The 72089-nt window shown below is 40.1% G+C and overlaps 1 protein-coding gene across 1 annotated transcript; it reads right to left on the bottom strand.

Moving 5' to 3' along the window:
* Positions 1–15653: 15653 nt before the first annotated feature.
* On the bottom strand, positions 15654–48339 carry actr8 (actin related protein 8). The gene is made up of 13 exons (XM_052108316.1): positions 48136–48339; positions 46137–46307; positions 45870–45980; positions 45673–45777; positions 41174–41347; positions 29054–29147; positions 28391–28523; positions 25572–25725; positions 24034–24129; positions 23818–23958; positions 18358–18616; positions 17780–17943; positions 15654–15922 (listed from the first exon to the last, which is right to left on the bottom strand). Exons 1-13 carry the CDS (start codon positions 48241–48243, stop codon positions 15779–15781), a joined length of 1854 nt encoding a protein of 617 aa, XP_051964276.1. The 5' UTR covers positions 48244–48339; the 3' UTR covers positions 15654–15778.
* Positions 48340–72089: the final 23750 nt, after the last annotated feature.

Genomic DNA, 72089 nt, shown 5'->3' on the forward strand with positions numbered 1-72089 from the left:
AAAAAGCTTTATTGTCAAGTATGTTTTTTACGCATACAAGGAATTTGTTTTGGTGTTGCAACGCCAGCAGTTGTGTCATTAAGACCAAGTCTACATAATCTAGAGGGGGTCCAGTGTAAAATCTTAAATTGCATAAGGCGAACCCCCTTTCATCTCTAGATGCAGACTTGACATTTTTTAGAATCCTAGTCCACAGTTCTTCCTCCAATACCAAATTCAAATCTTTTTCCCATAATCTCTTGATAGAAGCTAAAGCTCAATCCCCCAGACTCTGAATTAGCAGGGAGTAATACACTGATGACTCACGACCCTTTCCAAAAGCAATAATCACCTGTGACAAAATAGTATTCTATCTATATTTCAATCGAGTCAATTCTCTGAGGCCATCAGACGACATTCGGTGCTTCAGCTCTGCCTCTGCACTTTTAATATTTCCTTCCAACTCCACGAGTTCTCGTGCTTTAGATTTTTGGTTGAATGAGGCATACTGTATGATCCGGCCCCTAAGAACTGACTTAAGTGCCTCCCAAGCCATGCTTACAGAAGATATTGAGGACCAGTTGGTCTCCATATAAACATTAATTTCAGTTTTTATCATTTGTTGGAAATCAGGATTTTTTTAAAAGGTATACATTAAGGCACCAACTATGATTTATTTTTCTCCTTATGTGGCAACACCTCTAAACTCACCAGGGCGTGATCTGAGACTAAAATGTTTCCAATTGAGCAACCCACAACAGATGAAATGAGGGATTTGGATATATAAAAAAATCTATTGTAGAATAAATCTTATGGACTGATGAAAAACGTCTCGGGTTACATGGGTAACCCTTGTTCCCTGAAAAAAGCGGAACGAGATGCTGCGCTGCTAAACGTTACGGGGAACAACCCTAATTGTGACCGAGCTGGAATAGTGTGTGCAACACGTCAATGAACATTGACCGGAATTTATAGCTTCGGCTGATGTAATCATTAGATGCACCTGCGGCCAGGCTATAAATGGATACGTCACCAGGTGTCGTCAGATACTTCTTTTTGAAGAGCAGTCCTGGGACGTCCCAGTGCGGCAAAGCAGCGCAGCATCTCATTCTGCTTTTTTCAGGGAACAAGGGTTACACATGTAACCCGAGACATTCCCTTTACAAAAAGCTTCACTATGATGCTGCGCTGCTAAGTGCTACGGGGAACGCAATACCCACACCGCCGCACTTGGGGCTGTCCGGACCCCTACGGTTGTGCAGTGTACTCATAAAAACACGAGAGGTCTCAGACATGAGCTTGAGATGTCGACTCAAGGGCATAAGAGCCCGGAGTTGCTTAAACATCTAAACCATTAAAATTGTATGAATGTGTACGGAGAGGACCAGCCTGCCGCATCGCAAACTTGTTTAGGCATGGGCTGAGATGTCGACTCAAGGGCATAAGAGCCCGGAGTAGCAAAGCATCTAACCCATAAAGTTCGATGAATTTGTGCGAAGAGAACCCTATCGCAACACAAACTTGTCATAAAAACTGATGAATGTGAGCGGAGAGGACCAGCCTGCCGCATCACAAACTTGTCCAGACATGAGTTTGAGATGTCGACTCAAGGGCATAAGAGCCCGGAGTGGCAGAACATCCAAACTATAAAAATCGAATGAATGTGTGCGGAGAGGACAACCTGCCGCATCACAAACTGCAGAGGGAGACCTTTAGCCAAGGTTTTAGAGGAGGAGAGCCCTCTGGTAGAGTGTGCCCTAAAACCTACTGGCGAAGCTTGACCGCATGCCTCGTAGGCCCGGGCAATAATGAGGATGCCTCTTTGAGGGCACCCCGCCCACCAAGCCGTGGCAAACCGCAGTGGCCACATAGAACCTGGCAGTGGTGAGGCAAGTGCCGCTGACAGTTCTTTCTACAGAAAATCCAGAACTGAAGCAAACTGGCAGTTAGCTGGTTCTGTAATAAGAACTTTAGTAGAAGGAAACGCATGCAGGTGCATTTGTGCTATGAATGCGTTACGGCCTCCTGGGGGGGTTTGCTGAGCGACTCGGGGAGAAGTAGAGGAGACATTGCACTCTCAACAGAGGCGAAGAGGTCCTCTTCTGCCCTGTAAAATCTACCCAGATCAGTTCCAAGTGGAGGGAGCCCTAGCACTTGAAATGGTCTCAATAACCTCAAGAGAAAACCCTGTGAACCTCATTTGGTACCATTAGGGGCCAGACATGAAAGGTTTCACAATTCGGGCCAAGGATGAGAAGGTCCTCCCTGTTCGGAATCGGCCAAGGCAAGCCGTCGAGGAGAGGAATTAACTCCGAGAAACATTTCCTGTTCGGCCAGCGCAGCGCCATTAATAGGAGGCAAGACCCTTGCTGGTGAACATTGCCTAGACTCCCGGGAGCAGAGAAACCGGGGATAGAAACGCATACAGACACATTCTGGGTCATGTATGTGTCTTAACGTCCAGACCCAAGGGGGCTGGGTGATTTCAGGGAGAAGTAGAGGAGACATTGCACTATTCATAGAGGCGAAGAGGTCCTCTTCTGCCCTAAGATCTCACCCAAACTTGTTCCAAGTGGAAAAAGCCCAGCATTTAAAAAGGTCTCGATAACCTCAGGAGAGAGCCCTGTGTCCCTCATTTGGTACCCTTAGGGGCCAAACATGAAAGATTCCACAATTTGGGGCAGGGATGAAATATTGCCCTGTGCCTGAGATAGAAGATCCTTCCTGTTCGGAACCGCCCAAGGCGAGCCGTCGAGGGAAGAGATTAGCTCCGAGAACCAAGCCCTGTTCGGCCAGCATGGTGCTATCAGTAAGAGGCAAAAACCCTTGCTGGCGAACTCTGGGCAACTACTACCTTAGGGTGGAGTTCTTAACTCCCCCTTGGTATTTTCTGTCTGGACCGTAAATCTGCTCCCATATACGGGCATCCAGGGATATAACTGACCTGAGTGACAGGAGCTTGCCCTGGGCCCTAAGGAGAACCCGACGTGTCAGAAATACAGCTGACAAGAACGTGGGTCTCCTTGATGATTTATGTAAGAGGCTACCGCTGTATTGTCCACCCGCACCAAGACATGGCAGCCTCAGGAGGAGGTATTTCAGGGCCAGAAATACAGCCATCAACCCAAGACAGTGACTGTGACAACCGAGCTGACGACCCTCCTATCCCCTTAAGCTGGATGACCACTTAAGGTCGCTACCCCACCCGTCAGGGAGGCGTCTGTTGTTAGCAGCCTGCGACAACAAGATGCACCTAGAGTGGGACCCAAGGCAGAAAACCGGGGTCTGAACCACATAGAAATGGAACGAAGCCTGAGGCGCGTAACCCTTTTTAGCCTAGGGGTTTTGGCCCTTGGAAGAAATCCCCTGGCTTTTGGCCACAACAAAAACGGTCTCATGAGCAGAAGGTCCAGAGTCGCCCTGAAACCTGGAAATCATTGATACTGATAACAGTGCAACCTTGACCTAGCCTGACTTTGCTCAGGGTGATCTGAATGGACTCAATCCTAGCAGGAGATAGTTGTGCCCGCATTGTGATTGAACTCTATACAATGCCCCGATAGACAGTGGTCTGAGTGGGAGAGAGGTTGCTTTTCTTGGCGTTGAGCCTCAACCCCAGAGAAACAGATGAGCTAAGACGATGTCCCTGTGCTGAACTGCCAGTTCCTGGAACTGCGCTAGGATCAGCCAGTCGTCTACATAATTCAGAATGCAGATGCCCCAGAGTCGCAAGGAGTCAGCGCTACATCATGCATTGTGAATGTGCGGGTAAAAAGGGCTAGGCTGAGTGAAAGAACCTGACCCTGGAAGACTTCGCCCCCGGAAGCAAACCTCAGGAACTTTCCATGTTGTGGCAGAACTTCTAAATGAAGTATAGAAGTGCGTCATAAGATCGATGGTGACCAGCCAAACGAGTTGTAGGGCTTGAGACACAACCGTCTTGACAGGCATCATCTTGGACTTGAACACCCACGGGTTGTTCAAGCTTTAAGATCTAAGCCAGACGCCACCCCTCACCCTCCATGGGAAACGGGAAGTATTTAGTGTAATAACCTAACTCTCTCTCTGGCAGGGGAACACATACCATGGCCCCTTTAACCAGGAGATTGAGTTTTTTGTTTTACATAAAAAGAAATCTGGTTTACGGTAGTGAGAACATGCCGTTGAAACACGGAAAAGCGTGAGTGAATTAAATCCTGATGCCCTTATAAGACCCACAGAAAAGAATATATCTGGCAGAAGTTTCCACGCTGCCAGGAACTCTGAGATGGGTATTATATTTTAACACTTCCTGTTGAGGGGTTGTCGAGTGTTTCGCGTCCAGAATAAAATGCAGGAACAGTGAAAACACCCAATTTTGACGGAAGCCTCTGCAACCCGAAACACCAAGAGGTGGCGGGAATGGAGGGGCTTCGAGGGGGTACCGGGAGGGGTGAAGTGAAGCACGTGCCCTGTCCCGAGGGGAGCTACCCCCTAATCTAGGCGCAAGACTGTCAGGGTTTTCTCTTACTAGAATTTATAGTCCTGAGGTCTTGCTTCGGGGGCTGGCGAGGGCGTCAAGACTGTCCCCAATCCCTGGGAGGAGGAGCACGACTCACCACTCTTTGCTTTTGAGCCTCCCTTCAGTCAGGACCGAGGCGGGTCTGAGGCTTGCTCGTCAAGTGCAGAACCCACACTCAGGTCGTCCAGGAGGTCAGCCTGTTACGCCTGTAAAACAGCATAGTGTGCAGAGCAGCACCAGCCTGACCTGCTGCTTTATAAGCCCTTCCCACTAAAGTGGAGGTTGTCCTACAAGGCTTTGAGGGGAGAGAGGGCTTCTTAAGTGACGATGCCGAGCCCGGCGAGAGATACCCAGCAAGCGTCTCTTCGACCGGCGGCATCACTGAATACCCCCGTGCCTCAGCACCCATGATAGTCGAATATAATGACGTCGAGGGTATGTGAACACGGGAAGAAAATATATATATATATATGTTTTAATTATTATTATTTTTTATTTTTTTTTAGGGGTTCTCCATGAGCGAAAAAGCTCTTCATGGAGGTTATCAAAGAAGGGAAGGGACCCATGAGGCGTTCCCTTTCTTAGACTGGAAGATAAAATCTATCCCCTAATTTGGAGCGTTTGGGGGTCTCTTTTTCGCGTGGCCAGTCCAATCTGGCAACCGCACGAGTAACAACATCGAGCCATTCCTCCGTAGATTTTTTATCGCGGACGGAAAGCTCAGAGGCGGGAAGAGAATCGCGATCCTCCTCATGATCTGAAGAAGCGTTGGAACGCGCTTCGAGATCTTGTGAAGGACCAGCTGGGTTTGGAGAGAGAGTGAGAGAAAGAGATCAACCCATCTCTTGCTCCTCAGCCAAATCCATGCAAGAGCCCCACGAACGATCTTTTTTTTTTTCGTGAGTGCTGACTCCCGGAAGCAAGCAAGGCGAGCACAAAGCACTTTGCCTGTTAAAGCAAATCGCAGTGCTCGCACCCGCCCTGCTGCAACGCGAGAGCAGCGTGCTCTTACCCCCAAACAAACAGCAAAAACGTATGCAGTGTTCCAGTCATTCCCTCTTTTTTTTCTTTTCTTTTTTAGAAATTATTTATTTATATATATATATATATATATATATATTAGGGCGGGACTCGATTAAAAAATTAATCTAATTAATTAGAGGCTTTGTAATTAATTAATCGAAATTAATCGCATTTTAATTGCATAAATATTTGACCTGAGAACAGTGAGAAGTAATTTTTTTCACATGGATTTTTAGTATACCATTGAATAATGACCGAATACATAAGCTTAAGCAACAAAATATTGTTTATTTTTGTATTATGTTTTGCGTTGAGGTGATACTTGAGGCTCGATGTGCTGCGGCGAATTCCTTGTCGCATAGCTTACACACAACCATGCTCTTATCCATTCGTTTTTTATAACAAAATTTCCCATCCACGGGGCCAACCATAGCGGTCTCGTCAGCTTCTTCGTTCATGTTCACTGTGGTTTGTTGTTGTCTGAAGTCAAGAACGCTAGTTGGTGCTCCAGTATAATCGGTCCGCCGAAACTCATCCAGTGAGAAACGTTCCGCGGTGCAAAAATTAAAATGCGTAAAACGTGTTATTTTTTGTGTAATTAATTAATCTTAATTAACGCGTTAAAGTCTGTAATTAATTAATCTAAATTAACGCGTTAAAGTCCCGGCTCTAATATATATATATATAATATTTTCTAAACAGAAGAGAAAAGACGAAAATATTCACTGCGCACTGTCTAACCAATTCTAACTCCTAACAGAGGAAAGAAAGTTTTGACAGGGTTTGTAAAGCACACAGAAACAGAATCGCTCTGAAAAAAAGAGTTTCTGACGACACCTGGTGACGTCTCCATTTATAGCCTGGCCGCAGGTGCATCTAATGATTACATCAGCCGAGGCTATAAATTCCGGCATCATAGTGAAGCTTTTTGTAAAGGGAACAATTATAGTCCCTTCCAGATGGATTCATTATGTCATGAGTTTGCAACATCCCTTCTAGATCTATAAAAAAGCCCTGATCATCAGCATTAAGTTCGTAAATATTAGCCAAAATAAGACTTGCCCCTGAATTTCTACCAAAACAATAATTACTCTCCCTAATTTATTTATCCTTCTTTTTATGGGGTGCCCCAACCCATTCACATTCCATGTGTAGAGAGATAACCCACTCGTATTAACATTTGACATTTTGATATAATAGAAAACACTTATTGTGTGTCAAAAACAAGATTATACGGACCACATTCCCCATTAGTGAAACAATCAGACCCTGAACTCCCCCCCCCCAAACAAAACAAACAGAAAAGAAGAAAACTTGCACATTAATCCCTTGCACGACAGCGCCAGGGTTTTTTGATTCCTTGGAAAGATTTGGAGTTTGATGGCGAGCCACACAACTAGAACTACAGAATCTTAGAGGACGGTATTTTATATTACATTCATGGACTATAGACAAGAGCAAGATCTTTGTAAAGAAACACTTTTGAATATTGTATATTATTTATTCTATTTTCATTGTATACATTTTATAGAAATCTTAGGCTACTTAGAGGGTGCACCATAGGGTTTTACATTCATGCTGTAGACTATTCATGCCTACACATATAAATATTTTCATTCTTTACCTTAATAATTGTGTCGTTACTGTTATCGTTTCGGTCCACATCCTCCTACTTATCTAAATCTTCTGAAACCTAGTCTAGATAGAATAACCTATATAGTAGATATTTAATAAATGCTAGTCAACGCAAAAAGAAACAAAAAAATGCCCAGCTTCCTCCTACAATATAAACGAGTTGATCCACTTGCATGAGAAACACCCAATGGTTTACTCACCCACTGTTTGTATAAAAGACCGCACCTGTTTCAGACGTGTCAAATCACTTTATTGTCACACGTCCATATACACAAGTGCAACAGTAGGTGAAAATCTTGTGTGCAGTTCCGAGCAACATAGCAGTCATGACAGTGACGAGACATATACCAATTTACAATAAACAACATATTTACACAACACAATTTACATATCAAATGTACACATAATTACACAACACAATAATAATATACAATGTACAGTAAACAATACACACAATATAGAATGCACATACAATACAAATAAAAAATAAAAAGTATATATATAAAAAAAATATATATATATGCTCTAGTTGTATTGTGGAGAATATAATTATGACAGTCCAGTGTGAGATAATAGATTAATAAAGTGCAGAGCTGGTGTATATTTATCATGAGAGATCAAGTGTTCAGAAGTCTGATTGCTTGGGGGAAGAAACTGTCATGAAGTTGGCTGGTGCCGGTCCTGATGCTGCGATACCACCTGCCTGATGAGAGCAGCCCATGACTCGGGTGGCTGGAGTCTCTGATGATCCTCCGAGCTTTTTTCACACACCGCCTGTTATATATGTCCTGGAGGGAGGGAAGCTCACCTCCGATGATGTTTCTGGCAGTTCGCAGTTTTGCAGGGCTTTGCGGTTGTGGCCGGTACTATTGCAGAACCAGGCGGTGATGCAGCCAGTCAGGATGCTCTCTACAGTGCTGGTGTAGAACCGTATGAGGATGTGGTGGTTCATTCCAAACTTCCTCAGCCATCTCAGGAAGAAGAGGCGCTGGTGAGCCTTCTTCACAACAGCCTCAGTGTGGACGGACCATGTGAGTTCCTCAGTGATGTGGACACCGAGGAACTTGAAGCAGCTGACTCTCTCCACCGGTGCTCCATTAATGGTGATGGGGCTTCTCTGTCTTTCCTCCTGAAGTCCACTACAAGCTTCTTGGTCTTACTGACGTTAATGAAGAGGTTGTGCTCCTGACACCAGCGTGTCAGAGTGTGCACCTCCTCTCTGTAGGCTCTTTCATCATTGTCAGTGATCAGACCTACCACCGTCGTATCGTCAGCAAACTTGATGGCATTGGAGCTATGTGTTGCCACAGTCATGTGTGTATAGGGAATACAGGAGTGGGCTGAGAACACAGCCCTGTGGGGCTCCAGTGTTGAGGGTCAGTGATGAGGAGATGTTGCTGCCCATTCTAACCACCTGACGTCTGCCTGACAGGAAGTCCAGGATCCAGCTGCACAGCAAGCTGTTTAAGCTCAGAGCCCGGAGTTTCACATCAAGCTTGGAGGGCACTATGATTTTGAATGCTAAGCTGTAGTCTACAAACAACATTCTCAAATATGTGTTCCTTTTTTCAGATGGGAGAGAGCAGTGTGTATTGTTGATGCAATGGCATCATCAGTGGAGCAGTTGTTGCGGTAGGCAAACTGCAATGGGTCCAAAGAAATGGGCAGCACAGAGCAGATGTGATCTCTGATTAGCCTCTCAAAGCATTTGCTGATGATGGGGGTCAGAGCAACAGGACGCCAGTCATTCAAACAAGTGATTTTTTTATTGCTTTTGTACAGGCACAATGGTGGACATTTTGAAGCATGTGTGAACTACAGACAGGGAGAGGGACAGGTTGGAAATGTCCGTACAAACACCAGCCAGTTGGTTTGCATACGCTCTGTTGACGCGGCCCGGAATGCTGTCTGGACCCGTGGCTTTATGGATGTTCACCTGTTGGAAGGATGGGGTTACATACGCAACAGAGACAGAGAGTGAACCATCCTCTGTAGCGTTGGCCGCGAGAGTGCGCTCTCCACGCGAGAAAGAGGCAGCGGTGTTCATGGTGGAGTTTTTATTTCATTGTAGTCCGTGATGATGTTAATTTCCTGCCACATACTTCTAGAGTCGGGGGTTGGGTGGCTGTCCTTCAATTTTGTGCCTGTACTGGCATTTGGCTGCTTTGATAGGGTTAACTGGCTTGTTTGTGCTCCTCTGTGTTCCCAGAATTAAAAGCAGAGGTCCGCGCATTAAGTGCCGCGCGAACATTGTCGTTAACCCATAGTTTCTGGATGGGGTAGAGCTGTATTGTTTTAGTCGGAACAACGTCCTCTACGCACTTCCTGATGAAACACATTACGCTATCATCTTAAACCTCAATGTCGTTATCAGAGGCGGACCGGAATATCTCCCAGTCCACGTGATCAAAACAGTCTTGTAGCATAGAGTCTGATTGGTCCGACCAGCACTGGAATGTTCTGAAGGTGGGTGCTTCCTGTTTCAGTTTCTGCCTGTAAGCGGGCAGAAGCAGAACGGAAGAGTGGTCTGATTTGCCAAATGGTGGGCGGGGGAGGGATTTGTAGCCATCCCGGAAAGGAGAATAGCAATGATCCAAAACCCGGTCCTCTCGTGTGTTGAAGCTGATGTGTTGGTGGTATTTTGACGTGGCATGTGAATACTTTGCGACCGTCCTTCACTTCTATTCTCAGCTTGGCTGAATACATTAATGCAAAAGCGATCTTTCGTTGATGCAAGAGTTTCTTGCATTCCCTGAATGTTCGCATTTCTCTCTTGTCGAACACGCAAAGTCTGGGAACAAGAAAATATTAGGATACTTCCAAGAAAGCCTTCCTTTGCTCCTTGCCTGGTGCAACACAATATCTTTATCGGATGATTTCAGAAATTTGACAAGGATAGATCAGGGCCTTTCTCCCCCAGCACATCTCTGAGCTCGATTTCCACCTTATGGCCTGTTATGTCGCGCAAACTCAGGAAAAATGTGTCTAGGAATTTCACAATATCTCCTCCTCATGCTCAGGAATTCCAACAATTCTGACATTATTCCTGCGATTTCAGTTCTTCATTTCAGATCTTCAAGTTTTTCAAGAATATGTTCCAAATCAACTTTGGTCGTGGGCAGATTAGCTGATTATTCCCTCTCTGATGACTCCAGAGAATCAATTCTTTTCTAAAAATCTGCCACTCTTGTAACTAACTCAGAGAATTTTATTTCCATCGCCGTATTACAACGAGAACCTTCGTCAGCATCACCGACATGTTGGACAGTTGACGCAGAATCTCCTCTCCCACCACGCCAGCCAAATCGAGTCCCCGGTTTGTAGGCCTATCAGGGCCTACAAACGTAAGTGTTTTTTTATGTCTTCAGAGCTCGAGGATTTTGCCATGTTTTACCTTTAAGAGCAAATGTGTAACTGGGTGTATCGAATTTCACCAGATTATAACAAAGGAATAATTATAAATTTAGCAAAGTCCGCAGAGCTCGTCTTTACACCTCTGCTTCTTGCATGATGTCACGTGACCCTATACTGTAATATTTTTTAATGCAGAAAACATTGGAAAGTCCCCCACACTCTTCACTGTGAAGATGTATTTATATTTAGCCCTTCTAATAAATAATTTTTATTCTACATATTTCATAGAATAAAATTATTATAGCACCCACATTCTATTTACAGTTCCTTCAGGCAATGAATATTAATGTTATTTATAAAATGACATTCCATATCAATATGCAGTAATGTTTGCCAATTAAAAGCTTAAGCAATTAATCACTCATTATTCTTCTTCACCAACTATATAATATGTGATAATTTCACAGACCACAGATATAGAGGTTAGAGATTGTATTTCTTATCACTCTAATTCATGTAAGCTACTGTACATATAAATGCACACATTTCCAGACTTGTTAATTGTACTCCCTTTATTATCTGAAAATATAAATGAGACATGCTGTCATTTAGAGTCACCCACAGTGCCCTCATTTAGCTGGTGGTCAGGTGATTCAATAAAAAGGTGTATCAGCCTCCTCTACTCCATCAGAAGCTGGACATGATCCATCTCTAAACAACATTTTTGTTCTGCCTTTCAATAGGGACCTTTTACAGATTCCTATTAACAAAGAAGAGGTGGGTTACTTTTCCTAATGCTGAAATCATGAACATCTATAATGTACACTCACCTAAAGGATTATTAGGAACACAATACTAATACTGTGTTTGACCCCCTTTCGCCTTCAGAACTGCCTTAATTCTACGTGGCATTGATTCAACAAGGTGCTGAAAGCATTCTTTAGAAATGTTGGCCCATATTGATAGGATAGCATCTTGCAGTTGATGGAGATTTGTGGGATGCACATCCAGGGCACGAAGCTCCCGTTCCACCACATCCCAAAGATGCTCTATTGGGTTGAGATCTGGTGACTGTGGGGACCATTTTAGTACAGTGAACTCATTGTCATGTTCAAGAAACCAATTTGAAATGATTTGAGCTTTGTGACCTGGTGCATTATCCTGCTGGAAGTAGCCATCAGAGGATGGGTACGTGGTGGCCATAAAGGGATGGACATGGTCAGAAACAATGCTCAGGTAGGCCGTGGCATTTAAACGATGCCCAATTGGCACTAAGGGGCCTAAAGTGTGCCAAGAAAACATCCCCCACACCATTACACCACCACCACCAGCCTGCAGAGTGGTAACAAGGCATGATGGATCCATGTTCTCATTCTGTTTACGCCAAATTCTGACTCTACCATCTGAATGTCTCAACAGAAATCGAGACTCATCAGACCAGGCAACATTTTTCCAGTCTTCAACTGTCCAATTTTGGTGAGCTCTTGCTAATTGTAGCCTCTTTTTCCTATTTGTAGTGGAGATAAGTGGTACCCGGAGGGGTCTTCTGCTGTTGTAGCCCATCCGCCTCAAGGTTGTGCATGTTGTGGCTTCACAAATGCTTTGCTGCATACCTCGGTTGTAACGAGTGGTTATTTCAGGCAAAGTTGCTCTTCTATCAGCTTGAATCAGTCGGCCCATTCTCCTCTGACCTCTAGCATCAACAAGGCATTTTCGCCCACAGGACTGCCGCATACTGGATGTTTTTCCCTTTTCACACCATTCTTTGTAAACCCTAGAAATGGTTGTGCGTGAAAATCCCAGTAACTGAGCAGATTGTGAAATCCTCAGACCGGCCCGTCTGGCACCAACAACCATGCCACGCTCAAAATTGCTAAAATCACCTTTCTTTCCCATTCTGACATTCAGTTTGGAGTTCAGGAGATTGTCTTGACCAGGACCACACCCCTAAATGCATTGAAGCAACTGCCATGTGATTGGTTGATTAGATAATTGCATTAATGGAAATTGAACAGGTGTTCCTAATAATCCTTTAGGTGAGTGTATAGTCAGACACATGATCTTCAATTAAAACAACATAATTGCAAGTTGCTGGAGGCAGAAGGACCCAACAAATGGCATTAAAAATAAAGAAATTGCATTCAAGTCACATGACATACAGTAAAATAAAATTAGCATGCAAAGGTCATGGTAAATACCATTAAAATGAATCTTAAAATAAAATATATAGTAAACCTATAGCCTATTATCATAATATTAAAAGAATATGAATGTTGCTAACAAATAACGTAACGTAACCTATTAAACATTCATGTAGGCGAGAGAGGTCTAATATGTTGAATTATGCTTTAATGTGTACAGTAGAACTTTATAGTTTTATTCATTTAAAAATTCACGCAGTGAATATGTGAGAAATATAATTTCAGAAATATAATTTCTGACAAGCAAACTCTCAGTCCTAAACCAATGTAGCTCATATCGCAATTACAAGTGAAAATGAAATAATGCTCATTTTCAGTCATTAAAACTTCCTGTTCTGCTTCACTAAAATATGGCATGCATTTCTTCTTAGCATCTGTTTCCATGGTGACTCATGGATTCAGTGATCTGCTGAGAATGCCTTTCTGAGATCACAGAGAACGCGCACAAACTCATGGTTGAGTGAACTAACCCCAGCAGGTGTTCTGGAACCCACATACCGTGAGTAAGCAAGTTTTGGCTTAATCAACAGAGAGTTCAGGGTTTATGTCATGATAAGTTAGCCTTGCTTTCTGGACTACCCCTCAGGCTCAAACCTACTTAGCTTCAGTGGGTAACCAGGTGAGAGCTACAGAGTGCCATGCCTGCTGTTAAATTCCTTCATTATTTACCCACCGTCATGCTGTCTCATATTCTCATATTACTTTTTCTTCTGCAAAACACAATGATATTTTGAGGAATGTATGACTTGTTTTGTCTATAGAATGAAAGTAAATATGGTCCAGAACTTTCAAGCTACAAAAAGGATATAAAGGTGTCAGGTGTGGGTGTAGAGAGGTGAGGACTTAAGCGCACAATTATAATGGGCTTATTTAAATATAAAAGATAAACAAAAACACAAATGAAAACCAAAGTTCCAAAAACAGAGAGGAACTTGGTAGTAGGACTGGCCATGGAGGAGTCTGGAGGAAGGGTGCTGGGTCCAGTGGCTAGGTAGGAGGCTTCCGGAACAGAGCGGGAATGAGTTCAGGCAGACTCGGGACAGCTACGAGGTCAAGTAGCCTTGGGACGACAAGGATGAGGACAGGCAGCCTCAGGACAGGGACGAGATCGGAATGGGCTGCGGCCACCGGGGACAGAAAAGGGTCAGACATGGTAGCCGCCTCACGGCGATCAGCTGTGGACTCTGCTAGGAAGGGCAGCAGCAAGACCGTTCCGCCTCCTCCTCCTCCATTTATGGATCATCGTATGGCTGAGTACTTGGCTAGTTGATGGTAGGATGGTCAACACTCCTTCCAATTAAACACCTATCCCACAAATTCCCAAAATGAGAGAATCCCCAGCCTTCAAATCTCCTTAAGACAGTTGTTAAAGATGTGAGATGGCCTAGATGTGAGACAGGTGAACACATGGCAAAGAAAACAAGCTCCGACATGAAAACAAACTAGACAGAAGTGTGAACAGCAAGGAAGTCAAACCTGAAGCCATGCACTCACACAGAGACAAGAACAAAGAAAGAAAGAGCACATGGCAAGGAAATAAACACTCTGCTGTACTTCTCTCTTTTATTTTTATTCTTACTTTTAATACTGTGTGGACATATTTATATTGCTTATATTTTAATACTTGTTTCTTATATTTAGAGAATGTGTGACACGTGCCTACAACACCAAAACAAATTCCTTGTATGAGTAAAAAACATACTTGGCAATAAATATTTTTCTGATTCTGATGTGCTCAACACAACACAGAACATAAGTGTCAGGATCCTGCAAAAACACAATAAACAACCATCCCTACTTTTTTACATCTTTTAATTTCTTTTCCCTTTAATAAATTGTTTTAGGGCATTTATTAAATGTGGTCTCTCTCTTGTAGTGGCCTAAGAGATGTCAATATGACTCGAGTGGTTTGATACATGTCTTCTGAAGTGATATGATGACTTTGGGAGAGAAACAGACAATGATTTGAGTCCTTATTGTTATCTGCTTTAAATCTGCTGTCCTGAGTACTCAAAGTATAAAGTATTTTTTGGTTTTATTTCTTAAAAGCAGAGGAAGATGACCAAGAATACGTTTTTCAGGGTGCACATCAAACGTGTCATTAAATATATATATATATATATATATATTTACTCTAAACTTCCAACAACTCCATTTGAACAAAACTATTATATTGACTTTGTACAACCAATGTTATACATAAAAAAAGTAATTTTTATCTTGTGTTTATTAAATATGAGGCCTCCCTACAGTTAAATCAGAGGCACACTAATATTCAAAACAACAGAACTCTTCCTTGTTTGACATTGTTTAAATATTAAAGAATTATGAAATTGGGGGCCTGGGTAGCTCAGTAAGTAAAGACGCTGACTACCACACCTGGAGTCGCAAGTTTGAATTCATGGGTGCTAAATTACTCCAGTCAGGCTTCCTAAGCAATCAATTGGCCCGGTTTCTAGTGTGGGTAGAGTCACTTTGTGTTAACCTCATCATGGTCGCTATAATGTGTGGTTCTCACTCTCAGTTGAGCACATGGTGAGTTGTACGTGGATGCTGTGGAGAATAGCGTCAAACGCAATGTCTCTGCGGTAACACGCTCAACAAGACACGTTATAAGATTCGCATATTGACGGTCTCAAACATGGAGGCAACTGAGATTCGTCTTCTGGTAACCGGATTGAGGTCACTATGCCACCACGAGGACTTACGAGTGCATTGGGAATTGGGCATTCCAAATTGGGGAGCAAAGGGGAGGAAAAAAATTATTATTAAATTCAAATCTGTCATTGTTATGATAGAGTGCCAAGAAAGAAAATCATTTGAAAACATTGTTTCATTAGCTGGTGTATTCATGATGTATTACCCATTATTCAATAATCACTGTGTATATGCCAAACATTTGCTATTATTTTCATTTAATTTCTCTACACAAATCACTCCGAAACAACATGATTGTTGAATTATTATTTTATTTAACAAAAATTAAGTACATTGACAAAAATTACATATTGCCAGATGGACATACACCAGAATGAACATCCCTAAATACTGAAACATGTTATGACATGACTGACATTCTGTGGTGTCACCAGACGAATGCTGCACGCTCACGGAGCATGCGCACGCCGAAGCGCTGCCACTCTTGCTGGTGAATCCACAGCTCCTGTGTGGTGTCTAAACACGCCAGCACTGCTCCACCCTTCCACGCAATGACACGAGCATCCATGTCCTGTGAGGAACATCGTACTTATTTACTATGAGTTTAACTGAATGATTTTCAATGATTTGTTCACAGCATCATCCTTCAAAAATGGTTTCTATCAATGTTACAAATGTAATTTGTGCAAAAAAATCTGAATATCGCAAAAAATATTTGCGAATCAAGCAGTGTTTCTATCCGTGTGTTCAAGAAAACAAAATCATCACTTCAGGGAAAACTGCCACAAAATAGAAAGAAATGGACATTGAAGCCACTGTGGCTCAATAAATGTAATAAATGACTTGCGGATTAGAACGCATAGACAAAACGTTCGGACGAACTTCATGTTTGCTAACGTTTAGCATCTTATGTCTGGGAGAGAAAGCATGTCATGCAGCTCTGGTAGGTAATAGTAGCCAATCATTTTCATAACAGGCTTTGGCATATCAGAATAAAAAACAACAACATTTGACACCTTATGTGATGATATTGATGACAGGGTTAGGAAATAGATATAGTTATAGAAAAATATAGGAAATATAGGAAAAATTATAGGAAATAGTTATAGAAATAGATTTCCCGAACGATTCAATTCTGATTCACAAGCTTTAGATATCGAGTCATATGGGTATATATCGTATACAATGTCCATTTTGCTTGCATATGAAAAAAATTCTCTCTCAACTAATGCTATGAATTATAAATAGATTTTCTACTGTTCTAGGTAATACTTCAAGGTACATTTTGAACATTTAAAATTTACAAATGATATTTTAAATTAGTTTTTATCATATTGGTCACACATAACTTTTCGCACGGTTTCTTTAGCACATCCGTACTATGTGTGATTAGAAGTAAATGTTTCTTTTATGTTGTTTTTAATAAAAAAAACTGACTGTAAAGAACAGAAAGGGTATTAAAAGAAAAGGTATTCAATGACAAATGGACTGCATGAATCTCGTCTTTGGACACAGGGTTCAATGGAAAGGAGATGGCGTGAACCGGACATAGCATTAAAGTAATATTTTTAATAAACAAACACAAATACAAATACAAACATAAACGCAAACAGGGCAGCTGCCTGTAGCTCTCTCTTCTTGGCGGTGATGTGGTCGCTTATATACCACTCTCCCCAAGGTCACAGCAATTGGAAAAAGGTGCTAATCATAATCTGGTTCAGGTGTATGAGCCCTTACCGCTTTCTCTCTCTCTCCGGGCAGATGCTCGACCACGCCCCCGCTGCCACAGACAAGCATTACACGGAATGAGTCAAAGCAAACTTTTATTCTCAACACGAATGTGAAAGGATCTGTTCTAAACTTATTCACCACTATATTACTCAGTCACTGGTGAGTGAAAACTGAAAGTTTACCAGGCAGTGGTTCATCACAGACATTTTAGTCGCATAGCATGAAATTTGGTCATATATATATTTGGTGATATAATCACACGGTAGAGGGTTGCCGCAAAGAGTGAACGATCAATCCTTGGAGTTAAGAACCGATATCGAGATTGTTCAAACGAAATCGTAATGCATCAGAAAATCCATATTTTTGCCCAGTCCCAATTGATGAGGTTCTGTGTGATTTATGTATTCTCATTACTTTTTTGATGTGCATCTATTGTATATTCCTATAAATTCTATAGGAATATATTCAATAAATGTGTTTCCATCCCAGTTTATGCACGTCATCTTACTGAATAAAACATTTACCCATCTCGAATGAGGGTACAATTTTTTCATACACATTTTGAAAACTTCCAACCTACATATGTTATGCAATATCCCAAAATTCACATAAAGCTACGTTGATGGAAACTCTGCTAATGTTATGGACTCCATAACATAATGTTATGTGTCTGCTCCGTTTCATCGTTTATCCTCACCTTTGGTCGTGTGATGACATCAACATTCTCCACCAGACAGCGGAAGGATGGAGGCATCTTATTGAGGATGCGATGCTGCAGAAACTCCTGAGCTCCGTGAAACAACAGCCCGCCACCCACCACCAGAATACAGCTGTACATCTTACGCTTGCTTTCATCGGATGCTGTCAAAACGGACACATGACTTGACACCATGATACAAATAAGTAAAAAAATTATAAAACAAGGAATGTTGATAATCAGATATAAGCAGGTGAGTCTTATTTCACCACAAAATCAATGAAAAAATATCTAGATGTTTTGCATTAAGAAAATTATTGCTATTATGAAGACTCAACAGATATTCAAAAAAGTATTATTCTCATTACTGTAATACAATCATTTGAAATTCTTATTTGTTGCATTACAGTAATCAAACCTGTAATGCCATCTTAATGGTCATAAAATATACTACATTATCTTAATAAAATATAATAATTTTTTTCTTTTGATATTAGCGGTGAAATATGAGCTGGACATATTCTTAACAGGTTTGGTGAAATTCAGTGGTGTAATGTAAATGTAAGTTCAGTATTTACAGCAGCAGTCAATGCTGTGCAAGATGGCTTTATCCATGCCAAGTGCTTTCCCCTCAAAATGACTCATGGCCGATTTCCTGGACATCAGAGCTGAGGGTGTTTCATCTGCATCTGCACCAGTGATCAGGCACTCGCCTGCATTGTGACCCAACTCCATATCCTGAACAAGAGTTCCCTTTTCAGATGGGTCACTGGTAGATTCACCCTCAAAACCAGCAGCCTTAGGGAATGACTTTCTGTCTGCTATGCCTTTAGAAGACTGTGAAAAAGACATATACTCCATTCCTCACATTGTTTGAACATGCAGACAATATAAACAAACTACACAACTTGACAGCCGCATATACAATCATTTTATTAAATATGTAACTGCATGTCCCCAATTACAAGTCCTAGCTATAACTATACTAAACAAAAATACTTTTACAAATTTATTAAAAATAAAAAACAAAAAAAAAAATCACATGTACATAAGTATTCACAGCCTTTGCTCAGTACTTTGTTGAAGTACCTTTGGCACCAAATACAGCCTCCAATTTTTTTGTGTATGATGCTACAAGCTTGGCACATCTATTTTTGGGCAGTTTCTCCCATTCTTCTTTGCAGGACCTCTCAAGCTCCATCAGGTTGGATGAGGAGTGTCGGTGCACAGCCATTTTCAGATCTCTCCAGAGATTTTCAATCGGGTTCAAGTCTGGGCTATGGCTGGGCCACTCAAGGACATTCACAGAGTTGTCCCGTAGCCACTCCTTTGTTATCTTGGCTGTGTGCTTAGGTTCGTTGTCCTGTTGGAAGATGAACTGTTGCCCCAGTCTGAGGTCCAGAGTGCTCTGGAGCAGGTTTACATTAAGGATGTCTCTGTACATTGCTGCATTCATATTCCCTCGATCCTGACTAGTCTCTCAGTTCCTGCCGCTGATCAACATCCCCACAGCATGATGCTGCCACCACGATGCTTCACTGTAGGGATAGTGTTGGCCAGGTGATGAATGGTGCCTGGTTTCCTCCAGCCATGACGCTTGCCATTCAGCTCAAGGAGTTAAATTTTTGTTTCATCAGACCAGAGAATTTTGTTTCTCATGGCCTGAGAGTCCTTCAGGTGCCTTTTGGCAAACTCCAGGCATGTGCCTTTTACTGAAGAGTGGCTTCCGTCTGGCCACTCTACCATACAGGCCTGATTGGTGGAGTGCTGCATAGAGGGTTGTTCTTCTGGAAAGTTCTCCTCTCTCAACAGAGAAACGTTGGAGCTCTGTCAGAGTGGCCATCGGGTTCTTGGTCACCTCCCTGACTAAGGCCCTTCTCCCCCGATCATTCAGTTTGGCCAGGCGGCCAGTTCTAGGTAGAGTCCTGGTGGTTCCAAACTTCTTCCATTTAAGGATGATGGAGTCCACTGTGCTCATTGGGACCTTCAATGCTGCAGAAATTTTCTGTACCCTTCCCCAGATCTGTGCCTCAATACAATCCTGTCTACAGACAATTCCTTGGACTTCATGGTTTGTGCTCTGACATGCACTGTTAACTGTGGGACCATATATAGACAGGTGTGTGCCTTTCCAAATCATGTCCAATCAACTGAATTACCACAGGTGGACTCCAATCAAGTTGTAGAAACATCTCAAGGATGATCAGTGGAAACAGGATGCACTTTAGCTCAATTTTGAGTGTCATGGCAAAGGCTGTGAATACTTATTTACATGTGATTTTTTTGTTTTTTATTTTTAATAAATTTGTAAAGATTTCAAACAATCTTCTTTCACGTTGTCATTATGGGGTATTGTTTGTAGAATTTTTAGGAAAATAATGAATTTAATACATTTTGGAATAAGGCTGTAACATAACAAAATGTGGAAAAAGTGAAGCGCTGTAAATAATTTCCAGATGCACTGTATATACACATACAGTATATATATAGCACGCACGCACGCACAGCCAAAAGTTTGGAATAATGTACAGATTTTGTTCATATGGATAGAAATTGGTACTTTTATTCACCAAAGTGGCATTCGAATGATCACAATGTATAGTCAGGATATTTATAACGTGAAAAATTACTATTACAATTTAAAAAAAATTAAACTACTTCAAAGGATTCTAATAAAAAAATCCTCCACGTACAGCAATGACAGCTTTGCAGATCCTTTGCATTCTAGCTGTCAGTTTGTCCAGATACTCCGGTGACATTTCACCCCACACTTCCTGTAGCACTTGCTATAGATGTGGCTGTCTTGTCGGGCACTTCTCACACACCTTACAGTCTAGCTGATCCCACAAAAGCTCAATGGGGTTAAGATCCATAACACTCTTTTCCAATTATCTGTTGTCCAATGTCTTTGTTTCTTTGTCTGCTCTAAACTTTACTTTTTGTTTAACTGTCTCAAAAGTGGAAATGGGGCCTGTCTTGATTTGATCAAATAGAGATGGTGCTGTTTTTTACATCAGTAATGTCCTGACTATACTTTGTGATCAGCTGAATGCCACTTTGGTGAATTAAAGTAACAATTTCCTTCCGAAACAGCAAAATCTGTATATTACTCCAAACTTTTGGCCACCATTGTGTGTGTGTATATACACTCACCTAAAGGATTATTAGGAACACCATACTAATACTGTGTTTGACCTCCTTTCGCCTTCAGAACTGCCTTAATTCTACGTGGCATTGATTCAACAAGGTGCTGAAAGCATTCTTAAGAAATGTTGGCCCATATTGATAGGATAGCGTCTTGCAGTTAATGGAGATTTGTGGGATGCACATCCAGGGCACGAAGCTCCCGTTCCACCACATCCCAAAGATGCTCTATTGGGTTGAGATCTGGTGACTGTGGGGGCCATTTTAGTACAGTGAACTCATTGTCATGTTCAAGAAACCAATTTGAAATGATTCGAGCTTTGTGACATGGTGCATTATCCTGCTGGAAGTAGCCATCAGAGGATGGGTACGTGGTGGCCATAAAAGGATGGACATGGTCAGAAACAATGCTCAGGTAGGCCGTGGCATTTAAACGATGCCCAATATGCACTAAGGGGCCTAAAGTGTGCCAAGAAAACATCCCCCACACCATTACACCACCAGCCTGCACAGTGGTAACAAGGCATGATGGATCCATGTTCTCATTCTGTTTACGCCAAATTCTGACTCTACCATCTGAATGTCTCAACAGAAATCGAGACTCATCAGACCAGGCAACATTTTTCCAGTCTTCAACTGTCCAATTTTGGTGAGCTCTTGCTAATTGTAGCCTCTTTTTCCTATTTGTAGTGGAGATGAGTGGTACCCGGTGGGGTCTTCTGCTGTTGTAGCCCACGTGTTGTGGCTTCACAAATGCTTTGCTGCATACCTCGGTTGTAACAAGTGGTTATTTCAGGCAAAGTTGCTCTTCGATCAGCTTGAATCAGTCGGCCCATTCTCCTCTGACCTCTAGCATCAACAAGGCATTTTCGCCCACAGGACTGCCGCATACTGGATGTTTTTCCCTTTTCACACCATTCTTTGTAAACCCTAGAAATGGTTGTGTGTGAAAATCCCAGTAACTGAGCAGATTGTGAAATACTCAGACCGGCCCGTCTAGCACCAACAACCATGCCACGCTCAAAATTGCTTAAATCACCTTTCTTTCCCATTCTGACATTCAGTTTGGAGTTCAGGAGATTGTCTTGACCAGGACCACACCCCTAAATGCATTGAAGCAACTGCCATGTGATTGGTTGATTAGATAATTGCATTAATGAGAAATTGAACAGGTGTTCCTAATAATCCTTTAGGTGAGTGTATACAGTGGGTACGGAAAGTATTCAGACCCCCTTAAATTCTTCACTCTTTGTTATATTGCAGCCATTTGCTAAAATCATTTAAGTTCATTTTTTCCCCTCATTATAGTACACACAGCACCCCATATTGACAGAAAAACACAGAATTGTTGACATTTTTGCACATTTATTAAAAAAGAAAAACTGAAATATCACATGGTCCTAAGTATTCAGACCCTTTGTTCAGTATTTAGTAGAAGCACCCTTTTGATCTAATACAGCCATGAGTCTTTTTGGGAAAGATGCAACAAGTTTTTCACATCTGGATTTGGGTATCCTCTGCCATTCCTCCTTGCAGATCCTCTCCAGTTCTGTCAGGTTGGATGGTAAACGTTGGTGGACAGCCATTTTCAGGTCTCTCCAGAGATGCTCAATTGGGTTTAAGTCAGAGCTCTGGCTGGGCCATTCAAGAACAGTCACGGAGTTGTTGTGAAGCCACTCCTTCGTTATTTTAGCGGTGTGCTTAGGGTCATTGTCTTGTTGGAAGGTGAACCTTCGCCCAGTCTGAGGTCCAGAGCACTCTGGAGAAGGTTTTCGTCCAGAATATCCCTGTACATGGCCGCATTCATCTTTCCCTCGATTGCAACCAGTCGTCCTGTCCCTGCAGCTGAAAAACACCCCCACAGCATGACGCTGCCACCACCATGCTTCACTGTTGAGACTGTATTGGACAGGTGATGAGCAATGCCTGGTTTTCTCCACACATACCGCTTAGAATTAAGGCCAAAAAGTTCTATCTTGGTCTCATCAGACCAGAGAATCTTATTTATCACCATCTTGGAGTCCTTCAGGTGTTTTTTTAGCAAACTCCACGCAGGCTTTCATGTGTCTTGCACTGAGGAGAGGCTTCCGTCGGGCCACTCTGCCATAAAGCCCCGACTGGTGGATGGCTGCAGTGATGGTTGACTTACTACAACTTTCTCCCGTCTCCCGACTGCATCTCTGGAGCTCAGCCACAGTGATCTTTGGGTTCTTCTTTACCTCTCTCACCAAGGCTCTTCTCCCCGATAGCTCAGTTTGGCCGGACGGCCAGCTCTAGGAAGGGTTCTGGTCAGTCCCAAACGTCTTCCATTTAAGGATTATGGAGGCCACTGTGCTCTTATGAACCTTAAGGGCAGCAGACTTTTTTGTAACCTTGGCCAGATCTGTGCCTTGCCACAATTCTGTCTCTGAGCTCTTCAGGCAGTTCCTTTGACCTCATGATTCTCATTTGCTCTGACATGCACTGTGAGCTGTAAGGTCTTATATAGACAGGTGTGTGGCTTTCCTAATCAAGTCCAATCAGTATAATCAAACACAGCTGGACTCAATTGAAGGTGTAGAACCATCTCAAGGATGATCAGAAGAAATGGACAGCACCTGAGTTAAATATATGAGTGTCACAGCAAAGGGTCTGAATACTTAGCACCATGTGATATTTCAGTTTCTCTTTTTTAATAAATATGCAAAAATGTCAACAATTCTGTGTTTTTCTGTCAATATGGGGTGCTGTGTGTACAATAATGAGGAAAAAAAATGAACTTAAATTATTTAAGCAAATGGCTGCAATATAACAAAGAGTGAAAAATTTAAGGGGGTCTGAATACTTTCCGTACCCACTGTATATATATATATATATATATATAAATAAAATAAGAATGAGAGAGTGTGTAGTGCCTGGTCTTGTTTGCTTTGGGTGGTCAACAGGAAGTGCTCATCATGTGGATCTTCAGCATCTCCTTGAGAACGGTGCTGTAGTGATGTCATCTTCTGCCCCACAATTCCAAACGCAGCAGGGTAAAATAATGCCATGGGAGCCTTTCAAATTTTAGAGCAATTATTAAATGCACAAAACAAGTGCTAATGACACAAAACATTCTGATGTTTGTGTACCTGCAGTTTCTCATCTCCTAACCGTAACTGATACAGCAGTACAGGACAATCAGGAAAACGTGTGCGAAACTCATGATCCTTTAGCCCAGAAATATCCTGCACAAAACAATAATGCTTTAGGTTGCACTGCACATTACAAAATAATATGCTAGTAATATCAGAGCAATTATATCACCCATTTCATAACACAATAAAGCACGATAATGCATTATCAAGCACGATAATGGTGAAAATGATAATCACGATTATTTTGCTCAATTTTAATCACGATTATTCTGTCATTTGAAAACGTTTATTATTATTATTACAGGGCTGCACAGTTTGAACAATTGTTTTTTGTTGTATTTGTTTTTTTACTGTTGCCACTGCTTAGATATTGATTATAATTTACACAAAACAGTAGCTCACATGTTAAACAAATTGTTAGAACTTCAAACCAGTAAATTATTCCTTTTGACTAAAATTAAGTCACGTTTTGCCCATTCATTACTGCTAATAGCAACAGTTACTCTGTAGGGTGTTTATACATGCATCCTCTTTTAAGACCCAGTCTTTAAAATATAATTATTAACATCATTACATTCCCATACCCTGTAGTAATATACAGTATAATAGTAATTTTTTTCTGTAATAATTGAACATGTACAATTGCTACAGTCTCAAGCGTTTATTTTGAAGGAAGACAGTGTGTTACCAGCAGAGGTGACAATGACAACAGCTTTGTGCTCCTCTATCCATACATGGGGAAATACTCTTATCTCCTGCTCACTCCACACGACCACGGTGCCATGGGGTTACTGTAGATTTGCTACACAATTGTACTGGCCAAACATATTGGGAATTATACAAATGTGCAACTGAAGTAAATCTGGAGTGTGTTCTATATATAACCCCAATTCAGAAAAAGTTGGGACAGTATGACAAAATGCTAATAAAAACAAAAAGGAGTGATTTGTAAATTATATTCACCCTTTTCTATATTGAAAGTACCACAACAACGCATTATATGATGTTTTACCTTGTGATTTTGTTTTGTGTTAAATATACAGTAATTTCAAATCAGATTGAAACACATTCCAAAAAAGTTGAGATAGAGACAATTTAAGACTAGTAACAATTTGACCAGTTGAAATAAGATGATGTTAAACAGGTGAGGCAATTGTGTCATAGTACTGTATACTGTATAATGAGCCTCCAAAAACAGCCTAGTCCTTCAAGCGCAAGGATCATTCGAGACTTGTCAATTTGCCAACAGATTCTTCACCAAATACCCAGCACATTAAGAACAATGTTTCCCAAAGACAAATTGGCATTTCACCCTCTTCAGGGCACAATATAAACTCCGAAATAAAAGAACGTCCCTTTTTTAGGACACTGTATTTAAAGATCATTTTGTAAAAATCATAATCATAATGAAGCATCACCTCCATTAACATCCATTCAAAAGGAACTGCCACGTTATATGTTTTGCTAATCTTGAAGGCTCCCCCTTGGTAGAGGGGTTCTGATGGCGTAAATGATTGCTTTAGTGTAGTCACCTGATCCAAATGGCAAAATGACTCTTTGAGCTGTTGCAGCAGAACACAGTCGAGTCTGTTGTTGAGCTGACACTCTCTGTAGGGAAATCCAGCTCTCTGCATGAGCCAGAAGAAACATCGCGTCACATCAGAGCCTCCGTACGCAAGACACAACCTGCAGAAGACAAAAAGGTGATGCCATTTATTGTGCTAGATGACAGTAGATCACAATCATGAGTAGAGCTGCAACACTTAACTGAGACAATCGCTAATAATCAATAATGAAAATCATTGACAACAAATTAGTTAGATATGTACAGTGCACAAAGAGAAGCTCCAGCAGTGACATTAATTCACAATAGTGAAAGATGTGTTGGCATGATAACTCGTTTGTAAAGCAGAAAAAACCCATGAGTCCAGCAGGGACATCACACCCCTATACACGCTAGGGGTGGGTATTGGCAAGGAATTCACGATACGATACGTATCACGATACATAGATCACGATACGGTATATATTGCGATATTGCACAGTTCACTGAAAATTTTAAAACAGAGCTGAAATACAAGTTACTGTCTACAATCTGGGTAGTCTTCATACATCACAATGATAAATGAAATACAACTGATAATGTTGGAGTGGTCTCCTCTGACATAACAAGTGTAGCTACCTTCATGGGCTTCATAGCAGTGACCACTTCTTCAGCAGCTGTTATGTCTAACTCACTGAGGGTGCAGATCTCCTCTGTCTTCCTCACCTCAGCTGAGAGGAGGGCAGCACGGATGACTGGCTGCTGTTCTAAGAAGCGGTGCAGCATGTCATGAGCACTATTCCTTCTGGTAATGATGTCAATGAGCAATTTGTGTTGAGGCAGATTTAGCAGCTTCTGTTTTTCACGCAGTACACAGCTGGTAATTCTTCCCAGCAATCGGGCAACTGGTTTTAGCAGCAGTGCGCGCTGTGAAGCCAAAATCAAGGTATGCGCGAAACATTTAAAATGTATCATGTTTGATACGTTGTCTGTAACTATAGCTGGGTCCTTACTTTTTATGTCCCATTCCTCTAATGCTCCTTTCAACAGCTCGGCGATGTTACAGGCAGTATGGCTCTCATGCATTGCCCTTGTCTGCAAAACATGACAAATCAGTTCCCAGTCCTCATTGATTTGGTGCGTTGTCATCGTAACATAAGATTCAGTGGCTCTCGATAGAATCGCACGTAAGGGCCACTCTTTCTGCTGAGCCAAGAGATGTTTTTACTATTTGCTTCACCTCTTCATACATCCTGGTCACAGCTACCTCAGTAATGTGTTTGCGAGTCGGGATCACATAGCACGGCTCCATGATGTTAAACATATACCTGAAGTCGGTGTTTTCAACGACACTATAGGGGCGCAAATCATGACAAATTAAATGCACCAACGACTTATTTTTTGAGCTCGAGCTGAGGTAGATGGAAGTTTGTTAGTGGTGTTATGCAGGCTGCTGTAACGTTATATCTGCATGGCGTCTGACAAGGTGCGCTCGCAAGTTGGTTGTGTTACCTGAATATTTTATAGCAGCGTGACAAAGCTTGCATATTGCATTTTTTTATCCAAGTCCATGCAGCCAGGCTTACATTTACATTTATACATTTGGCAGACGCTTTTATCCAAAGCGACTTACAGTGTAATTATTACAGGGACAATCCCCCCCGGAGCAACCTGGAGTTAAGTGACTTGCTCAAGGACACAATGGTGGTGGCCGTGGGGATCGAACCAGCGACCTTCTGATTAACAGTTATGTGCTTTAGCCCACTACGCCACCACCACTCTTGTTTTTAATACCGAAGTGCATCCACACATAGGCTTTATATTTTGAAGGGGCCGCTGTCGTTTTGTCAGCTGTGTCTGCCATGCTGCTTCCAGCTTTTCAAATAAAAAATTCATGATTCAGCCTTTGTTTAAAGTTGTGTGGGCGTATCGAATCGGCAGTACCGTAAATCAAATAAAATCCTTACATCGTTTATCACACATTTTCTTTTAAATCTTTTAAAAAGGACATAAAGGCAGCATAAAAGTAATCCATATGACTGAAGTGTTTTTATATCTATGTCCTCTGAAGTAAACGATCACAGTGGGTGAGAAACAATTCAGTCCTTATTAACTGGAATTCCACCCAGCTCTCCTATGTATATTCATGAGAGAAGCTTCTTCACACATCCTCGCTCTTGACACGTGCACTCTCATGTTCTCGCAAGAACTTCTGATTGTATTGTGTACTTCTCAGTTCTCGCAAGAACATGCGTGTCAAGCACCCAAAAGCATATCACTCCAGAGGACATGAATTAAACCACATATGGATGACTTTAATTGTTAAGTTTTTATGCAATGTTTGTTTGTTGTTTCATTGGTCATGTCTTATCTCACTTATGACAGGACTACCACTGGATAAAAAAGTTGCATTGTGCCAGTGGTTGCATTGTGCCACTGGTTAAATGTATAAGGCTTCAAATAAAAGGAACTAAAATTCAAAATTGTAATATTCGAAAATGCACATTTGAACATTAAAACTGCATTCAAATTTTTTATATGTTTTATATACAATCAGGTATGTTCTTTGCAAAAATAAACAATATAACACATTGCTGTTGGGTTAATATTCATTGTGCCCTTGTGAATCACTTAAAATCTGGTGATCACTAATCTCTTATATAATTTTAGTTAGGGGGAAATCACGTCTTTAAATTGTCAATATAATTAGAACTTTGGCAATATTAAAGTGAAAAATTCTCATTTAGTTTCTCAGCGCTGTTGTTAGCCCTATTGTATGCAGTGTCAATGCTATTGCGTTTAATTGACCTGGAGTTGCGGTGAGACACGCCGTCTTCTACACAGCACACACTCGTCTTCTGGTCACCCACATCCACCACACATGCACTGCTAAGACCACTGCCAAACGTTGCACACACCGACTCCTGATGCACGACAACCGCTACACAAAATAAAGACATGCATTCAAACGTGTGTAGTTTGATGTTGAATGACAATTTAAAAAGATTATAACCATGCTCATTTGACAAGCTGTTTCTCGTTTTATTTAGTGAGAGTGCTGTCTGCTTGAAAGACATCTAGTCAACATGGATCAATTCTGTATGGCTTTATACAAGTGTGGTCAAGATCTACATGACAAAGTGTTTTACTTCTGTAATGTGATGTATTTCGGAGTGAAACAGGATATTCATAGAGACAAAATGTACAGCAGGACTTGATTTTATCCATGGGAAATTGATTGGATAATGAAAAGTGGTTTCAATATGACAGGTGGCTGAAAAAGAGGGCCTGATGACATCAGCCAAAAAAAACAACAACAAAAAAGTCATTTTAGAAGCAGAGCAAGTTATTACATTTTGGGCCAGGCAAACTTTTATATGGAATAACATGCACTTATAAATCGTTGACAATCAGACCATGAAACTAAAAAGTTAAAATTTTTATGTCATGTGACTAAGTGATATCTCATACCTGAGAAGCCCATTTTAATCAACAGCATGTTGACAACCTCCTTCACGTGCTGTCGGTTATAAATGTCGGGAATCAGAAGAATGCACCTGTAATACTAAAAAACAAAAGTTGTGGTCTATTTCTACATATCAATCAAATTATAACAGGGGTGTCTAATATATATATATATATATATATATATATATATATATATATATATATATATATATATATATATATATATATATATATATTTATACAGTATATGATGTGAATATAACTAACTATCGTATGAACAATAAGTGCAGTGATTAACTTAAGTTTCATGAACCTTGTATACGAAACAGTTCTTGTTTCATTTCGACATGACTGAGAGCAAAGACTTGCAGTTTAGTAAGTGAATCAGCGGTTTATTCAGCAGCTCTGACAGATTCACTGATTTCATTCAGTGAAGGATTTGTCAGACAGGTTCAAACCAATAACTCATGAGTTGGAGAGTCATTCAGAAAGATTTATTAAAAGCGGTTAACAACAGCATTGTAATGAATTTGTGAATGAAAATTTTCATCTTTTGCTGAAACGTGTGTTTTTTATCATTAATTCATGGTACAAGCTATTCGAATGTAGTCACATTTGTTCAGAATGCAAGGTCAAAACTGGGGTAAAATATAATTTCTTAAGCTGTAGTGGTGGAGAATCAGCAGCGGAGCAATGCTGATCAGCGGTGCAAGTAAGTCTAGACTGAACTTTATGCTGTTTTAATATCTAATATTGAGGTAGACAAATTTACTATGCAAGTTCATTCACTGGAGGCATTTATATTATAAATACAAACACAATTAGTAACAGGGAATTACGCAACAATATTGACAAGAAAGAGGAAAACAATCTCTGCTACTGGCTGGATGCTGTTAGCTTTATTAAATCATCTAACACCAAATATTAACGCAAAGAAAAAGTTTGGATAATTGAATATAAATAACAGACCTGCTTAATAATAATTATTCAGTGGTGACTGAAAGAAATTTTTTTACCTCTTATATTTATCTTTGAACCTGTCCATATTGTAATTTCTGCCATGAGTAGGGCTGTCACAATTTAGTTGAGGATTAATTGTCAAACAAATGATTACAATTATGACGATTGACTCTGTTTTATGGCTTTCACGATTAATTGTTATACTTCTTAAGGTATGTGAGCTTCATACAGTACACCTTAACCCTTGTGTTGTGTTTGTTTTGTGACAAAACATTTAGTGTTCCTGGTCAAAAATGAATGACCCGGGGGACCTGGGTAGCTTAGCGAGTAAAGACGCTTACTACCACCCCTGGAGTCGCAATTTCGAATCCAGAGCGTGCTGAGTGACTCCAGCCAGGTCTCCTAAGCAACCCATTTGGCCTGGTTGCTAGGGAGGGTAGAGTCACATTTGGTAACCTCCTCGTGGTCGCTATAATGTGGTTCGCTCTCAGTGGGGCGTGTGGTGAGTTGTGTGTGGATGGCAAGGAGAATAGCATCAAGCTACACAAGTTGTGTCTCTGCGGTAACGTGCTCAAAAAGCCACGTGATAAGATGTGCGGATTGACGGTCTCAGATGCGGAGGCAACTGAGATTCATCCTCCACCTCCCGGATTGAGTCACTACGCCACCACGAGCACTTAGAGCCATTGGGAATTGGGCATTTCAAATTGGGAAGAAAATAATTATTTAAAAAATGACTGGCCCACTCTTATATTGCATATATTATCACAAAATGTTGCATTTAATCTTTTTATCAACTTCTTTTTTAGTAATTATGACAGGGTTTGAACTCAAACTGAGATAATACAGATGCCAGTGGGGGTAAAATAAAACAATTTAAAATAATTATTACATAAATTAAAAACCACTTGCTTGATCTGAACAAAATGTGTCATTTTAATATATATAATTTATGCATTTACAATGCATATATTTGATCCTACCAATTCTTTTATCACGTTTTTTAATTTGCTGATAAATAAGAACAGTTTCGTTCTTATCATTTGCATATTTGTTATCTGAAAATCACATGTGCACCAGTGATAGTTTTACTTTCCTTTCACATCTGAAAGTGAAAGTTAAAGTGGAGATTTGGAGTAAAAAAGGATTTCATGTATTGTTCTGTTTCTCAACCATTCCTATCATATTGCTTCTGAAGACATGGTTATGTTTCCTTGGTCATTTTTGGAGCTACAAAGGTCTGATCACCATTCACTTGCATTATATGGACCAACAGAGCTGAAATATTCTTCTAAAAATCATTTTGTGTTTTGCTGAAGAAAGAAAGTCATACACATTCAGGATGGCATGAGATAATTTTCATTTGTCTTTGTAAGAAATCCATTGTCTGTCAGCCACCCCCCTTTAAAGAATGGGCAACAGACTCTGTCCGCAACACCTCACAAATAAACCTCTGGACAGTGCATAATGGGAACATTGTGTACAGCAGGTGATTTAAAGTCTGATAATGACTTAAATTGAAATGTATTACTAAATACAGTGCATCCGGAAAGTATTCACAGCACGTCACTTTTTTCACATTTTTTTATGTTACAGCCTTTTTCCAAAATGGATTCAATTCATTATTTTCCTCAAAATTCTACAAACAATACCTCATAATGACAACGTGAAAGAAGTTTGTTTGAAATCTTAACAAATTTATTAAAAAAAAATAAATAAATAAATCACATGTAAATAAGTATTCACAGCCTTTGCCATGACACTCAAAATTGAGCTAAAGTGCATCCTGTTTCCACTGATCATCCTTGAGATGTTTCTACAACTTGATTGGAGTCCACCTGTGATAAATTCAGTTGATTGGACATGATTTGGAAAGGCACACAGCTGTCTATATATGGTCCCACAGTTAACAGTGCATGTCAGATTGTCTATAGACCTCCGAGACAGGATTGTATCGAGGCACAGATCTGAGGAAGGGTACAGAAACATTTCTGCAGCATTGAAGGTCCCAATGAGCACAGTGGCCTTCATCATCCTTAAATGGAAGAAGTTTGGAACCACCAGGACTCTTCCTAGAGCTGGATGCCCGGCCAAACTGAGCGATCGGGGGAGAAGGGCCTAAGTCAGGGAGGTGACCAAGAACCCGATGGTCACTCTGACAGAGCTCTAGCGTTTCTCTGTGGAGAGGAGAACCTTCCAATCAGGCCTGTATGTAGATTGGCCAGACAGAAGCCACTCCTCAGTAAAAGGCACATGACAGCCCGCCTGGAGTTTGCCAAAGGCACCTGAAGGACTCTGAGAAACAAAATTCTCTGGTCTGATGAACTCTTTGGTCTGAATGGCAAGCGTCATGTCTGGAGGAAACCAGGACCGCTCATCACCAGGCCAACACCATCCCTACAGTGAAGCATGGTGGTGGCAACATCATGCTGTGGGGATGTTTTTCAGTGGCAGGAATTGGGAGACTAGCGCTGTGAATAATTTCCGGATGCACTGTATGGTGAATTTGTACACTAGCATTAAGACGCAACTTCAGTTTACACACTGCTATTAACTACGAGCAAATGCACCACACACTATCAGCATGCTCAAACATTACAAAAAGTTGCATCTTTTAATTCATTACTTTTAAAAGCACCAAAGCTAAAATATATTAAACTTCCTAATTTGTAGGAGTCACGTGACGCTATGCGATGGTTGATTGCTTATGCAGAGTTTGCACTACACAATTTTAAGCCCGATATTTGCTCGCCGACAGTTTTGTGGCGATCGCCGACAAAAGCCTGAAATCATAGACAAATTAGAGCTCGCTCACATGAGCGACGATCGCAATGTATGAATTATCAAAGATGCGATTTGAGAGAAGTGCCGACGCGTAGCCGATGTCAGCGAGATATCTAGAATGTTTAATATCTGGACTGGTCTGTGATTCCAAATTGTGCAATTTGAAATATGTTTTGACTGAATACAACTGCAGCATTGACCTACAGCCAATGAGAGAGCAGAAAACGGGGCACAGGAATTTCAGTGGGAGGAGTCCTGATGTACCTGCAACAGAATATCAACTAGCATGGCTGCATTATCTAGAAAGTCTCATTGGACTGAAGAAATGGAGGAAAAATTTGTGAAACATTGGCAGGAGCACCAGTGCGTATTTGATATTTTATCAGGCTTTGAGTGTTTGAAGATGTTGCCACACATAGAAAAAAGAAAATAATATACTGTAGAGGGTGCTTTAATACAATCAAATTAAAACAAATATTCTCCTGCAATGTAATCTGTATGAAACAAAGCGATGTTCAATTTCTGCTCGCTCAGCTAATTATCCCTAATGTGATCAAACCCACGGGCAGAGGGCGCTATTCATACGGTAATGTGCTGAGGCGATCAATGCAAATGGTAAACGCCCCCGACTGTGTCTTAAAAACAAAGTTCATTCACTTTTCTGCGCATTTGGAAGATCGCACGATACACAAGTGAGAAAACTCCTGGATAGTGACGAAGAGTTAAAATTTTCCTCAGAAGATGAGCGGGACTCCGATGAATGTTTGCATTTTGAAGAGAGACTTGATCCAGCCGAGGATACAATTTTGGACGAGTAAATCATTTAGTTTTATTAGCTGACATGCTATTTTATATAAACGTACATATTTTACTAGTGAGACTGTTTTCAGACTTGCCAGCCAGGATTCAGAGTATTGAAATTTTTAATATGTCCTAATAGGCAAGTTTTAGTTACATTTAAATGTTGTTTTGGCTAAAGCAGGCATTTAAATTGTATGCTGTATGATATAAATATGATATGTAATATGATATACAAATACATATGAATGTTTAGATAATATTTTATCTAGTGTTTATGCTGCCTCATCAACAAAGCTTGTACTTGCAAATATCTGTTCAGGTTAAATTAGTAAAATCCACTTTAAATATGCCTATATTAGAAAATCAGCATCTTATAATGATTTCTGAAGGATCATGTGACACTGGCGGCTGCAGTAATGATGCTGAAAATTCAGCTTTGATCACAAATTGCATTTTACAATATATTCAAATAGAAAACTGTTCTTTTAAATTGTAAAAATAGTTCACAATATCACTGTATTTTGGATTAAATAAATGCAGTCTTGGTGAGCAGAAGAGACTTCTTTTAAACGATAATGTAGGTCTAAAATTAATTAAAGTCTTTATGTAAAGAAAATATATAGTCATTACTAGTTTTAACTTAAAACTTGATTTTGATCATCAAGTCTCCTTACATTCATTCTCTTTCCATCACATTCCTCAGTGATAGGCCCATGGGAGGGGTCTTTTGTCTCCTCAGGTGTGAATTACAATCAATATTCATGATAATTCACGCCTTCTCGCATATGACCTTTCTATTTTTTTTTTTATTTCAAAGTGTTTTTATTGTTTTAAATGTACATAACACAAGCAAACCAACATACATTCTCTTATGTCATACAAGGCATCCCCATCCACAAACCTCATACTTTGTATACATTATTTCACATACCCCCTTTCATCGCAGATTGGCATCCAAGGTTCCTACAAATACTGAGAATGCACACAGAACACAAAAAAAAAAAAGAAAAAAGGGGGGAAGAAAAGAGAGAAGGGGGGACGAGAACATACATTTTTAATCTAAAGAATTAGCATCAAATACATTTTCATAATAATCCAAGAAAGGTTGCCATACATTCTGAAACCTTTCTGCTGAGTTTTGGACTGTAGCTCTTAACTTTTCAAGCTGGAGGAAGGACATAGTTTCGCACACCCAACGTGAGTGTTTTAGGGGTGAGGAAGATTTCCAATTTGTAAGAATTAGTCAGCGGGCTAACAGTGTAGAGAATGCTATTAATTGAGATTGGCCTCTTGAAACCCCAACTTTACTATGTACCACCCCAAATATTGCAATGATAGGATCCGGATCGATATTCTTTTTACAAATGTAGGTGAATGTATTAAATATCTCTGACCAGAATGTGCCTATGCTTAGGCATGACCAGAACATGTGAGCCAGAGAAGCAGGGGCTTGGTGACAACGTGTACAGTTGGGATCCACATCAGGATATATTTTGGCCAATTTGGCCCTAGAGAGGTGCAGGCGATTAAATACTTTGAATTGTATCAACCTGTGCCTAACACAGATAGACGATGTGTATATTTTATAAATTTCATCTGTCAATTCTGTATCCAGATCCTCCTCCCACTGTACATTAAGAGACAGAAGAGACGGGCATTTCATGTCCTGAATAGCAGTATACAGCTGGGAGACACCACCCGAGAGATGGGGCTTGACCGTCAGACAATGATCAAGAGGGCCGATATTTGGTTTTAAGGGGAATGAACGAAACTGGGAACGGACAAAATCTCGGACCTGAAGATACCTAAAAAAATTTGTTTTTGGTAAACTTAACTCATTAACCAAAAAATCAAAAGAAACGAACGTGCCATCTACAAAAAGATCTCCTACACTGTTTATGCCTTTTCTAGCCCAGGTGAGAAAGGCCGTATCTATAAGCGATGGCTTAAAAAGAAAGTTTGAGGATAGAGGCATAGACACCAAAGCTTGTATGTGACCAAAATGTTTGCGAAATTGGGTCCATATGTGTAAGCTGCCTCTTACAATAGGATTGTCCGTATGTGCACCCACTGCCACTGGCAGTGGAGCACACAGCATTGAGGCCAAAGAGATGGACGAGCATGAATGTTGTTCCATTAGACACAAACCCGGACTACTCCCACCAATAGAAGTTCCATACCATATTACTAATTTGTGAATGTTTGCAGCCCAATAATAGTATAGAAAATTTGGTAGAGCTAGTCCAGCATTCTCCTTGCGTCTCTCGAGAACTGTTTTTCGTACGCGAGGTATAGTTTTGTTCCATATAAATGTACTGATGTGCCTGTCAAGCTCCTTAAAGAATGATTTGGGTATGAAGATTGGGACTGTTTGGAATAAGTACAAGATCTTAGGTAACGTTACCATCTTTATTGAATTAATACGTCAGCCAGGGACAGAGGCACAGTAGACCAAAGATTAAGGTTCTCCTTGATTTGTCCTAAGGCTGATTTAAAGTTATTTTGGAATAGGTCCTTATATCTACTTGTGACACTAACTCCCAGGTATGTCATGGGGCCCTCTGTATTCCTGAATGGGAATGAGTCAAAGGATCGATTCCGAGCCAAAACATTAATTGGAAACAAAACACTTTTGGTGGGGTTAATCTTGTACCCAGAAGATTTACCAAATTGAGAAATGGTGTCTAGGCATTCTGGGATTGAAGTCTCCGGATCTGATAAAAACATCAGCAAATCATCGGCATACAAAGACACTTTATGAACCAGGCCGCCCCTCGTGATACCCCGTATATTATTATTACATCGCAATGCCGCAGCAAGTGGCTCAATGACCAGATCAAAAAGAAGAGGAGACAACGGGCAACCCTGTCGTGTCCCTCTCTGAACAGTGAAATATTGCGAATTAAAGTTATTAGTCCTCACTCTAGCTTGGGGTGCTGCATACAGCGTCTGAATCCAAGAAACAAAGACTGGACCAAAGCCGAATTTGGAGTTTTGAAAAGGTGTCCATACTCAATTCGATCGAAAGCTTTATGCGCGTCTAGTGAAATCACTAATGTTTAGAATATATTATGTTAAAGAGGCGACGTAAATTGTGAAAAGACTGTCTGCCCTTTACAAAGCCTGTCTGGCCAGGATGCACAATTTTTGGTACTATAGATTCCAATCTTAAGGAGAGAATCTTTGTAAGTATTTTATAATCACATGTGAGTAGGCTGATCGGGCGATAAGACTCGCATTTAGTGGGGTCTTTGTCCTTTTTGGGAAGCACAGATATTGTGGCTTGGGTCATAGATGTAGGCAGCTTCTCTTGTTTGAGTGATTCATTGTAGACGAGGCACAGTAAAGGTATCAACTTAGGGGCAAAAGCCTTATAAAACTCAATTGGATAGCCATCTGGGCCATCTATTTTTCATTGATCTAATTGCTTGACTAATTTCAGTTTCGAATATCGGCTGCTCAAGGATGGCCTTATCTTCCTCAGCTATAGTCGAGAGAGTTACATTGTGAAGAAATACATGGTCACTAGGATTGTCTGAAGAATATAAGGATGAATAAAATAATCTGAATTGCTCGTTAATGTCTTAGGGGTCAAGCTTAACTTCTCCATCCGCAGTTTGTATTTTTGTAATAAAATTGGCAGCAGAATATTGACGCAGCTGGTGAGAGAGTAACCTACTTGCCCGCTCTCCATGCTCGTAAAAGTTTTGTCTAGATTTCAGAAATTTCTCTCCTGCCTCCATAGAGGCAAGAAGATCAAATTCAGTTTGTAATGCTATTCTTTTTTTGCGGAAGTCAGCTGTAGGGGCCGAGGAGTGTTGCTGGTCAACATCGTGGATTAGATTGATCAACTCATTGTAGCGTCTAAACCTGCTTCTAAACCTAGGTCTATCCTTTCCATCTGCCGAACCCATGACTGATAAAGTCCAACTCAATGCTATTGTGAAAACTCATCCCCAACTCTAAGAAAGAGAAAGAAAGTAAAAGAAAAAAGAACAAAAGCACAGAGACAGAAAAAAAAAACGACATCACCCATTAACAACACAAACCCCTGCTGGTCCCTCCCCAAATGAGAGACTGCACCCCCCCAACCTCCTAAGCCACTATGAAGTTTCATAGAAAGAAGAAAATAAAACTTACCAAATAGAGCTGAGGCCCCACATAAACCATATATGAATTATTGTACATAAAGAAAAATAGAACATACATAATTGCATAAATAAATATATAATAATAATATTAGGCCTACTTTAAACCAGTCAAATTATCCATACTTGTTTCCTACATATATTAGAAGACCGTTCTGGAAGAAGAAAAAAAAAAAAAAAAAAAACTCAGTCGCATATGCAACTAGCCATCAGTACACCCACTGTCCAATGTCCCATGGCATTACATTGCAGCGATATTGATCCTCAACAACAATTGGTTCACTCCAATACTCCCACCAAATATACCGAGGTATGTAGCCGAACAGACTCCCATATTAATCACTCATATAAGTCCCCTGACGAAGGTAACTGCCTTCTCTGGGTCAGTAAAGCTCTTCTGCTGGCCGTCCTGAGTCGTAATCCTCAGTTTTGCAGGATACCACAACCCGCATTTTACTCCCTCGCATTGCCGTAATAACTGTCTCACCTGTCCGAAAGCCGCTCTCTGTCTACACACATTCTGCGTGTAATCAGGGAACACTCTGATAATGTCGCCATTTTCAGATACAAGTTTTGGAGATGTAACAGCCTTCCGTAGAATGCTTTCCTTCTCTTGATAGTAGGGACACTTGATGACAAAAGTTCTCGGTGGCTGCCTATCTCCCGGGGATTGCTGCAAAGTACGGTGAGCCCTATCAATATCGGGCGGTTCGTCCAGGCCCATCACTTTTTGTAAACGTTTTGCAACGAAGGTGCTCGCTGAAACGCCTGCCTCTCGTCCTTCTTTAACCCCAAAGATGCATAGATTACATCTCCGTGATCTCGCTTCCAAATCCTCAGCCTTCGCCGCTAAACTCACCACCTCTTTTTTCAGTTCAGTCACCTGCTGCTCCAGATTATCAATAGCATCCGAGTGAGTGTTAGCTGCAGTTTCCAAGCCTGCGGTGCGCTCCTCCAGCACATTAGCTTTGATATTAGCCTGATCGATTGCACCCTTTAGCTCGTCTCTCAAACCACTAATTTGCTTGCGTATTTCTTCATTTTGCATCTCTGCTTTCTCATCCATTTTCGCCAGCAGTTCGTTTCTTAATGAATTTACTGCTTGCAATATAACTGACTGCCCCGAGCTCGTGCTTTCTGCTGGTTCGCTAACCCGTTTTATCAATGCATACAGTGACTGTATGGCTTCAAACAACGGAAAAAGTGTCTTGTTGACGAATTTTAAGGTTCATGTGGGAGAGCTCAGTTAGACACGTCTACATCTCTTCGAGGCCCAACCGGAAGTCATCGCATATGACCTTTCTAACACTAAAACTGTCTTACAAATGTTAAATTACTATATTGTTTTGTATGAATGAGTGATCAGAATGGTTTTCACATCATTTTGTAGCAAAAACTCTAGGCTTCAAGATCCAGTTCTCAAAAGGTGAGAACTAATTTCAATTACTTTTGTTGTTTTTTCAAAAATCATGCATACACATTATTTTCTCAAAAATACAAACATGTACACACGTTGCTCACATATTATTGTAGCCCAGTTTGTGCTGAATACACTGTTATCAGACTTTAGCCATCAATATGTTTTTAAGCAACTGAAAAAAGCACAAATATCAAGGCATGTCAAAACTTCTCCAGGGCCCAAAACCCTGTCAGACCCCAGAGGGTTAACAGCTCTTAAGAGGTTATGGGAAAGAGATTTGAACTTGGTATTGGAAGATGGGGAGTGGGAAATAATTGTAATAAATGTTAAGACTATGTCTAGGGATGCAAGGGTACTCCTTATTCAGTTTAAGAGTTTGCATTTTTTCTACAGGATTCCCTTTAGATTGTTTAGGCTTGGTTTAAAAGACACTACCTGCTGGCGATGTCAGTTGGATACATAGCCCAAGCTCTGTGATTTTGCACTAAGTTTCAAGAATTCTGGGTAAGAGTCCAGAATTGTATCTGTGAAGTCTTAGATCCTCAAATTTCATTCTGCCCCAGACTATGTATATTGGGTGATGGGGCGGTTATTAAAGTAGATGACAAATATAGAAAAGCTGGGTCCAAACTAGTGTAATGATTGGCACACAGATAATTCTTAGAGGGTGAAAGTCAATTGGCGCTCCCTCGTTTCAAGAATGATTCAACGAATTGGGCAGGGTGGTAGCATTTGAAAGATGTCATATAAAAAGCTTGGCAGATTGGACATGTATGGTAAGAAATGGAACAGGTATTTGTCCTTTCTGAAATGCTCTCAGTGAGGACCATGTGGAGAGAGACAAAATTGTGGTAGTAATTGTGGATTCTGTTCTTTGTGGAATTCTTTATTTTCCCTTTGTTTGTTGATTTTTATATTTTCTCTCATTTTTTGTTTGTGTGTGCACTGTGTAATTTAAGCACTGACCTCAGGAATGTTTGTTGAAGGTCAGAGTGTGGCTGTGGAGGGGGAAATAATGGGGGTTAAAGTTGATTCTGTATATATATTTAGTTTTTTCTGTTTTTTATTAATTGTTAATAATAAAAAACTTACTAGTATGTTGTTGGATGACTAGTGGAAAGTCCTGTCCCATTTATAAGATGTATATCTTTTTATGAATTCTGTCAGCATGTTTTACACCCGTCGTGTTCAGGGCTTCCAAACAGCCGGAAGTTTCATGTGAATTGAAAGTTCATGTTCAGTCCACTACACCTGGCTAAGCACCACGCGGACACCATCCGTAACCATAGCAACTGCTCCACTATCTACCCAGGAACAAGAGTTTTTCACATTGACTTACAAAATCTTACAAAAAACTATTTTATTATAAACAGTATATTTTTATATACTGTGTGTGTGTGTGTGTATGTAGATTTTTTGCCACATGTAAATAAAACATTTTAACCATAGATTTCATATGAGATTTTAGTCGTGGTTAATAATAAAACCATATAATTGTGCCATCCCAAGTTGAATGAGACACAAACAGCCATAACATAAAACATAAAATTCAGTTATTTGAACTGAAAATATGATTGGTATATTTTCAAGTGCACAATTTGATCAAATAACCGCAATCAAACAATTATTTTATAACCGCGAAAGGCCAACAGTGAGAAACTCGCACAAACTTCACAGAGGGATGGGTTGCCATGAGACTTTTAAGTCACCCTCAGACATGTGGGAGAATTTGCTCACATGCATCAATCTGCAAGAGTGTAATGCCCACAGCATAATTAAAAGAAACCGTTCTACCGATGATGCGAGCAAATTGAAGTATTTAGGTCCAGCTGTAGCTTAAAGGAATAGTATGATTAGGCTACACCATATCGACTTAAACATCAATTATTCTGCAGGCCAGATTGGATTCCTTCATTGGCCATATCTGGCCAGTGCAGTGTGTGTTTTGACACCACTTAACTACATAGATGAATCAGCTGCAGGCACAGTAAAAGCATGTTTCACATGTACCTTCAGATCCTTCAGAGGGATTTCTAGAAGTTTGTGAATAGTGTGAGACCAGATGTTCTCCAGGTGGAGCAGCACCGCAGTGAGAGATCCGCCCAGGCCACTGTGAATGTTCAGACGACCTCTGGAGATGGGCCAATGGATGCTGTAGCAGTCTGTCGGGTTTAAATATAATGCCTGATCAACACACACAGACAGGAGACAAAAAGGAGGATGAACATTTAATGGGCCTTGTGTTCAAAGTTAAGCCCTTAAAATGAGTCAGTAAAAAAATAGAGGATGAAAAAGATGGAAAAGAAAACTACATCCAAATGAGCCTGTGACTTGACTGGCTTGCACAAAGCCCAGACTTGAATCCCATAGAAAATCTGTGGGCCACACTGAAGACTAGAGTCCATGCCAGGAGACCAACAAATCTGGAGGAGCTTGAGAGCTTGAGAGAAATGCCTAAAACTTGTTGAGAACTACAACAAATGACTGTTATCAAGCAAAAGGGATCACTATTGACTATTAACATCAGAGGGCTAATCATTTTGACCTGTAGATTTTTTTATTCTTGGTTATAATTTTGTTTCTATTTGTATTATAAACATTATAAGTTCCCTAAATAAACTATTATGTTTAGAAAATATATTTGCTCCATTAAACAGCACTTGGGAATTATTTTAAAAATAACTAAATGTTTCAAAGGGGGCTAATAATTTTGTCTTCAACTGTACTGATTGAGGTGAATACATTTTAATCACGTATGCATAATACAGATGTGCATCAAAAAATTAAAAGGTCTCTGAATGCTAGCAAACAAAGTTGGTCAAACTGCTTTTTCAGTGCGCTCTAAACCACAAGTCATTTATTACATTGAATCAAAGAGCTACAGTGGCTTCAACTTCCATTTTCATTTTTATTTTGCACCAATTTCCCAGAAGTGTGGTTTTGTGCTCTAAACACATGTATTTGTGATATTCAGATTTTTCGCACAAAATGCATTTGGAACATGAATATAGAAGAGTTGTATTCAAGTCTCTGTCTATATGAACTGCATTTCTGTCATTAACTATGTTTCCATGCAAGGATTTTTAGCGGAAAAAGTTTTAGCGCATCAAAATAAAGCTGCGGAAACGCACATTATTGCTAAAATGTCACAAATGACGACATAATATTTTTCCGTTGAACTCATGTCGATACACCAAATGTTTGCGAAAAAAGGGTTTGGAAACACTTTTGTCGATAAAATTGGCATTAACGCAAAAAGGTATTGTCACATGACAGAGTTAGCCTGTGTAAATCATGACAACAGTATTGAAAGGCAATAATTTGTACGTGATTATGGATTGATCTTTACAGCATATAGAGCCGATCTGCAAACGTGACACTTCCAGGAGTGCCAACACAAACATCTCGTATCATGCACATTGACAAGTGCACGGAAAACAAATGAATATCCACTATTTGTGATTAATTAATTGCAGTATCCATCCATTCATTTATTAAAGTTGCTTTTTCACACCATTCAAAATAATAGACGGCAGTCACGGAATTAGCCCACAAAACATAAAACATATCATTTCTGTGTATAATGATGTTTTAAATTAAGAATAAATGCACAATACTAGGAGAAAAGCTTCAGCATGCTTTCTTTTTTTTTTTTTTTTTTACACTTACAGCCCAATTCTATTAAATTATTGTTAGTCTACTTTTGGAAAAATGCCCGCAAAATTCCCTGTATTAAATTAAATAAATTACCAAACAAAAAAAAGCATTAAATTAATTTTTTTTATTACCAAACAAAAAAAAGCATAAAATTAAAAAATGAATTACCAACACATTTTTAGACCTATATATGCCTTTTCTTTTCTCAAACTTAAATTAGCTTTACCCTGTTCTGTAGATATAAACAGTCGGCTGAATGACATTCTCAGAATATTCTGCACTTTTTCAAGATTATAAACTATCATAACTGCCGCCATCGGTGTATGAGTGTGAGTGTGAGTGTGTGAATGGGACACAGTGTAAAGCGCTTTGGTAGCATCTAAGGTTAAAAAAGGCGCTATATAACTGCAGACCATTTACCATTTACCATAACTATTTGTCCAGTTCTGAGTTCACTTTCAGAAAAAGAGCTTTTAAACATTTTAAAACATTTAAATACTTTAAATCTAACCATCTTTACCTCAGATCGCATTTACTGCTTTCTTCAGAAAATATAAATTTGCATTATGAAGCTAAAATAAATTTTAGATGATAATCAAGTTCAGTTAGTTGTTAAAAGTTGCTGGAGAAATATGCGGGACATAATGCAGTTGTGATGGAGATGCTTTAGATTAAATGATTGTTCAAAATATTGAATATCAGGAATGTATCATGTAAACCCCGATATTACACTGCATCACTTTTTTTTTCTCTTTAATAGCTGTGCACACAGTATATACACATCAATTGATGGTCCTTATACTGAAAGAGAAAGTTTTCCCCACTACTTGGTGTAGATGGCCAGCTTGATCAGGACCATGACGATTCACTTTCTGGTCGGAACCGATGCCAACCTGCGATAGGTACAACATCAGGACCAATATTACAGTCCTATCAGAGGGGCAACTGTTCCCTTTTAATTGCAATTCCTCCTCTTCTGATTGCTTTTATTTGTGAAATTAAAATGATAGTAAACTGGCTAATGTTAATGAATTGTCTCAATACTCTCCCCATTTTACCAAGACTTTGGAGGAAAAAAATTAGGGACATCTGGGGGGCTAATTAGCAATAAACACACATTTCTGTATAGAAACGGCTTCAGGGCAGATTTTCTTTTGCACTAAACCAAAACTTATGAGACAAAGAATTTTTTAGGCATGACGTCATCACACACACGCTTTTTATCGATAAAAGGCCATTTGAATGGAAACCGGCAGAAGGCGGCAAATGTCGCAATTTTATTTTACGCATTTTCACTTTATCGATAACAAAATAGCACGAAAGGTGGATGGAAACTAGGCTATTGACCCCAACACACTTTAGAGTTTCTGAGCTTTTTTCAGATAAACAAATATGAGTCTAAGGCTAGGTGCTAAGTGAACTGTAACCCAGCACATGTCCACATGGAACCACAAGACTTGGAAAAATGCTCTCTCACAAGTAAGGTTTACACCTGAGAAAAGAAAGACATCACTGTGTGAAAAACTAAGCTTCCTTCTTAAACATTTGACCACCTGAGACATCTTGCCATCCACATTCTGCCCCCACAAACTCCAGCTGTTCTCTCTCTCCCCCAAAAGGCACACACAGAGACACACAAAATGTATATGTGAAAATGTAACAAAGAAAACCATGAAAACAAATAATGTAACTAGGCATGTTTGATATAATTTAAGAGATATCTGTGCAACTGGTATAATGGTCTCTTTCCCATGTTGATACTAATGGTAACAATTTTATAAAGTCTTTAACAAATACTGTATAATTCTGGAGGTCTACCCCTCCTTGCGTGCATGTTAATAAGGTCAAAACCCAGGAAGCCAAGAACCCATTTACCCCCAAATTCTCATTGTTCAAAGGATAAAACCATTTGGTACACAATTTTTATTCTGTCTGGATATTTAAGGAAAGCTGGCCCAGAGCTCGGGGAATCTGCATTCAGATCTCCTATGCTTTGCAATTGCATGTAGTTTGCATGCATTGTCAGGTAAGTTTTCTTTGACTTGTCTTTTATTTTTAGGAATGCTTGTTTATTCTGATCAAATGTGAAATTGGCTTTGATTGATTTTGTTACTTACGTTTTAAATCCTACCTGGCAAATAAATTGTTACTTTTTGATTTATTCTGTATTCCTCCGAAATCATTTATCACCGGTCGATGTCCAGGATAATGACACTGGAGCTCATGAATAGGAGAAAACCACGTAAGATTACCAGTCACTGTTTATCTCTGTCTTAGCAAGTTGTATGAAACGTGACTAAATAAAACAATCATCTTTTATGAGCAAGCAGTAGGTGGCCGAATCAGATGATATTAGTAAACCCTGCAACTGCTGACTATGAACAGAACTGCCGATTTTGTATTCGTGAGATCTATGCAATTAATCGGCCGCCATATGACTGGATATGAAGAGGATTCAGAGTAATCAATAACTTAAAAAGAGCAAATTAAAAGAATGATCAGAAATTAATTAGAGCTTTAATCCAAATCAGAGGTCAACTTAAATTGGAGTCAGATAAAATTAATAACGGAAATAATTTGTGTAAAGTGTAAATGAACAATAATTGCTTTAATTCAGCGCTCAGAAAAGACAGAACAATGCAGAGACCTTCAAAGGGCAATCAATTTATTGATGTTCCACTCAGAACCGATTGGTTTTTGAGTGCCCTTCATTTCCTTTTTACACAAGTTACTATTGTGAGTTTTGAAAGTTATTTGTAGTCATGTTTGAGACAGCATCTGGTTTTTCATGTTATTACTTTGTTCCATCAACATGTAGAGATTATGACAGATAATGTCAGTATTTTCCTCACCTCTTCTCCTATGAGGTACTCAGGCTGATGTGTTGTATTTGTCCATTTCACTTTAGAGTCTGGGTCGAGAACTGCGGGTCGTATTTGTCTGTTGTACAATCTTGCCTGGAAACACACACTCATTCAGTAATCCCACACACACTCATTAATACACATACGGAGATCTAGTGATGTGGACTGAGCTTCAATAAGCACACCTGCTCTGCTGAGACTGGTGTTCTTCTCACACCGTTGGACATTTTCTTGGACCAGATGGCCTGATCCACCATCTTCAGTCCATTCTGCCTCTGATCAGTACTGTCTGCTGACTGCACAATCAACAGCATGAAGATAAAAAACTTGATTCTAAATAACAAGAATCTGAGCAGACAACCTGAGATTAATTGCATTATCTAGATTACATTACTACAATTAACATCATAATATTTAGGATTAGAGCATGGAGCAGTAGTGAAGTAATTTACGTTGAGTCCCTCTCTTAAGAAGCACTGGTCCTCGTTTCGGGGCTGTCCGGGCTGTTTGTGCCTGCGGGCAATGACGTGAGGGACGGAGATGGGTTGTGTGTCTGTCGCTCGACCGATCCTCAACGTTCTTGACCCAGGATGAATCACCACTATGAAGTTGGCTTGGATTTGCTGAAAGTGACCGACTGGTTTATAACAACATACTCTCCATATCAAAACTTGAAATCCTATGTTTGGGTCAATGACAAATAAGACTGTCTGAGGTGATAAACACATTTATCAAGTTCATAGAAATGTAATGTTTGAGTTCATGTTGACTGCCTTTATTTTTTTTTTTTTAAAATTAAATTTCAAAAATATATATATGATTTAATAGCTTTAAAAATGTCATGTGATGTAACCATTAAGTAATAGGTTACATTCTTTTCACCACAAATACACAACCTAATCATTAATTTCAGTGAAAAACAATTAAACATTCTTACAAAACTTTTTAGTCAAAAATATTAAGAAGTTTTCAGATATTAATATAAGATATTAAGGTGGGAAGGTGGCAAATCCAGGGCGTGTTGAGTGACTCCAGTCAGGCTTCCTAAGCAACCAATAGGCCCGATTGCCAGGATGGGTAGAGTTACATTGGGTTAATTTCTTCGTGATCACTATAATGTGTGGTTCTTGCTCTCGGTGGGGCACATGGCGAGTTGTGCATGGATGCCGGAGAACAGTGTGAAGCCTCCACGCGCGCTAGCTCTCCACAGTAACGCGCTCAACAAGCCACGAGATAAGATTCACGGATTGACGTCTCAGGCAACTGAGAATCAACTGACAACTGATAGGCAAGTCACTACGCCACCATGAGGACCTAGAGCGCATTGGGAATTGGGCATGCCAAATTGGGGAGAATTGGGGAGAAAAGAAAAGGCGAGAGACCCCCCCATCCCAAGAAAAAGGTGGGGTATATTATTTTCACATACATTTAATTAAATGCTATACTGCTGTCAGGCATTTTTGTTTATCAACCTTTCTACAACGTTCCTGAAAAATAATAAAATATACAGAATGATAATGAAAAATTATGTGAAGGACAAATACAACCTTTAAATAACCATTAGTAAATGTTCTGTATAGGTTGTCACACAAAAGCCTCCCTGCAATGTTCTGGGAAGGTTAGTTTATGGTTTTTGGTTCCCAAAAAAATAGCCAAAAAGAAACCATATGCTAACATTAGGAGAACGTTCTATTTAGGTTTTCTTTTTTTTACTGTAAATAATGATGCCATTTTTATTTATTTTTTACTTCATACTTAGTCTTTATGGTCTAAAAGGGATCCTCTTTATGTTATGATTTATTTGTTTTTGTCACATGACTGATTCAGTGGAAAAAAATATATACTTTTTCTAAGAATGTCGGTTTTTAAGAAGACTTAAAAATAAAAATAATCAAAATGACTTGGAACTCATCATCACGTAATGTATTGAAAGCATTTAACAAATTAGATGTTAATGTTTTTCACTCAGTCTTTTTATTTTTGACAATGATCCAGCTGGATGTACATTATCCCTTATAGCTCATTCCTATACAAAGTTACAGAACACACTGTATAACCAATATTGTCTATGTGTTGTGGTTTTGGTATGTAAAGAATTGTTCAATTTTCTGTATAACTCTAATTCAAAATTGGCTACTTATATTGTGTTTCCGTGAATAACAGAATGTAACTACAGTAACTAAGCAACATGAATTAACCTTGTAATACTTCATATTTATCTTCCAATCATATTCTGCCAGAATGGAGATTTCGCCGCGCGAAATAGATCTTTAAAACTCTGCTTCAATTTCTGGTTTGTTATATTTCTCTACAGTTCCATCTGCCACTAGTATTCTTAATACTATTATTATAATTGTGATGTTGATACGCTTCTGCTGTGGTTCAGGTAGAATAGCGGACATCAGTATTATTACTATTATTAAGATGATTGTGGTGAAAATGTCTCCGTACCTCTTGAAGCGGTTCAGATACAGCAGGCGGCATTATGGGTCTCTTGACACCGCGCTGCTCTTTCTCTCTGTCTCTGCCATTTTCTGCATCTCTGTCTGTCTGAATCATGCTGATTAAAATAATGAAGAACTCTATTTGTCTGCTCAATGTTTGTCAACACATAAATGAGACTGTCCAAACAATGCTATGTCAATGTTACTCTTTTTCTTCTGTTGGCGGTGGGCCAACCAACTTTTGACGCATTACCGCCACCAACTGAACTGGAGTGTGGAACAACGACGAGAAATAATATTTTATTCATCCTTAAACACATGGGTATTTCACCAAACATTAGAGAAATTGGTCTAAAAATGTCCATATAGTGTCAAGTTTTCAAAGAATTTTCAAGACGTCAAGAAAATAATTGAATAGAATATATCCTGATATATTTCAATGTTTCTTTTTTCATCAAAGATGTGATGCAACTTTATTACTTTCACACTGGAATTTCATGAGATGCAACTGGCTGTCAAATACATAACATACACATACTGTAAGATACACAAATGTATTTTCTCAGGCACTTATTGAGTCCGGAGGTCTTTCTTTTTCTTATTTTCTATCTATTGTCAATGACTTTTATGTATATTCACTAACATTTATACAATTGTTAACCTTTTTTGCATTCTCAATAAATAAAAAAGAAAAAGAAGAAGAAAAAAAAATGAAACAAGACATCCTCAATGACGTATGCAGCTGACAAATGCGACATCTGGAGGCCACATCCTTCCAAACAAGACACAGCCACAGACACACAGACAGGCAGCAGCCCCTCCCAGCTCCTATCCCAGTTGTGTTTTTCTTGGCTTGTGTGGAGGTGAGTAGTGATGAACAAAAGACTAAGCTACCAGTGCCTCAACTTAACTATTATTCTTTTGGCTAATTAGCTGTTAACTTGTGTCTTGCTAACATGCATGACTCATGAGCTACTAACTAATGTAATAAGTTAGCTAAAGTTTAGCTAAGGCAATTAATCATGGCCATACATGCTAATGTACTGTACTTAATGGAGACACTACAGGTGAATACAGTCAACGTTGTGTCTAATAAAGTCATCACAATTGCCATGTTGATATGCAAATTAGGTGTTAACTAATTAAAATGCACTCTTTTGCATACATTTGACAAGGCACTGCAGGTAAATAGGATAAATATAACAAGTTCAAGACCTCTTTTTGTAATCATTTCAGTTAAGTTGCAAAGTATTTTGTCAATTTTTTGCAGTGTTTTTAAATTATTCAATTTCAATTTAATTTCAATTTAAAAGTACTTTATTGGCTTGATTGTGTTTACATACAATATTGCCAAAGCATTAATACACAAAACCGATAATGACAAGACAAATAATAATAAGATCGAATTAAAATAAGGTGCCAGGTAATTAATCAAATCAAATAAAAACTATAATAACAATATACAATATAAAATAAGGACATTATGAACATAAGAAAATAATGTACTTCATTCACAGTACTTTTAAGACAGTAATTGAGGGTGTGCAGCTCAAAAATGAATTTAGCTGCAACTGATGCATGATGGTCCTCCCCCAGTAACACCAGCATCTGATCGGTTTCTGCCCAACTGGAAAACTGTGACATGAGTTTTGAGAGTTTGTGGAGGTATCTCTCCCTCTCAACTCTGTAAATTTCTCACAGTGAAGGAGAAAGTGTGTCTCTGTCTTGACCTCACCCGTGTCACAGTGAGCACAGACTCGTTCTTCCTTTGGAAGCCATGTTTGTCTGTGTCTGCGTTTTATTATTTTTGCAGTGTTTTTTCCTGTAAAATTAAAAAACTGAAGCAAGAGCCTTTTTCAGTTTAGTGTGAAGATTTTTGTTGATTTTGAAGTGTTATGTATTCCAATAACACAAAAAGAATTAAATAGATTTATTGCCTTGTGCAAAATAAACAAATAATTGAAACTATGTCCCTCTTCTTGGTGCTGTCATTTATTCCAAATATATACTTGAAACTAGTAGCATAGAAAACATTCAAATTGTGGCATAGTTTCCTTTGCTGTTGCCTGCTCTTGTGATAAACTCAGCGAATACTATATGGAGCCAGAAATACGACAAAACAATTTGAATTGTGTAAATTTGAATTATAGACTTTTGAATTTGAATTATAAGTGTGATTTTGCCAAATTTAATATTACGTTGTATTTTAAATAGGTTTGAATTTGAAATTTTTAAACTCCAATCCTGGACATTTCATATTTAACCAAATTTAATTGTTTTATGGCACAATTTTATAAATATGTATTTTCAACAGCAAATTTTTGGTTCTGAATTCTTACAATGTAAATATTGCATTTTTAAAAATTTAAGTTTTAGAAGAAATTCAGAACACCACATTCAATATTCTAAAATTCAGATCTACAGAAAGTGAGTCAGAGATCAAGCTTCCGTGTCCCACAGGGAAGAGTAGAGGGTCTTGGAAAAGTGGACGGAGCATTTTGGCCAATTACAGGTCGAGGTGCAATAATTCTCTGGCGTGAGCGTGATTTAAAAGGTTGCCATTCTGACCATGAAGTGGTTCTTAATCTTTTATGATACATAATTTTATGGTTAGCACGTTAGCACGAGACATTTGTCTAAGCCAGGGGTCGGGAACTTATGGCTCATGAGCCACATGTGGCTCTTTGTTAAAAATCAGGTGGCTCGCCGGGTCTCTCACCAACACATGAAGGTTTAAAACTTTCTAGAGATACTTTTCCAACAGAAAGTGTGGGTGCGATTGCAAAGCTTGTAGTCAATGACACCATTTTGATTTCCTTTCTCCCGAATTTTGAAGCCTTCTTCTAGAGGAGAAGACCAGACGAAAGAAAAGCTGCTGATGCAAGTCTGATTTGATGTGCAAGCAGTGAGCTCTGAGTGCAATGAAAGCGCTTCTCAAAGACAAGCATATTCATAGAGTTCTGTGACTTGTTTCCCAATAACTATTGATCTTCGCTGTTAAGAGCATTTTCTTCAAGCGATTTTATGAACGTTCGTTATTTTTGTGCAACCAGGGTGCGATATAGCAAAAATGCATCAACCAAAAATTTTAAAATAGTCTCCTTAGTGAAAAAAGGTTCCTGACCCCTGGTCTAAGCGGTCTCTGGTATTTGGTGTATGTAAGTGCGTTTTGAGCTCAAGACATGAACATCACGAATGATCATTCAGATGTGTGTGCTTTAGCAGGATTACATTATACGATTCATTTCATGCAAATTGTAGCTTATTGTAAGGCATTTAATGGCTAATTTACACACCGAACTCCAACAAACATTACAAACACAGGATGACTGTCATTCTCATACGTGCACAGCCCTATTGATGTTTAGTCATTATGCCAGTCATTATTTTTAGTTTGAGTGTCAGAATAATTTTAAATGGAACATTCCACGTGTTCTTGTCATAAATCTTCAAAGCTGCAAAATAAGTTTAAACAAGCAGCATAAAAAGGTTCAATTTTGGGTAATGTTGATTATTGTTAATAATAACAATGTAAAAATGTATAATCCTTTTTACTGTTTCATAATCTTATTCATCATTATGGACATCATTATGAAGGCATTTCAATGCCGTTATTGATGCTTGCACGCACGACAGTGATTCAGCGCGAGGATATATATATTAAAAATAGTGTCAAAACTGAAAATAATATATATTTAAGAGAAAGGTTTGAGAAATACTAAAGAGGTGTGTGCATAAATCCCAAAAAATAAATAAATTATGAGGTACAGGGAGAAGAATCATTAAAGACCAGAGGCATGCATCTAAGGGTTTAAAAAAGATGTCTAAATGATGTCTACAATTTAAGTCCCCACCACTACTCACTATGTTTTGGTATCTATCTGGTTGTTAAGTCGGATGCCACACGTGACATAATAGCCATTTCTGGATCCAAACGAACTCCTTCAGGTAACCACTGACGCTTCATGAGGGCAGGTTTACAACACTGGACTGTGACTGGAGCATTGATGCAAGGAAGTGACGGTGGTACTAGAAGTAATCCGGAGATGGAGGAAGAAAATATCAGCGGGAATAGTGGAGTAGGTGATTGGAGTAAAATTGTCAAACGTAAAAGAAAACTTGTAGACATGAATCGGGAACTGAAGAGAGGGTACCAGACAGGACAAACAAGGAGGAATTTAAGGTACTGATGAATTTGCAGAAAATTATATGGTCAATCCAGTAAAAATTAAAGCAATAAAAAAAATTTAAAAAAAAAGCACAAAAAGGTGATATAGAGAGCACCAAGACCCTGAGAAATGTTCTGTAAAAATATGAAACAGAAAGTGGCACAAGGCATAAAATCAATGCTCGGCCAATCAGTGAGTTGCACAGTTCCGAGTAAGAGAGCTTGGTTAAGGGGAGTAATCTCTGGAATTCCAATGGATGCATCTACAGATACAGTAAAGAGCAACATAAACAGGGCTAAGGTGATTGAAGAGTAAAGATTGTAATGTGTACAAAATAAAGAGAACGTAGATAGTCTTTCTGTAATGCTTCAATTTGATGAGGAAAGAATGCCAGATAGTGTGTACATTGCGTATGTCAGTTATATAAGTGCATATGTATCACCTAAAATCAAAAATATGGTCATGTTGCTGCAGTATGTAGGGGAAAACAATGATCTGCTAGATGTAGTGGTAATCATGAGTATGGGAAATGTAAGAAAGGGACACCGTTGAAATGCTGTACTTGTGGAGGCAAACACAATGCTGGATTTGGTGGATACATGGTGAATAGGGATGCTCTAAAAGTTCAGAACATTAGGATGCCAGAGGGAATATCTTATGCGGAGGCTGCTAAAAAGGTGAAACAGATGGAATCTGTTTAAGGAAATGGGCCAGTAGTCCTAACAAACCACACTAATAGGACATCAGCACAACATAGAACAAATGAAGATTGTTTAAATGTTGGAAAAGTGGAGTTAATGTCATTTTTAGCTGAGGTAAAAAACTGTTTCACAAACTGAAAGCAGAACTGAAAGGATCAAAATAATAAATCAAGGCAGCTGCAAAACATCTACAGGTTGAGGGAATTACCCTGGAACAAATAAATGAAAAACTTAAGGGTCAAATAGCAGATACTCATATGGAGATACATAATGGTATTAGTAGTATGCAAGGAGAAGCAAGGAGCTTAATTGCAAATGGGCAAGAACTTAAAGTTTATGGAGGATAAGGAATGTAAACCTCATGTTATATGTATACAAGGGACATGGTTGAAATCTCATCCAAATTTACAAGGTTATACAATTATTCGAAAGGATAGACAGACAAGTAATGGTGGTGGGGTGGCTATATGTATTAAAAATGAAATTGCACATAGGATTATAGAAGTGAGTGATGAAAATTAATCAATTATAGTAGAGATATATTTGAGAGAACAGAGTGTTCATGTTCATAATCCATGTGTAGCAAGGCGAGTGCCGCTAGGGGAGGAAACGCCACCTGAGTCTAACTAACCGACTACGCCACCTGGGGACTTTCACCCCAAAAAATGTTTATTTCTATTTCAACAAGCACCCCAGTTATACAAAGGCTACACAGGTTTGTTAACTGAAGACAGAGACGTGGTTACAAAAGGAGGATTCATTTATTGATGAATAAATTATAACTGGGAGAACCTGTAAAGAGGATGATTGAAAATGAGGATGTTTAAAACAAATTACAATATATATTTAACAATCAGGTTAATTCTTTTAAAACTAATACATTCCCAGTTATGGCTTAAATTACTCAATGAAAAGGAGGGGAAAGTGGGCAGGGGCCAGCTGTGGAGAGACAGTCTACTAAGGGGGTGTTCCAGGGATGCACAAACTTGCCCACTGCAATCGCAGTCACCATGTCACCACAAATCGTGTCACCGTGCAGTTATCACTACAATCTGTGAAGGGAACCTCACTAATGTGCCTAGTCTCTCCGCAAGCTGGCTACTAGCTCCACTGTAAAGCAAAATAATTAAAACCAAAGAAACAATAAACCAGTTGATAACCTAAAATACAAGCAAACCAAACAGGGAGGCACTAACAAAGATATACTAAAACAATTAAAATCCAAAGACAACTAAACTAAGGCAAAACAGCAGCTGACAACCTAAAATTCAGACAGAAGATTACATTGACAAGTTTAAAGCGGTGGTCAATGTGTGATAACATTTAACTCTGGTAATAATCATACCAGACTTACTAAAGCTACTCATACCTTCACTCAAATGTACTTAGTAGGCTAAGAGAGAGTTCATCAAACCATTCCAGGCAGGGGAGCTTGGAATCCCTTCCAAGCCCAGGCAGGCAGCAGCAAAATGTACAACTCAATATCTAAAGACAACTTAAAAATATAAACAGACTTAAAGCAATTCTACCTAAAAGTCACAAAGATAGTCCCATGTGGCAACCAAAAGTCAAGTCAAGTCAATTTTATTTGTATAGCGCCTTTCACAACACACATCGTTTCAAAGCAGCTTCACAGAATATCAGCATTAACAGACGATAAAACTGTAATGTCTATAAAGTCGATTAATCATCATTGTGTAATTTAGATAAAATATGATTTTTAATAGCGTTTAAAAATAATTAAATGATAATTGTATTAATAACCCCAGTGAGCAAGCTGTAGGCGACTGTGGCAAGGAACACAAAAAGGCAGAAACAAAGCCAAGAGGCAGCCAAGACGACACAGGTGCTTTATATAAGCTCAGCTAACGAGGGGGTTTGGTCTGGGTGGAACTAATTGTATCTAGTTGACGTGTGTTCAAGAGCCAACAGGGTGCAAAGTTTACTGCCCACACCACTACATATGACCAGACTGGCCCTGCAGAAAAGAGCGGTGAACATGCCTTGCTTTACCAGGATCATCCACTGGAGCGATTGTGTACACAGATCCTCCTTCTTCTTTGGGGGCTCTAAGAACCCTATATACCTCTGAGCGCCAAACATCTTGTATTTTATTACAGCCTCTTACTCCCATGTCCTTGAGGTAAACCAGCGGTCCATCCTGAAGGGGTGTGTCCTTTACCTTTTGATCATGATATACCTTTCGGCGGTTGGCTGCCGCTTGCAGGTGTCTAGTGGCTCCCTCAAATGCCATCTGGAGCCGGGCCTGGTGCTCCGCAATCCAGTCATGGGTACTGCCTGCTTCTGGGACATTGATCCTTCCTAGGAGGAAGTCAACAGGTAAAAGGGGATCTTGTCCAAACATCAAAAAGAAAGGGGACTCACCAGTAGATTGATGGGGTGTGGTAATGTATGACAAGGTCACTTGAGGCAGGCAGGATGACCAATCTCTTTTCTTTGTTGTGGGCAATGTACGTAAAAGGTGGTGTAAGGTGCGATTGAATCGTTCGCACTGGCCATTCCCAGCAGGGTGGTAGGGGGTAGTATGGGACTTTTCAATGCCATACAAGCTGCATAGCTGTTGGATCAGTGCACTCCCAAAATGTCTTCCCTGGTCGGAGTGGATACGACTGGGTACACCAAATTTGCAGAACCACTCGTTTACCAGTACTTTAGCCACCGTTGAGGCCCGCTGGTCGTAGGTGGGGACTGCCTGGGTATACTTTGAGAAAACATCGGTCATAACGAGGATATGCTCCTGCCCATTCTTGGATGGCTCTAGCAGGGTAAAGTCCACAGCCAGGATTTTGTTTGGGCGCGCAGCAAGGAGGTGGCCCATATATGTACGCGTGGACGGCTGGGTGTCCTTGGCTACCTGGCACCCTTCACAGTCTTGGCACCAGCGCTTGACGTCTTGGTGTATAGCAGTCGGTGTAAAGGGGCTGCCAGCTTGGTGAAGCCATCAACAAATCGCCTGTAGTAGCTGGAAAAGCCAAGGAATTACTGCAACTCAGTGACCTTTGTAGGGCGCTGCCACTTGGATACAGCATCAATCTTGCATGGATCAGTCGCCACACCCTCTTTGGAGATGACATGTCCCAAGTAATCAACCTTCTTCTGGAAGAAGCAGCACTTCTCTAGCTTGGCCTTTAGGTTCTCCTGCTGCAGTCGTCCCAACACCACATCCAGGCATTCCATATGTTGGGCTACAGTGGAAGAGAACACAACAACGTCATCTAGATACAATAACAAAGACTGGCAATGCTGAGACCCAAATATCCGCTCCATTAGTCTTTGGAAGGTGCTTGGGGCATTACAAAGCCCAAATGGCATCCTGTTCCATTCAAACAGGCCAAATGGGGTACAAAAGGTAGTTTTAATTTTGTCCTTTTCTGTTACTGGCACTTGATTATACCCACTAGCCAAATCCAGAGTGCAGAACCAACGGGCCCAAGATAGTGCATCGAGGGACTCTTCAATTCGTGGCAAGGGGAAGGCATCCTTTCGTGTCTTGCGGTTTAGCAGCCTGTAGTCCACACATAACCGAAGGCTACCATCTTTTTTTGACAAAGACAATGGGTGATACAAAGGGGCTACTGCTCTCCCTGATAACCTGCACTTCAAGAAGTTGGTTAATGTGAGTTTTAAATGCATCTTACTCTGAAGGGGGAATACGTCTATACCTCCGTCGTACTGGTGTCTCATCCAGCAGCGGTATATCATGGGAGATCAGGTTAGTACAGCCCAAGTCTCCCTCATGAACTGAAAACACCTCCCTATGCTTTTGTAGCAAGGACCTAACCTGACACTGATCTTGTTCTGACAGGGCAGCCATATCAATGGAATTAATTGCTTCCTGCACGGAGTTGGTGACTGTCTGAGAAGAAACTTTAGCTGAGACTAATCCTTTACCCTCTGTGACCCCTGAGGGCAGACTCACTACCTGGGCATTACTCAAGGTACCGATTGCAGTGCGTGGGTAGAGCACAACATCATTAACCCCTACATTAACTACAGGGATGTAAACTGTACCTCTTGTGATTTTAACCAGAGCTGGCGACGCCAGTAAACCAGCAGGCAGCCCAGCACTTGGGGGTTCAAACAAGGTATGGTTACCAGAGTGCTGCTGGGTGCTGGTCACCACCAGCTTCATAGTACCACCAGGGACTCTGAGAACCTTCCTACCCATAACTTTTACTGAACTCAAGCGGTCAGGGGGTGCATTTGCCTGGGCCTGGTGACACTGTTGTAGGACTTGTTGGAGTTGACTGGGGGCCTGTGAGACAGAGGGCAAATCAAAAAGAGCAGGGCCATGTTGTGCAAATAACTCCCTATAACAAGTTTTAAGAATGTTCATGCCTACTACACCTGGGGCAGAAGACTGACCAGGGGGGTCCTTAACAATCAACACACCACGCTTAGCAACTACCTTATTACAAAGCTCGACGTCCAGCTCGAGGTAGCCAACATAAGGTATGTCCAGCCCATTAGCTGCCTTAAACTGTAGCCAATGACATGCCCGGAGCTTCTCTTCACCCCAGGGCTCAAAGTTTTGGACATAGAATGTCTCAGTAATTGTGGACACCATTGATCCTGTATCAACTAAACATGGAACTGAAATTCCTCCCATTACTATGGTTAGGTGTGGGCAGGCTGCCATCAAATCTACAGAATCTGTATTCTTGGAGTCTGACCCCGAGCCAACTAGGCCCCCACCTAAACTTTGGCTCAGCAATTCAGGGGGTGAAAGTTTCCCGATTGCTGATTCTGGTGATATGGCCTATCATTATGTGTAGTAGTAAGAGTAGGACGGGAAGATTGCGGAGCTGGTACCGGAACTGACACAGTCACACTCCCTTGCAAAGTGACCAGGTTTCTGGCACCTTCTACAAATGACAGTCTGCCTCCCGTGACGGGAAAAAGGCATGGGGCATTCTGGAGTGCAGCGAGACTGCTGCCAAGTTGGCTTAGCTGATCCTGTTGCAGTTTCAACATTTCTTTTAACTGCAAACTCAGACCTCGAGTCTAGTTTACCTGACACAGATTGAGGGCCTCCCACCACTGCAAACTGAAAACCTCCCAAAGATGGAACGGAGTGGCTCCTACCCCTGGCACCTCCCGTCATCCCCTCCTGTTCCCACCTAATAGCCTCACTACGAACCTCAAGCAAGGTGGCATTAGGTTGGCGGTGAACAAACTGCTTCAATTCCCTGCGTAGAGCACAATCACACACGTTCAACAAATTGGTCACGCAGTAGCACATCAGATTTCGGGAGACCATTAGGAGCTTTAGTTACAACCCTGCCCATCAAACACATTAAAAGCATGGGAAAATTCCTGCAATGCCTCACCCTCCTGTTGCTTCCTTGAGAAGAAGTCCTCCTGTAAGGCCATAAAGGATTTTGAACAACCATATAACTCCTGCAATATGGCAAGGATTTTATTTGGATCCTCCCTTTCCTGTCTAGATCTGTACTTTATCTCTTCTCTAGCTTCACCTTCCAAATGATCATAAATGAACAGTGCTTGGTCAGCCCTAGACAAGTGGCAGGTACGCATACATACTTGAACTTCCTCCACCCACCCTGCAATGCTGAGACCAGTTCTACCTCTAAACATTGGACATTTTCTGTCTCTGGGAACATAGACCAGAAGTTACAGGAGCATCAGCAAAGGGTGGGTTAGGAAAAGTGTCATTTACTTCAGTACTAGTACCAGGTGCTGCTTCTCGTTCCTTCAGCAATCTGTTTTCAGCTTGCAGTTGAGCTACCAAGTCTTTCAAATGGTTCAGTTCCTCCATGGTGAAGATGTAGACTATAAAAACACACGTCTCTGATTTTACAGAAATTCTGCCAATTGCTACGCCAGAATGTAGCAAGGCGAGTGCCGCTAGGGGAGGAAACGCCACCTGAGTCTAACTAACCGACTACGCCACCTGGGGACTTTCACCCCAAGAAATGTTTATTTCTATTTCAACAAGCATCCCAGTTATACAAAGGCTACACAGGTCTGTTAACTGAAGCAAGACAGTGACGTGGTTACAAAAGGAGGATTCATTTATTGATGAATAAATTATAACTGGGAGAACCTGTAAAGAGGATGATTGAAAATGAGGATGTTTAAATCAAATTGCAATAGAAAATGTTTTATTACAATATATATTTAACAATCAGGTTAATTCTTTTAAAACTAATACACTCCCAGTTATGGCTTAAATTACTCAATGAAAAGAAGGGGAAAGTGGGCAGGGGCCAGCTGTGGAGAGACAGTCTACTAAGGGGGTGTTCCAGGGATGCGCAAACGCCAGTCACCGCAAACGCCAGTCACCGCAAACGCCAGTCACCGTGCAGTTATCATACAATCCGTGAAGGGAACCTCACTAATGTGCCTAGTCTCTCCGCAAGCTGGCTACTAGCTCCACTGAAAAGCAAAATAATTAACAAAACCAAAGAAACAATAAACCACTTGATAACCTAAAATACAAGCAAACCAAACAGGGAGGCACTAACAAAGATATACTAAAACAATTAAAATCCAAAGACAACTAAGGCAGAACAGCAGCTGACAACCTAAAATTCAGACAGAAGATTACATTGACAAGTTTAAAGCGGTGGTCAATGTGTGATAACATATAACTCTGGTAATAATCATACCTTCACTCAAATGTACTTAGTAGGCTAAGAGAGAGTTCATCAAACCATTCCAGGCAGGGGAGCTTGGACTCCTTCCAAGCCCAGGCAGATAACAATCAGGCAGGCAGCAGACTGCAGCAAAATGTACAACTCAATATCTAAAGACACCTTAAAAATATAAACAGACTTAAAGCAATTTACCTACCTAAAAGTCACAAAGATAGTCCCATGTGGCAACCAAAAGGCAGAAACAAAGCCAAGAGGCAGCCATGATGACACAGGTGTGTTATATAAGCTCAGCTAACGAGGGGGTTTGGTCTGGGTGGAGCTAATAGTATCTAGTTGACGTGTGTTCAAGAGCCAACAGGGTGCAAATTTTACTGCCCACACCACTACACATGCAATAGGTTAAGGACTGAAGCATTACAAAAGATTACAGGAATGGGTAATTGCAAAGTGGTATGGTGTGGGGATTATACTGCTCATAGTATTTTATGGGGAAGTGATGATATTGACCACAATGATAAAGTAATAGAAGAATTTATAGATTGGAAGTGTCTGGTGTGTATGAATGATGGTAGAGCTACTAGAATTGATGTGGGGTGGTTGTTCTGCTGTAGACTTAACACTGGTGACAGAATGCCTAGCAGAGATATGTAGGTGGGAGGTTTGGGAGGATTTTACAATAGGTAGTGATCATTATGTTATTTGCAGTAAAATAGGCATGGATTTAAATGAGATTACAGAGGATAAGATACGTAGATGGAAATTTAAAATAGCAAACTGGGAGGCATTTAAGTATATTAGTGAAGTAAAGTTACAAGAGTTGAAGTTAAATGAGGAAATGGAGGATGTAGAAAGTTATAATGCGAAATTATGTAAAGTATTGTATAATAATGCTGATGAAGTCATTGGGAAAAATAAAGGAACAAAAAGAAATAAATCAGTTCCATGGTGGACAGAATTATATAGCACAGCAATACAGGCTAGGAATAAGGCTAGGAAGACATATATATTTGATTACCTCATTCTAAAAAGAATTACTGGAGAAGTTATTGTAATTCTATAGGGGAGAAAGTAGACGTCAGTGAAGTATGGTGTATGATCAGAAAAATGGGTGGTTTGAAAATAAATGTTAGGTCTACCTGTTCTAATGGGGAAAGAATAGCTGTGACAAAAGTTGAAAAGGCAGAAATGTTAGCAGAGGTGTTTGAAAGGTGCACAGTAATAATAATATATCAGAAGAAATGAAAATAAGTAGAGATCAGAGTAAAAAGGAACATCCAAATATTATGGTGGGGAAAAGGCCTTCTAGTGACCCTATTGATGTGGAATTCTCATTACATGAATTCAAGCGTAATTGGGGGAGTAAAGAAATCATCTCCAGGAAAGGATGAAATATGCTATATGATGATTAAATAAATCAGATTTTTCATTGAATACTACATTTATTTAATAAAGTATGGAACACAGGTAGACTTCCTTCTTCATGGAAACATGGGGTAATTATCACTGTATTAAAGACAGTAAAAAACAAGCATAATGCTGCCAATTATTGACCTATTGCATTAACGTCAAATTTGTGTAAAATAATGGAACGGTTGATTGTATGCAGACTGAACTACACGTTTGAAAGGAAAGGAATTATATCACCTTACCAGAGTAGCTTCCGTGAATGACGTAGTACAGTAGATGCTGCTATATGTTTCACATGTGACAAGAGTAATACAATCAGCAGTTAATGAAGTGGAGAAATGGGCCAACAAATTGAGTTTTCGGCTCAACTGCTTTGTTTTACAAAGAAAAAATGTATCCCTGAAATTAAAGTGAAACTATACAATAAGGTAATTGTACAGGTTAAAATGATAAGATATGGATGCATTCTAGGCTGACTTTTAAGGTTCATGTTCAGAAAGTATTAGATAAGTGTAAAAAAAGTAATCATTTATTAAGATGTCTAGCAGGAATGTAATGGGGAGCTAGTGGAATATCTTTACAAAGAATATATAGGGCATTAATCAGGTCAGTACTGGATTATGGATATATAATATAGGGGTCTGCATCATTAGCCTTGATGAGGAAAATTGAAACAGTACAAGCACAATTGTTAAGAATATGTTATATATGATATATGCTTTTAGATCCTCTCCAAAAACAGCGCTGCAAGTGGAGGTGGGAGATTTGCCCATGTGTATACGCAAGTTCATGACAATTAATTATTGGATTAATATGAAAGGATATTCTGAGACACACCCAGTTAAGGAAATAATAAAAGAGTGCTGGGAGTATGGGAATAATAATATAAGACGTTTTGGTTGGACAGCAAATAAAGAGGCGATGAATTTGGGAATTACAGAAATTTCAGTTAGTCCAACAATTGTAGTACCAAATATACCTCCCTGGTTGTTCCCCGTGGCTCAAGTCGATTTCCATCTACAATATAAAGTTAAGAATTAAACATATTAAACTATTAAACTAAGGAGGTTATTGTACAGGAGTATTTAAATCAGGAATACTCTTTAATGCAGCACATATTCACCAATCCTACATCAGGAAAAACCACTGCAGCAGTATATATTATGTTCAAAGTCAGCATTCAAAAAAGGACAACTAATTATGTGTCAGTTTTTACAACAGAATTAATAGCGAGTTTGTATCTATGGGTGAAGGAAGTTCAGCCATTGAGGGCTGTTATTTGTTCAGACTCTCAATCAGCTTTAAATAGCTTATGAGCAGTCAGAATCAAGACAAGATTTAGTATATGAGATTCTTACACATCTGCATAGAATTCAGAAACTGGGGATGGTTCTGAGATTTCTTTGGGTACCTACCAGCACATGTGGGAGAACAAGGAAATGAAATAGAGAACAAACTGGCTAAAAAGGTAATCCATCATATGGATGTTGAAGTTCATTTACCACTCAGTAAAAAAAAAAAGTAAATTGAAGAATTAGAGAAATTTTGAATATAAAGTGGCAAGAGTTGTGAGACAAGGGAAAAAATGGAAGAAACCTATACAATATCAAAAAACAAGTTGGAAAAGGGAGAATAGGTCTCAATAATAAGAGAGAAGATACAATTATCACTTGGCTTCGAATAGGACATTCTGAAACAGGATTATACTTGACATGTGGTGAAGCAGAGACTGTTGAACATGTATTATTACATTGTGTAATGTTTACAAGGGAAAGAGAGGAGTTAATAAATTCAATGAAAAATATAGATTCAATCAATTTCACCTAACCAAACCTATTGAATTGTGCCTCAGGACAGTCAAATATACAAAGAGAAATTCTTAATTATCTTAGTAAAACAGAATTGGAAAATAGGATTAAATAAACATATTATATAAAGTTTATATAAAAAAAACCTTCACACTCCTGTCCAGTTGGTAGTGGTAATACACCATATGTTGGCTGGTCAACCACCATTAAACAACACAAGAAGAAGAAGAAGAAGAAGAAGAAGAAATGCTCCTTCAGACCCCAAAAGCAAATGACAATGGTGGAACCTTTGAACCTTTTTACAATCTCTTCCTTCTTTAGTGAGGCACCATTGAGGGTTATAAAGAGTCTACATTCTTTCAACTCCAATAGAGTGATTAGTGTGTAGTTCTTCTCCCAGGTGGTATAATCAAGGGTAGAGTCCAGGCATCCATGAAAAAGAGGATTTATGAGGTGGAGGTGAGTTAGAAGTGAGCATTAAGCTAGGAAGCTAGTTGACATATAAAGATGATATGCAATTGTAACTGTATGTAAATATGTTAAATTACTACATAAATGGGGACAGCGCCATCTAAACATGAATGATGGTATTTGATGAGTGGAATAGGGAACTCCCACAGCAGAGCTAATGAGACATGCTGTGGGTAAGTGGCACATTTTGAGTGTCTAAAGAATTATCATTTAAAAGTACTAAAAACACATAAATAACTGCTCTATTGTGAATTGATCTTGTAATGAACGGAGTGGTGGTGGTGTAGTGGTCTAAGCACATAACTGGTAATCTGGTAATCAGAAGGATGCTGGTTCGAGCCCCACAGCCACCACCGTTGTGTCCTTGAGCAAGGCACTTAACTCCTGGTTGCTCCTGGGGGATTGTCCCTGTAATAAGTCCCTGTAATAAGTCCCTGTAATAAGGGCTCTGTAAGTTGCTTTGGAAAAAAGCGTCTGCCAAATGTAAAAAAAAAAAAAAAAAAAAAAAAAAAAAATGAACATGTTAGGGATCTGTTGACATGTGTTTGGACAATCCATACATTTCTGCCCTAGGTTGAGAAAACATTCGCCTCAATCCAGTCAGGAAAACTAACAGGTCTGTGCATGAGGGAGGTTAGTACAGACCAGATTGATAATCCTCCCATTTATGACACACAAGATTATGAGTCTGTATATGAGCAGTACAAACCCAGTGTCTCACCTAATAAAACAACTGTCTTTCAAGGCATACAACGAGTTCCTAAAGCCGATTCATTATTTTATACCACCGTATCTGTAAAAAATGGCCCCTCTTTCAAGGCATTACTGGATAGTGGCTCAATGGCCTGTACTCTCAGTGGGGCCAGTGCTCCAACGTTTACAAAGTGCCCTGCCGATGATGTTGTGATTATTGGATGTGGTGGCCACCAAGTCACACCAAAAGCAATGTATGATCTGACAGTCTATGTTTATGGATGCAAAATGATAATTCCTGTGTTGATTGTTCCAGGCCAGACAGATGAGATGATCTTGGGCAGTAATGCCATCAAATGCCTGCTGTCTCTCTTGAAGAATACAGATGACTACTGGAAATTGCTTTCACTACCAAGCGGTGATGGAGAAAACGAGACTTTAGAGTTCATGTCTTTGCTGTCCAATACACAGAGATGGAGAGGTGATCATGTTCCTGGAAAAGTAGGTACTGTTAAGCTCAAGCACTGTGTGACACTTCAACCTCAGAGTGAACACCTTATCTGGGGCAAACTTCCTGCCAACACTGCATTATCTGTGGGTAGTACAGTGCTTGTGGAACCTACCCAGTCCAAATGTGGTTCTAAACAGATCATGGTAGGCAGAGTCATTACACCTCTATGGGGTGATGGTTGGGTTGCAGTGGAAGATCTTCCAGAGAGTGTCAATATTATGTCCAAAGTCCAACACTGTCAGCACAAAGAGAGTTGTCAGAGGTCTGAGGATGAGATGGAGAAGAATTTGGAGAACCTGGGATTGAGAGACCTGGACCTGAAAGCATGCGAGGTGTCTTTGGAATGGAAGAACAAATTACTCTATATCATTGAGAAATATGAGTCTATATTCTCAAGGAACAAGATGGACTGTGGCGAAGCCAAAGATTTTGTACATCGGATTCACCTGGTAGATGACAAACCCTTTCGTCTCCCCTACTGTCGTGTACCTCCAAATCATTATGAAAAGCTGAGAGTAACGCTAGATGAGATGGAAGAGAAGGGCGTCATCAGAAAATCGAACAGTGAGTACGCTTCCCCTTTTGTCTTGGTTTGGAAGAACAATGGTGATCTGAGAATCTGTACCGATTTTCGATGGTTAAATGCTAGAACTGTGAAAGATGCCCATCCTCTTCCACACCAGTCAGATGCCCTTGCTGCCCTTGGGGGGAACGCCTTCTTCTCAACTATGGACCTTACTTTAGGCTTCTATAATGTTCCATTACACGAGGAGGATAAGAAATAAACTGCTTTTTCATCACCGTTTGGACTGCATGAATATAACAGGATGCCGCAGGGCCTCTCAAATAGCCCAGCTACATTCATGCGTATGATGATGTCAATTTTTGGTGATAAAAACATCACAAGTTACTGTGTTATCTTGATGACCATATGGTCTTTGTTCCCAATGAGCAGGCTGCACTCGAAAGGCTAGAGATGGTGTTCTCGAGACTCAAGGCCCATAATCTCAAGCTTTCTCCTACAAAATGCCATTTCCTGAGAAAATCAGTCAAATTTATTGGCCATATCATTTGCGAGGTGTTTAGACAGACGCTGATAAAATAAAGGCCATCACAGATGTTCAAGCAGTAGACTTGATGGACTTGGATGGAATTACTCCATGCCACAAGAAAATCAGATCATTCTTGGGTATGATACTCTACTACCAACATTTTATAGAGAGATGCTCCGCAAAAGCCAAGCCCTTGTTCAATATCAGCTCGAAAACAGACGTAAAGGCCCCCAAAGGCAGAAAAAAGAAGCCCAAATCAAAAGTTGTGTATGTCAAACTCTCACCATCAGACTGGACTAATGAGTGCCAGACATCATTTGACACTTTGAAGAAGGACCTCCTCACAAGTGTAACGCTAGCACACCCAGACTTCAGTCAAGACTTTATACTGGCTGTAGATGCCTCATTTGATGGATTGGGAGCTGTTCTTTCCCAAATTCCCAAAGGTAGCACAATGGCAAGGCCAGTGGCATTCATCTGTAAGACACTGTCACGTTCTCAGATGAACTACCCGGCTCATAGACTTGAATTTCTCGCACTTAAATGGGCGATATGCGACAAGTTCCATTACTGGTTGAAGGGGTGCCATTTTACTGCTTGGACGGATAATAATCCCCTTACTTACATATTCACCAAGCCTAGACTCGACGCTTGCGAGCAGCGCTGGGTTGCTAGACTAGCCTCCTTCAGCTTCGACCTGAAATACGTGCCTGTTCTAAGAACATAGTCACAGACGCGTTGGATAGGGCACTCTTTTATATTAAAAGTCACAGATGCCCTGACTAGTTTGAACGTGCCAGTGAGCCTCATGCTGTTCTAAAGCTGCTTAAGCATTGGAAAAAACTTACCATTAAAGAAGGTATGCTTTTCAAAGTTAAGAGAGACAGTAACATGAACAAGAAGTTGCACCAATTCATTGTCCCAGATGCTCTGAAACAGTTCTTCATGGTCTGCATGATGCAGCGGGTCATCAGGGGTGTTCCAGAACACTTTCATTAGCCAGACACCGGTTCTTTTGGACAGGCATTGAACGAGAGACATCGTGAATTATGTGAAGAACTGCCAGCACTGTATCATAGGCAAGACTCCTGAACCAAAAGATCGTGCTCCTCTTGAGAACAAACACACTACTGAGCCGATGGAACTCATTTGTATTGATTTCTGGACTTCAGAGCAGGGCGATAACAGGAGTGTGGATGTTCTCGTAGCAACAGTTTCCCTGTAAGAACCAGTCTGCAAAGCAGGTTGCCCATCGCTTATGGAATGGACTTTTCTGTGTTTACGGATTTCCTAACGGGTTCATTCGGATCAAGGCCCAAATTTTGAAAGCAAACTAATGAAAGAGTTGCTGGCCATGGCAGGTGTCAGGAAATCACATACCACCCCTTACAACCAGATGGGAAACGGGATCACAGAACGCTTCAATAGAACCTTAGGGGACATGATCAGAGCCTTGCCTCCTAAGTGTAAAGCCAGGTGGCCGCAGTTTTTGCAAACATTGACCTTCTGTTATAATTGTACTGTTCACAAGACCACAGGCTTTGCTGCATTCTATTTGATGTTTGGGAGAGTTCCACGCCTTCCAATTGATGTGATGTTCCAGCATGTTCTCAAAGATGATGCTGTTGTAATCTATTCAGATTTCATATCCAAGCTCAGGTGTGATCTTGCTGAAGCTGCAAAAATTGCACAAAAGCACAGTTCAAGAGAGCAAGCTCTGCATGCAAAGATCTACAATCGGAAAGTGAAAGGATCACCCCTGACTGTTGGTGACAGAGTGCTTTTGGCGAACCATGGTGAGCGTGGTAAACGGAAAATTGCAGACAAATGGGAATCCAATCTCTACGACGTGATGTCAGTGAAATCACCCATTAATGTTTATCGGATAAGAGACACAGAAACAGGCAGAGAAAAGACTGTGCACAGAAATCTCTTCCTGTTAACTTTCTAAACAACGTTAATGAAGTTGACATGCCATCAGAATCTCATGCAAGTGATTCTGCTGCTGATTTACCAGGTCATTCCATGAGTGAGACAAGAACAATTCACTAGGTTATGCAGTCTGATCAGTATAACTGCCCTGATAATGGTAGTGATTCATTTGCTTTGTCGGGAGCTCAGTGCTCTTTGGATGTGCAGAGGTCCAATCTGAATGTGGACTCTGATACCTGTAACAGCTCTGTATCCACTGAACAGAGAAGTGACATTTCACATTTATTGGTGAATGAAGAAATACCTCCCAAGGATGAGTTTGAGCAGAGCTCTTCACAGCGCCCATTGATTATGACTTACCATGCTCTCTTGTTACCGATAATCCGGTTTTGGATACAGTTGATCCAGTAATTTGTAATCAACCAGAATGCTTTCAAACAGACACAGTCAGAACTAGGGCTGGTAGAACTGTTAATCCTCCGCTTAGATTGATCTGTGAGATGAATAATCAGGCTGTACATGATTCATCATCGTCTGTAATTTTCTTTTTGATGTTGTGAAACGCCTTCTTAACGGGTGAAACCAGAATTTGTATTTTTACGTAGTGAGTTGAGATTTTGCCTTTTAAGAAGCCTGACTTTTTACTCCTTGATTTGTGTATGTTAAGAGAGGTGTCTAGGGCATCTCTTTTAGTCTATGCACAGTTTGGATTTTGGTACTAGTCCATACTTGCATACTTCCTATGGAGGAATTTCTTAATTGATATTTACACTAAATTGTGTCAAGGGCATTCACACTATAACCTTTATTTTTCATTTTCCTAGTTTTACATGTTCTCAAGCTTTTCAATTGTTCTAGCGCTTCCCCTATTTAGCATAATTTAAGGGGGTTGTATGTAACGGTATGTAAATATGTTAAATTACTGCATAAATGGGGACAGCGTCATCTAAACGTGAATGATGGTATTTGACGAGTGGAATAGGGAACTCCCACAGCAGCGCATTTTGAGTGTCTAGAGAATTATCATTTAAAAGTACTAAAAACACATAAATAACTGCTCTATTGTGAATTGATCTTGTAATGAACCTGTTAGGGATCTGTTGATGTGTTTGGCGTCGAAAGTGTTTTTTTATATTGAGTTATTCTGACTTTGTTTCACGAGTTTTGATCGTAATTCTTCTATGTATTTTCTTGTGTTTCAATTAGGACTGATTAATTCTCTGTGTCACGAAACCATTATTTCCATTTTTGTATCCCCATTATGCAGTAAATAGACCACTCTGGCAAGACTGTCACACAATGTTCTGGCTAAGTAAAACTTTATTTAATAGCCCTGACTGAAACATGCAAAATGGCTGAAAGAATAACTGTTAATATTTATACAGATTCTAGATATGCCTTCGATGTAGTACATGACTTCAGAGTGACATAGAAACACAGAGGTTACCTAACAGCAGCTGGAACACCAATAAAGAATGGCCATGGGGTTGAAGAGCTTCCACAGCAGGTCGCTGTTCTAAAAATAAAGGCCCATGCTAAGACTGACACTCTAGAGGCTGAGGGAAATGCTTTGGCAGATGCAGCAGCAAAATCTACAACTACACATAATACATTTCTTCTCAGCGCCAGTTATAGTACAATCACTCATCCCTTTCAACTTGCTGAGATATCTAAGATGCAAGAACAATGCTCCAGAGAAGAGAAATGGGAGTGGCTTGAAAAAAGCTCCTGTGATGCGCTGCATGCCTGCATCTCCAAGTCCATTTAAAGAGCTACAATGTGATTACATAACTAGATGTAAAAACAACCAGGATGTACAAAATGCCACATTTTCTAGATGGATTGAAGCGTTCCCTACAAAGAATGGCACTGCTGTCTATACTGCGAATGTTTTAGTAAGAGACATAATTCCACAATGGGGAATACCACATAGTATTGACTTGACCTCTGTCAAGAGGTATACAAGTTATTAGGCATGCAATGGCATTTTCACTGTCCAGGACATCTGCAATCCACAGGCATGGTTGAACGTGCTAATTCTACTTTGAAAACTCGCCTGGTGAAATATCATTCCTCCGGCACCCCGGATGCTTTGCCTTTTGTCTTATGTAGTATGTAAGCCTCTGCTAACAAAGAAACTGGATTAAGTCCTTTTGAAATAATCACCAGAAGGACAATGGCTTTACCAGGAACCCCTGATTTATCTACTGCAGATGTACACTTAATGTCAGACACGCTGCTTACATACTGCTTGTCACTTACAAAAGCAATGGCAACAGCACAGTGTCAAGTTTTAAATGCGTGGGGACCTCCTCCAGAGGGGGGACACAGCATTGTGCCAGGGCAATTAGTGTATGTCAAGAAATTGCAACATGCAGGTTTAGAGCCTCGATGGGAAGGTCGATTCATGGTCCTTTTAGTCACTACATCGTCCTGCATTGACCACTCGCCAGATGCAGCGAAAGACATAACATCATCATCCCCAGCATCAGAACTGCAGAATTTGATGAGGTTGTGCGCTCTTGCAGAGGACTGAAGCTCGTCGCACATACTGTATTGATATATGGAGATTGAGGGGCTCGTGGGGAGTGTGCCAGGATGAGGTCCACCACAAATTCATCCTGCTTGACCTTGTGGACCCACCATGCCTCCTTGTGTGATCCCTTAGGAGTCACTGAAGAGGCAGGTGGGAGGGCACAGGAGGCTGAGTCGTCCCTCGAAACGAAGGCGTTTCACAAGCGAAGTGTCTTGAGACTCATGCCCTCACAGTGAGGGTAGTCTGTCTCCATGAGAGCGGTCTCCGTCCCAGGCAGTGAATGCAGCTCTCATGCTGATCTGACGACGGGATGTTTCCCTCACATAAGGAACATCATTTTTAAAAAGACACTTAAGCTTCTCTTTTAGTTATATATATTGAAATATATATATATATATATATATCTCACTGATTCTTGAGACTTGGGACAAAACACGTCCAGCAATTGTAACTGCTATTAGGTTTAAAATCGAAAATATTTTAAATAGTAGTTATGAGGGATTAATAATAGAATGTATTTAACACAATTTTCCCCTTCAATTTAATTTAATGCTTATTATATCAAATCTATGGCACTTATTTTCTTCTCACTACATCTAAAACAGTGTGTCCACAGAGAAGGGTTCAATCATTCATTTGCAATAAAATGGATTTATTTTTTAATTATTAAAAAGAGCTTGTTTCATCAAAAGCAACACTTAATCATATCTTATATCAGAGCAAGGTTGTTTTTTAACAACAAATGCATGTTTCATAAGGTTTAAAAGTTGTGTCCCCACGTCAACACTGTCAGACATTCATTAAAATGTAATAAAATCAGGCAATATCAGGGGCAGCTGTGACTCTGAAAGAAGCCACCTTCCACCTCTGCAGAGTGCATCAATGTCAGACAGGATGTTAAGTTTTATAGTTTTAGAACATTTTAAATCTTAATATTAATATTCCCTGTGTCACAACCATGATATGTCAACACCCTCTTCCAATTTCTGAGGAAATGATTTGAAATATTTAGATCACTTTATTCTCCTGAAGTAGGTTCTATTAGCATCTAGCATCAACAAAAAAACTAAATGGCTACTACATGAACTCCATATGTTTTGTGAAAGAAATGCCTAATGTGTCATGTCAGCATATATTGCTTTTTTAGATTGATAGTCATCAACTCTAGCTGAGTTAGTGTTGAGGGAACATAAGACTCAGGGAAGCATAGCAGTGGCGGCTGGTGATAATTATAATGGGGGGCGCTTTTTTGTGGGCAAAAATAAGTACAAAGCAGTACCAAAAAGCATGTTGACAACATACATTTTGCTCTCCTTTCTTTCTGGCCAGCAAATTTCTCAATGAGTCTCTGATTAAAGTCAGTCATCTCAGTAACAAGTCTCTTTTACATGGAGAGCAATGCCAGTGCATTCAGCCTCTCCTGGGTCATGGTGTTTCTGAGAAAAGTTTTTATTCTTTTCAAGGTTGAGAAGCACCTCTCAGGTTCAGCCGTGGTCATGGTTGTGGTAATGAGAACTTTTAGGAGAGTCACAGTTTTGGAAAAGACTTCTTCGAGATTATTCTCCATAAACTTAAAGGGGTCATGACATGAGAAACCAAATTTGCCTTGATCTTTTGGTATATAAGAGGTCTTTGTATCATTAAAACGTCCTGCAAGTTTAATATTTTAAGACGGCCTCCCCATTCTAAACGAATCATTTATTTAATCAAGCTCAAAATACAGCTCGTTCTGGATTCATGGTTAGAAGTGACGTGTCGGTTAGAAGTGACGTAACAGCGTTTGCATATGACCGCCTCCAGCACAAGATAACTACGCTTTAAGCGCAAGACTACGCTCATTTCAGTATCGCCGTGCGCCTCACAAGTGTTCAGTCGATGGACAGCGAGCTCTGACAGAGACTACTTGTGCACAGGAAAATTACGATGCCACACAGATGTGCTGTTCCTGGCTGTGGTCAAACAAAACCTCTGAATAAGCTGCCGAAAGATCCAGACGTCAGGGAAAAATGGATGCAGTTTATTTTTTGCGGATCGACCCAG

The sequence above is a fragment of the Xyrauchen texanus genome, chromosome 37, assembly GCF_025860055.1.
Source record: "Xyrauchen texanus isolate HMW12.3.18 chromosome 37, RBS_HiC_50CHRs, whole genome shotgun sequence".
Classification (NCBI taxonomy): Eukaryota; Metazoa; Chordata; class Actinopteri; order Cypriniformes; family Catostomidae; genus Xyrauchen; species Xyrauchen texanus.

Bases quoted from the DNA above. Each gene is read 5' to 3' on its own strand.
- actr8 (XM_052108316.1), bottom strand. From the start codon at position 48,243: ATGATTCAGACAGACAGAGATGCAGAAAATGGCAGAGACAGAGAGAAA. The intron at 45,778-45,869 runs GTGTGCTTATTG...GTGTGTTTCCAG, and splicing joins CACCAGTCTCAGCAGAGCAG to GCAAGATTGTACAACAGACA. The intron at 41,348-45,672 runs GTGAGGAAAATA...TGTGTTGATCAG, and splicing joins AGTACCTCATAGGAGAAGAG to GCATTATATTTAAACCCGAC.